Source organism: Schistocerca americana, chromosome 4 (assembly GCF_021461395.2).
Source record: "Schistocerca americana isolate TAMUIC-IGC-003095 chromosome 4, iqSchAmer2.1, whole genome shotgun sequence".
Classification (NCBI taxonomy): Eukaryota; Metazoa; Arthropoda; class Insecta; order Orthoptera; family Acrididae; genus Schistocerca; species Schistocerca americana.
Window position 1 is genome coordinate 110,827,281 of NC_060122.1, and position 72,089 is coordinate 110,899,369.

A 72,089-nucleotide genomic window follows, 5' to 3' on the forward strand; every position below is an offset into this window, starting at 1 on the left:
AGCTCGTCTGATCGATTTCCTGGGGCTGATTTCAAACACAGAGCGTGTCTCTTCTAGTTTTTTTTAGCCGTTTTCACCCTTTTTGGACGACCGACGTTGTCTACACTGTTATCAAGAAGACTACCCTTTCTCTCGAACTTGAGAATCAAATTGTTGATTGTTAGCACACTTGGACCAGTTGTCTTCAGCTTGAGATTCCTTTGGGCCGCAGTTGCGATGTTATTTTTGTGTCCTGTCTACTCGACGAATATGGGGTGCCTAGGAAACTTGCTTTCTCGGTTCGCTAGACAACAATTCAAGCAAATTGTGTTAATGAACTTCTATTATAGTAAGACAAATGACAATCGTTAACTTTGAGAATTTACAATGTGTCGCAAGCAATTGGCGACAGTCAAATAAGAAGTCTCTACAGTGTATACAACTCCTAAAACAAGTCAAACAATACAGTCCACAAGTCGCTGCTTTAGCGTTCATAGAACGGCTAGACTTCAACTGGACCGCAGGGCCAGGCGGCGCGGTGCTTATGTCTTCTTCTTGTGGATAGGAGTACTATCTCGATGTCGTCCTAGAGAGGGGTCGGTCAGCGTGCAATTGCCTGACATCGTCTCACAGCCCTCTCTGCTCTAACGTTCTTGACCCTACGGCGCTTGACGTTACGCCAGAACAGTTATTGTTCGCATAGTAAGCCTTCACAAAGTGCTAATGACCGACAGCAATAAGACGCCTGTGCACACACATACTGATTCCCATCATATCCTGTGGACAACCGTGTAGTTTGAACGTCGTATCGCAAACCGTTCAGAACTTATGACGATTTTACTTCATATAGTTCAATAATTGTCACGCTGTATATGTCATTACTGATGGCCTGACTTGTAGCAACTGTTCTCGAAGGTTGCTGTCTAACCACACACTAGCAAATAGTCACATATTCAGAAATAAACAACCAAATATTTATTTCAATCTCCGTTCTCCAATCAAACGGTTATATAAATAACATAGAATATTGCAGAACATACTTCTATCACATTCATAACAATGTCGCATAATGTGTTATCAACACTTTCTTTCTTTTCTTTCTTTTGCTTGTGCCGTTTTTCCCGCGGATACGCAGGGTCGGCATGGTTAATCGGATGTGGCAATGTTAGTTGAAGGGGTGGCTGGATGCCCTTCCTGCCGCCACCCCGTACCCCCCGGGACGGAATTAGTGCACCCCAACTGTCTGCGACTAGTTTAATCCGTGGAACAGTGCGAAAGTGTTCAGATGTCTGCGAGCCGTGTAACGGAGGCGGGACGTGGGGACCAGCCCGGTATTCATCTAGGGGGATGTGGAAAACCGCTTAAAAACCACATCCAGGCTGGCCGGCACACCGTCCCTCGTCGGCAATCCGCTGGGCAGATTCGATCCGGGGCCGGCGCGCATACCCGAGTCCAGGAAGCAGCGCGTTAGCGCTCGGCTAACCTGGCAGGTAATGTGTTACCAACACTTAAGGTGGAAAAAAGAAAAATATGAGCACATGGCATTCGTACCTTAAGAGCTACGAGCAATTCTTTATCTTCGATACTGTGAAACAAATCTCTTCTAGTGCAAGCTCTTTGCGTTCCATATTTTGGGAAGTGGTACTATGGACCAAAACAAGAAGAAAGTCGAATAAACATGTGCTCTAAAATGCATGCCTTAAAAATTATGAGCACTTGTTCATTAGAAGAGTTGTGTTTCAAAGTAGCGAAGATGGATAAGTGCTCACAGCTGCCGGCTGGAGTGGCCGAGCGGTTCTGGGCGCAACAGTCTGGAGCCGCGCGACCGCTGCGGTCGCAGGTTCGAATCCTGCCTCGGGCATGGATGTGTGTGATGTCTTTAGGTTTGTTAGGTTTAAGTAGTTCTAACTTCTAGGGGACTGATGACCTTAGAAGTTAAGTCCCATAGTACTCAGAGCCATTTGAACCATTTGAACCATTAGCTCATAGCTCTTAAGGCATGCATTTTAGAGTACAAGTTATTCGACATTTTTTCTTGTTTTGGTCCATACTACCACTATCAAATTATTGAAAGCAAAGAGTTTGCAGTAAAAGAGATTTGTTTCACAGTATCGAATATCAAGAATTGTCGTAGCTCTTAAGGTATGCTTTTTAGAGCCCACGTTTAATTGACATTTTGTTCCGAATGATCATTCCTGTCACATCCCTGAACATTGACCATCACTTCTGAAACACCACGTATTTTTCCATAGCTGATACCATGCGAGGGTTCTGGCTACAGTCGCTGGAACCGCTTGTCGGAACCAGTCGAGTGGCGGCCCTGCCTCGAGTGCTTCGCACGTTGCCGGAGGGCAGGCGCTGACAGCTTGTAACAGCGCTGACTGCGGCCGGCCAGCGCTACCTGTCTGCCTCATTAGTCGGGCTGTCGGCTTAACGAGCTCGCTGCTCCTCTATTTCCGCCGCAGTAAACAACGCAGCAGCTGAACTAACGCACGATTCCAAGCAGTTGGGACTGTTAGGTAAACGCGGTAATTCTCCAGGAACTGTTCCCGACAGGTCAGAGGCTGCCAACGCGCTGCCCCTCCAGGCGCGCATAGCGCACTGCTGGTCAGGTCGCTGTGTTCCATCCGTAATAGTTCGTGTAGCATAATAATTAAACTCAGAAATTTGTTCCGAAAAATATCTTTGGCTTTGGGTGGAATGTATACAGGGTGGCAAAAACCAGTCTGAAAACCTTGTAAAGATGTTGCAAGGCAGGTGGTGCTGAGAAATAAGTGTTAAGAAAAAAAATTCGATACGTTGCGCCTGGTCAACGGAGACGTCCGATCCCACCTATCGGCTTTGACCCGTGACGTAAGGGTGTAGCGTTTGTAGATGTTTGTGGATGTACTTGGGTGAGGGTGGTTGTTTTATGATTGTTATGGAGGGCCGGCCGAAGTGGCCGTTCGGTTAAAGGCGCTGCAGTCTGGAACCGCAAGACCGCTACGGTCGCAGGTTCGAATCCTGCCTCGGGCATGGATGTTTGTGATGTCCTTAGGTTAGTTAGGTTTAACTAGTTCTAAGTTCTAGGGGACTAATGACCTCAGCAGTTGAGTCCCATAGTGCTCAGAGCCATTTGAACCATTTTTTGTTATGGAGGATCAGTTTTGTTGCAGTTGTTTTTGAGCTGTAGTGTGTGTGATTGAGATTTATTTTTTGGTATTTATTTGATGGATTCTTGATTTTGGGGGGAGGGTGGAGGTTGGTTTGGGTGGGGGGGTTGGTAGGTTGTGGGTGGGTTGGGAGTTTTTTTGGTTGTTTCCTTGTATGTGTTTGATACTGTGGCTGTGTGAGATTGTGGTGCCTGACCTAGTGTGTAGTGCCGGAACTTTCTTGTGGTACGTAGTCGTGTTTTTTGGGGGTATTTTTCGTATGCCATGATGTTCAGTGCGGTATTTCTGTGTTGGGAGGTCGGTTGTATTTACTGTATGTGTTTTTGATTGATGTGTCGGTATTGGCACTTGGATTTGATTTATGTATCTTTGGGAGGTACTCGAGTCAATTTTTTTTTTATATCGTTAGTTTTTGAGCTATATAGGTCAAGGGAAGTGTCGGATTCCAATGGGATGTTTTAACTACGTGTTTCGGTATCGTGAGCTGGTATTAACCTATGTAGGTCTAGTGAAGAATTCATTCCAACTTTGTTTGGCTCAAAATGGTTCAATGGCTCTGAGCACTATGCGACTTAACTTCTGAGGTCATCAGTCGCCTAGGACTTAGAAATAATTAAACCTGACTAACCTAAGGACATCACACACGTCCATGCCCGAGGCAGGACTCGAACCTGCGACCGTAGCGGTCGCTCGGGTCCAGACTGTAGCGCCTAGAACCGCAGGGCCACTCTGGCCGGCAATTTTGTTTAGGTGTTGGTTTTGTGGTATCGATATTTTGGTAGTGGTGGTGGAATTTTTTTCTCAAAAGCTCTCAGTTTCCCACCCTGATCCCGTTAGTTTGATTATATCTTTGGAGGAACGTGTTTCTTTTTTTAAATTTATTTTCGTTATGTTTTCGTAATGACGTAATAGGCTTTATATGGGAGTCGTTGTCAATGGTCGTATCCGCCGTATTGGTGACGTCATTGGTGAAAGCAGACGGGTGGAATCGGGAACTTCTGTAATCCCCGTTGCGCCGTTTTTAGCATTTAAGTTACCCAATCATGTCGTCGTGCATACAAATTCAAACAGCCTGCCAGAGGCGGCGTCGCGAAACGTGTTCTTCGTTTGGTTTTGTCACACCGAATAAAAGCAAATTTTTTCTCACACCTAGCTTAAATTCATCACACCCGAAATAGGCACATTTCAACTGGCAATGAGCATTTCAGCAAGTGGTAACGATGGATCCACCGATGTCTGTGCATTACCACATTTTAGCGCGCGCAGGTGCTTAAATTTGCGTGTGCAACGAGCCGGTGGCTTATTTCAATTCTAAAAAACTCGGAAATGGAGCAACCTATGCAACTTTTTTCCCTTCAATTACATCTCAGCAGAACGTCCCCAGAAACATTCTTACAAATCTTTCAGACTGCGTCTAACCACCGTGTACAGGTGAGAAGCTGTATCGCTGATGCCAATAGCACCTCAATTCTTGTTTTAAAAACGATAATATATTTTAACTTTCGTTTTTGTCATGACTTTCGTGCTAGAAAGACACAAAAAACTGAAGCGTTGAATTCAGAACGAAGTTTTAAACATTTTATTGGCCGTGACCCAGCAAACTTACCCTATTTAATTACAGAACGTATATACAGCCACTACTGTTGCACAAAATTTTGTCAAATGACCACGGTTTCGATTGCACTAGGGCAATTTCCCTAATGCAATCGAAAGTGTGGTCAGTTAACAAAATTTTGGGAAACGAAACTGGCTGTATATACATTCTGTAATTAACTTTCAGGATTATTCGTAATTACCTCTAGGGTTCCAACAGACTACTGTGTGAAAGCTTCAAGACGTACAGGAAATAGACAAATGTCACGGATAAGGCTTTTCCCTAAATTTCGATTTTTAATATGCATTATGGCGTAGTTGCACTCGAGGGCGTGTGTGTTATGTGGCAATTTACGCCCAAATTGTCATGCACCATATTTTGTGATGTAATATGCACGCCCCAATAGTCAACACAGTGTATTCTTAAACGATACATAATAACAACAGACCATAAGCATTATCGCCAATGAGTGCTTGGCTCTTGGCTCTTGAGCACTATGCGAATTAACTTCTGAGGTCATCAGTGGCCTAGAACTTAGAACTAATTAAACCTAACTAACCTAAGGACATCACACACATCCTTGCCCGAGGTAGGATTCGAACCTGCGACAGTAGCGGTCGCTCGGCTCCAGACTGTAGCGCCTAGAACCGCACGGCCAATGAGTGCACAGCTAATTATTTCTTCTCATTTGCTTTCATTATGGTTAGGGGGAGTTGCTACTTTCTGCAGCCTCGGGACCTTTCTCCAGTCAGAAAAGTTAACTTAGATGGACCAGAGTATCATATATTTTGTGCCATACTGAAAGCAGGTAGAGGACTGGAAATTCGGTATGCCTCACCATAGCAGGAGGATAGAAGAAGGGACTGCATACAATAAAAACTGCAGTGTGCAAGAAGCTAAAAGAAATCGTTTTTGACAAGATAAAAAGATCTGCAAGCCAGGTGAATGCATGCAGAGCTTGAGACAGCGGGATCGGCTATTGTTCAGAGCCATGCTATGAAAGTATGTTCGTTTAAATGTGAGTAGCACAATAACGATTTTGGTAGAAGACAGATTTTCCCATGCTTGTATAGAAGCAAGCCTCTTGGTTGGTTGGGGTTGAAAACCTGTCATGTTGTGCGAGAGATTTCTGCCTTCCTTCCTGCCTACACCATGATTGGTTAACTATTCCATGTGAGCAAGAATTAGTTAAACTTGTTTAAAAAATTATTATTTGTCAGAACTTGTACGACTTGCTATAATTGACGAACGAGATTTCTACAGTGACAGAACCAGCTAAGTTTTAGAGAGTAAAGTCAGATCCCACTTGCAGTAGAGAGGGTGAAGGGAACACTTTCACCACGTCATTGCAGTGAATTACAGAGGGAAATGTCTCGAATTTAGAGCGAAATACAGAGGTCGAGCTGTTACTCGCGCCATCTTCCACACTCATACCATTTAAGAGTGATAAGCGTGAGCTGGCAAACCAGTCACCAAGCCCATGGGGAGCTCAGACTTGCTTTTTCGTGTTTCTTTCTTTAAATCATTAACCATTTTCCCAATCATTCTCTGTGTATGCGATCTAGTTTAAAGCTATGTTTACATGTATCCACTCACCTGTGCCAAGGCGATAGTTTACAATCACAACAATTTGTCCACATGTTAATTGCTTATACATTTGATTCATTGTTATAGCTTCCTTTTCATAGATGAGCACCTTCATTAATACATCTTTGTGAGGTGGGGCACCTCTGCATTCATGCTTAACTGGGCCACCTTAGCAATTTTCATTCAGTAACAAGTGACATAATGCAATACACTGTTTCTCTTAAATTTGCAAGGTCTTATAGGGAGCTTCACTTCCCTGCAGGTCACCGGGGTACAGACTTATTGTGCCTTATGCTAAACAATTCAACTGACACCTCACACAGAAATCTGTCGACATTAGCAGGATTTTGGAAGCCTAGAGCTCTGTGATCTACCTAGTTATATTTTTATATAAACGTATGTTACTATTCGAGTCATTTGCATCATAACAATAAAAGGACTTCAAGAATAGAAGTAATTCAAAGTTGCTTGTGGTACGCTAATTTGAGCTTCTCTCCAGGGTGGTAATTAGAGTCCGTCATTTGGAACAAGAACGGTGTGGAGGGAGTCGGACTTCTGGATCCTAGAGGTCGTGCGTGAATGCCTTCCGCTACCCAACGTCGCCAGCAACGTGCAATGGTTATGTCCGTACGCCGGTGTGATGCGCATTTCGACAATAGGATCATCCAGCCTCCCACAGCCTTCGATGCGGCCCTCTGGAACTATTCTAGTTAGTAGTGCACTTTCACGTGATACTCTAGTCCCGCTACCCACTGACGCACTGGCTGAGAGGGTCGTTTCGGCACGAGATCGCAGCCTTACCCACACTGCCTCAGTGCGTGGCTGATCGTGCAAAAGTAGTCATTGGTATACCCAGAGGTGTGCAACATACCCACCCAGTTTCCAGTGGATCGATCGGGTCCTTAAGGATACACTTAGTTTTTTTTTATGGTGTAGCGTAGGAAGAGCAGAGGGCCTGTAAAACTTCCCTTGGTAACGCCAGATGTCACTTCTGTTTCACTCGATTGATTTTCTTTAGAAGCAACGAACTGTGACTTTTCTCACAGGGAATCACTAATTCAGTCGCAAAGTTACGACAATAATTCATGGTGACCAGTTTGAATTATACCACTTTTTAAGAACCGTGTCAAATGCCTTTTGGTAATTTACAAATACGAAATCAATTTCAGATCTCCTATCGATCGTGTTCACTACTTCGTGTGAAGAAAGAGCAGTTGTTTTAAATAATAACAATAGTCTCTAAAGGGTAACTGAAACGCTGCTAAACCCGCTGGGCAGAACAGGTGATTAGGATTGTGGAAAGAGCGAAATAAGGTGTCGGTCGATTTCACTCAAAATTGTAATTTAATAACACCTTTAAACCAAAATGGCACATAGCAAAACCTTTGCAACTACGAGTTTCAAATCCAATTCTTTCACGGCTGAAGGCCTCCAAACAAGAAATATTAAAAGCAACGAGATAAATTTCAATAACTGAAGACATGTAGTTAAAATTGCAAATAAAATCATTAAAATACATATAATATTTATCACAACTAGGCGGAAAGCCTCAAGGCAAAAGTGGATAGAACAAACATATACAAGGTGCAATTCAAACGGCTGAAGGCAACAATTAAATTACAAAATTTTAAAATATATTACCATAATCTATTAAGGCAGAAGGCTGCAATGAAATTTTGAGAAAAGGCTTTAAGTGGCTGAAGGCCCACAGTTGATTTACATAAATTGATTTACATTAGTCGGCCGAGAGGTTCTAGGCGCTTCAGTCTGGAACCGCGCGACCGCTACGGTCGTAGGTTCGAATCCTGCCTCGGGCATGGATGTATGTGATGTCCTCAGGTTAGCTAGTTCTAAGTTCTAGGGGACTGATGAGCTAAGATAGTCTCATAGTGCTCATAGCCATTTGAACCATTTGATTTACATAAAACACAATACAATTTTTTTTATTGCATTGGCTATAATAGGTTACCAACAGACCATTAAACACCCATAAAAAGGACACTATATACAACGGCACTCAGACGCCTACAGGGAGGGGGGGGGGGGGGCGGGATGGACCTGCCCTCGGAACATTAACGTTCACTTAGGTGAGTGGTCCAACTACACTCGATGCGTCGGTAACCCAACCAAGAAACAGTCACGGACCGACCGACCAAACGATTTGCTAGCCGCCAATCGGTACAAAGACCAAGCTGTTACGGACGTGATTACCCACAATGAAATACGTATTAAGCTGCCAAAACTACACACCATGTTGGGCAGCGACAACAGGTGAGGAAAGAACGCTGCCTGAAATTACGTTAGTGGCTAGGGCAGGTAACCGGAACACTAACGGCCACAAGGCAGAAAATTCCACTGGTGCATTTGAATTGTAGTGAACCAATATAGTTAATTCCACTGCACGGCGGCTCGATTTCACCAATAGCGTTGCTCGCACGAAAATCTCCCCAACAGCTAACCACCGAAACGAATGACACAACATGAACGGACGTGGATTGGGTACTTAACACACCACACAACTCTGACGTACTGGATCGGTGAGTCACGAAGCTCATAGCGAGCGGACAGCTCCACACATGCTCCGACACTGCACAGGGACCGCTAGCGGACCCAGCCGACTGCACCGCACGGAGATATCCTCCCTGGTCCACACCAACCGACCGACTACCCTTAGAATGCCGACAACATCTAAAATAGTCGCCAACTACACACACAACCTGACAAACACTTGCACGAAGACCTGAATGATACCCAACAGTAACTAAGCACGCACAAATACAAATCGTGAATCGATGCACACACACACAGCCGACTCATGAACAATCGGCGAGCCAGAACGCGTCGCCCAGAAGGACGACCGACCGACGATCTACCAAGACCGTGGCCCGGCTCAAGTGATGCGTGGCTGCAAAGGTCGGGCGAGCCATGTCGACGCAGATCTCACTACTCCAACCCAACTGCACTAGTGCCGCATGGCAATTTTCCAACTGGCAGGTCCGGACTGCGCTCCAGACGCGTTCCAACTGACTGGCAGAGCCGAACTCGGCTTACTACAGACACGACGGGAAGCAATAGCAGTCGATCAAAGATACTACGAGAGGGGATATATCGATACGCGCTCCTAGCGTCGCTCGTGGTCAGGCAAAGCAGCAATTCAGTGACAGTAGTAATTTAAATTAACGTAGTTAAGTGGAAGTACGTTAAAAATGATGTAACATACCTGATGGCGGGAACGCGAGCCACGCACGGCTCAGTGACAATTATTCAACTATATGAAATAAAATCGTCATAATTTCTTAATGGTTTGCGTTAGGACGTTAAAACTGAACGGTTGGCCGCGGGGCATGATTGAAATTAGTGAGCGCATGTGCAGGCGCCTTTGTTTTCGTCAGCCATTTGCACGTGAAAATGTCACGGTACAGCTGCCTGAGCGTATAGCGCTTGTGGAGGCCTACTATGCGAGCAATAACGGCCCAACTGCGCTCAAAGGAAGTTTGCGACCGAGTTCAAGCTGAAGACAATCGGTCCAAGTGTGCTAACAATCAAGAATTTGATTCGCAAATTTGAGAGAATGGGTAGTCTTCGTGGTCGTCCAAAAGGGTGAAAACGGCTGAAAACATCGGGAAGACACGCGCTGTGTTTCAAACCAGACCCAGGAAATCGATCAGATGAACTGCACAACAGGTGTGAATCAACCGGGAAAGAGTGTGCCTAATTATTGTTGAAGACCTGCATCTATTCCCATATAAAATTCAAACCCACCGCCATTAAGCCCCAGGGCCACGGAACAGCGGTTGTATTTCGCCAACACTACTGTCCACAGAACTGACGAACAGGACTTTGCTGAATATGTCTTGGTTTAGCGACGAAGGCGACTTTCATTTGGATTGTTTCGTCAATAAACAAAATTGGCGCATTTGTGGGACTGAGAATCCGCATTTCGCTATCGAGAAGTCTCTTCACCCTCAACGGGTGACCGTGTAGAGTCTAATGTCCATTCACGGAATAATCGGTGCGATATTCCTTGATGGCACAGTGACTACCGAACGGTACGTGAAGGTTTTGGAAGAAGATTTTATCCGCATTATCCAAAGTGATCCTGATTTCGACAAGATGTGGTTCATACAAGACAGAGGTCGACCCCATCGAAGCAGGAGACTGTTTGATGTCCTGGAGGAGCAATGTGAGGACCACATTCTGGCTCTGGAGTACCTAGAGGTCACCGACAAGGGCTTCGATTGGTCTCCACATTCTCCGGATTTGAACAATGCGACTCGTTTTTGTGGGGCTGAATTAAAGGCAAGATGTACAGCAATAGCCCCAAAGCCGTTGATGAGCTGAAAACAGCCATTCTGGAGGTCATAGACAGCATCGATGTTCCGACACTTCAGCGGTTCATGTAGAATTTCGCTTTTCGTCTGCCCCACACCATAGCGAATGATGGCAGGCGTATCGAACATGTCATAATTTGAATCCGAATATCTTTAGTGACGTTCAGATGTTGGATAAAGTTTGTGCTTGCCGTAGTTTGTAACTAATTTACGTTTTTTTCATGTGGTTCAATAACTGTCCCCTGTAAATCAGCGCTGACTGTGTTCTTCGAAGTTTTTCATAATGGTTGAACACAGTACATGTTCGAAAATCCTGCGGGAAACTGGTGTCAGTGATGTGGATCTATAATTCTGTGGATTACATCTATTTCGTTTCTTGTGTATGGGCGTGACCCGTGCAACTTTCCAATCCTTAGGTGCGGATCTTCCGTCGAGTGAACCGCTGTATGCGAAATATGGAGCCATCGTATCGGCATAGACCGAAAGGAATTACCATTGTTTCCGCCCGGACATAAGCGAATATAATAACGGAGAGCGATGTGGTCAGAGGGAAACTCGCCGATACATCAGCCTGGAATTTCTGACTTACTCTCTGCTGTATTTGTCAACGTCAATGAAGACTCATTTCCGGCGATGACCCTATCAAACACGTCACATCACTGAAGACTTACTTTCGGCGATGGCTCCTTCAGACACGTCACCCTCGACTTCCTTTACTCCCATGTCTAGTCCGGGTATGTGACCGTCTGTTCCGATCACACTAGAGTACCCCCTACCCCACAGTACGAGCTTCTTTAAGAAGCGGAAAGCGCCTAAGCGCCTACACGTCATCACTTACCCCATTCACATCGATGTTGCATGCGGGGCTTGGCCAAAAATGAGTGACAGAAGCAGGAGCTGCAGATGGTCGACTGTTTAGAAGAAACGACATTGCCGGCCGGATTGGCCGAGCGGTTCTAGGCGCTACAGTCTGGAACCGCGCGACCGCTACAGTCGCAGGTTCGAATCCTGCCTCGGGCATGGATGTGTGTGATGACCTTAGGTTAGTTAGGCTGAAGTACTTTTAAGTTCTAGGGGACTGATGACCTCAGAATTTAAGTCCCATAGTGCTCAGAGTCATTTGAACCATTTTTTTGAAACAACATTTTTGGCGCATGTCGAGGTGCAGCTGAAAGAGTACAGAGTCGTAATCAAATGACCGTAAGCGGACACTATTTTTACTATCAAGGTTTACATTATTTATACTGCCAAAGATAATGATAGATACACTTCACGAAATTGCAGATAAAACCGGATGACAAATGTCGTATGAGAAAACGGAATACACTGAGCATCAACGCAGCAGGAAAAATATATATAACACAAAACTGAAACATCATAGGAATTGACAAGTTTATGTATTTGGGAGAATGGATACATTCAGCTGGATTAGATTACACCACAAGTAAAGAAAGATCGAAGTAAATGAAATAAGCATAAAAACTCACCCAAAACCGATTTCATGAAAGATCAGCATCATTCCAGCCAAAATTAAACACTATGAAAAAGTAATTAAACCGGAAGCACGAAACAGATCTGAATGTCTAACACTGAGTAAAAGAGGTGAACAAGAAGAACTGGTAAAGAAAGAATCGAAAATACTAAGAAAATTTTAGAACCACAAAAGAATAAAATAGCAGCTGGACGAAGAGAAGAAATGAAATTTACACAGAAACGGTCACAGACACATTAACGAAGAACAGATAAAAAGTTTTACGGTCATATTTACAGAATGAATAACAATAGGCTAGTGAAGAAAAATATTTATTTCATTTCTAAATTAAATACACACCGGATGGAAGAGACAAGAAGGGATTTGAGAAAACTTAACAACACAGAAGACAACATGCAGGACAGGGAAAATTTCAGGCTACTGACCAGTACTGCAAAATTTAACAAAAAAAATCACAACTTAGAAGGATGAAGGATGGTGTCAAACCAACAGAGACAGGCCGTCAGCAATGCGTTAAGATGCTCTGGGAGGATAAAAAGAAAAAGATTATACTTAGGTTTTAAGCGATCTACAAATGGTCAAATTCTGTAATAATAATAAAAATAATAATAATAATAATAATAATAATATGTTCTGCCAGTCGTAAAAGGCGACGAAAAGAATAAAACACTAATAGGGCTAACCCCCCCCCCCCCTTTTAGTGTGATTACTTGGTTCAGGACAGAACTAAAGAAGCCTTGGACAAGCGCCGTCATCGTCGGGGACGACGCTTGAACCCTATGCTCGTCCACAATGGTAACGACACTGCTAGCCAACTGGAAAATGATTTAAATCCAAATAGAGGTGTTTTGCAGGATATGCTTCCTGTAACCACCCTAGAAGGAAAACAAAGACAGAGGATGAGATGGTCAGATGAAGTTAATCGACACCTCATGTTCTGTTATTACCAAGCAACAAACCTAGGAACCAACACAACTGGATACAGATCACAAGTATATACAACATTTATTACCAGATACCCGGAATTAAAATTTTTAACACAACAACGACTAGCTGATCAGATCCGTGTAATAATAAAAAATAACAGGCTATCCCAGTCAGAATTAGAAAACATCAAACAACAAGTACAACAAATACTGGAATAAAATTATGTGCAATTAGAAGAAGAAAATACAGTAATGGACTCAAACATCCCAGACAAAACAAACAAAGAACAAAACGCGTCAGTTAAACAATCTGAGGAAAACGAAATCTTAAGACAGCCACCAGAACAAGCACAAATAGAACACGAAGTGACAAACATGTTAGATATAGAAGAGAAATTTCAGCTGACATGTATAGAATACAAAGACACAAATACAGACATTAGACCATTCTTGCATAGACCACCAAATAACCCACAAGTCGAAACAACAATAACAACTATCAACACAATCATACACAACAAAATAAATGAAAATACAACTATGGAAGAGTTACAACTACTGGTTTATGTAGGAGCACTGACTACACTAAATATACACACTAGGCAGAGATCAGAACCAACTAACACACAGAAGAAACCCACAAAACCAGCATGGCAACACAGACTACAGATCAGAATAGAAAAACTGAGAAAAGACATCGGACAGCTAACACAATTTATAAGAAATGAAATATCAGAAAAAAAACGAAAAAGGTTAGGCAAAATCTCACAACAAGAAGCAATAGAGCAATTAGATGAAAAGAAGCAGAAATTACAAGCATTGGCCAAACGACTTAGAAGGTACAAAAAAAAAGTGAAAATAGAAGGAAACAAAACCAAACATTCAACACAAACCAAAAGAGATTTTACCAAACAATAGATAACACACACATTAAAATAGACAATCCACCAAACATAACAGACATGGAACACTTCTGGAGCAACATATGATCAAACCCAGTACAACATAACAGGCATGCACGGTGGATACAAGCAGAAACACACCCATACAAGATGATACTACAAATGCCTGAAGTGATAATTTTGCAACATGAAGTCACCCGAGTAATTAATTCCACGCACAATTGGAAAGCCCCTGGAAATGATAAAATAGCAAATTTCTGGCTAAAGAAGTTCACCTCAACACATTCACATCTAACTAAATTATTTAACAGTTACATTGCAGACCCATACACATTCCCTGATACACTTTCGCATGGAAGAACTTATCTGAAACCTAAAGATCAAGCAGACATAGCAAACCCAGCTAAATATCGCCCCATAACATGCCTACCAACAATCTTACACAGAAATTAATGACACATACAACACAGAACAAAATTATAAATGAAGAACAAAAAGGCTGCTGCAAAGGACCACGAGGATGTAAAGAGCAACTGATAATAGATGCAGAGGTGACATATCAAGCTAAAACTAAAAAAAGGTCGCTACACCACGCATACATTGATTGATTACCAAAAAGCTTTTGATAGTGTACCCCACTCATGGTTACTGCAGATATTGGAAATATACAATGTAGGTCCTAAATAGATACAGTTCCTAAACATAGTAATGAAAAACTGGAAAACCACACTTAATATCCAAACAAATTCAGATAATATCACATCACAGCCAATACAGATTAAGCGTAGAATATACCAAGGAGACTCATTAAGTCCTTTCTGGTTCTGCCTTGCTCTGAACCCACTATCCAACATGCTAAATAATACAAATTATGGATACAATATTACTGGAACATACCCACGCAAAATCACACATTTGCTATACATGGATGATCTAAAACTACTGGCAGCAACCAATCAACAACTCAACCAATTACTAAAGATAACAGAAGTATTCAGAAATGATATAAATATCGCTTTTGGAACAGACAAATGTAAGAAAAATAGCATAGTCAAGGGAAAACACACTAAACAAGAAGATTACATATTGAATAACCACAGTGACTCCATAGAAGCCATGGAAAAAAACAGATGCCTATAAATATCTAGGATACAGACAAAAAATAGGAATAGATAATACAAATATTAAAGAAGAACTAAAAGAAAAATATAGACAAAGACTAACAAAAATACTGAAAACAGAATCGACAGCAAGAAACAAGACAAAAGCTATAAATACTTATGCTATACCAATATTGATCTACTCATTTGGAGTAGTGAAATGGAGTAACACAGACCTAGAAGCACTCAATACACTTACACGATCACAATGCCACAAATATAGAATACATCACATACATTCAGCAACAGAAAGATTCACATTAAGCAGAAAGGAAGGAGGAAGGGGATTCATCGACATAAAAAAACCTACATTATGGACGGGTAGACAATTTAAGAAAATTCTACATCTACATCTACATCTACATCTACATTGATACTCCGCAAGCCACCCAACGGTGTGTGGCGGAGGGCACTTTACGTGCCACTGTCATTACCTCCCTTTCCTGTTCCAGTCGCGTATGGTTCGCGGGAAGAACGACTGTCTGAAAGCCTTCGTGCGCGCTCTAATCTCTCTAATTTTACATTCGTGATCTCCTCGGGAGGTATAAGTAGGGGGAAGCAATATATTCGATACCTCATCCAGAAACGCACCCTCTCGAAACCTGGCGAGCAAGCTACACCGCGATGCAGAGCGCCTCTCTTGCAGAGTCTGCCACTTGGGTTTATTAAACATCTCCGTAACGCTATCACGGTTACCAAATAACCCTGTAACGAAACGCGCCGCTCTTCTTTGGATCTTCTCTATCTCCTCCGTCAGACCGATCTGGTACGGATCCCACACTGATGAGCAATACTCAAGTATAGGTCGAACGAGTGTTTTGTAAGCCACCTCCTTTGTTGATGGACTACATTTTCTAAGCACTCTCCCAATGAATCTCAACCTGGTACCCGCCTTACCAACAATTAATTTTATATGATGATTCCACTTCAAATCGTTCCGCACGCATACTCCCAGATATTTTACAGAAGTAACTGCTACCAGTGTTTGTTCCGCTATCATATAATCATACAATAAAGGATCCTTCTTTCTATGTATTCGCAATACATTACATTTGTCTATGTTAAGGGTCAGTTGCCACTCCCTGCACCAAGTGCCTATCCGCTGCAGATCTTCCTGCATTTCGCTACAATTTTCTAATGCTGCAACTTCTCTGTATACTACAGCATCATCCGCGAAAAGCCGCATGGAACTTCCGACACTATCTACTAGGTCATTTATATATATTGTGAAAAGCAATGGTCCCATAACACTCCCCTGTGGCACGCCAGAGGTTACTTTAACGTCTGTAGACGTCTCTCCATTGATAACAACATGCTGTGTTCTGTTTGCTAAAAACTCTTCAATCCAGCCACACAGCTGGTCTGATATTCCGTAGGCTCTTACTTTGTTTATCAGGCGACAGTGCGGAACTGTATCGAACGCCTTCCGGAAGTCAAGAAAAATAGCATCTACCTGGGAGCCTGTATCTAATATTTTCTGGGTGTCATGAACAAGTAAAGCGAGTTGGGTCTCACACGATCGCTGTTTCCGGAATCCATGTTGATTCCTACATAGTAGATTCTGGGTTTCTAGAAATGACATGATACGCGAGCAAAAAACATGTTCTAAAATTCTACAAGAGATCGACTTCAGAGATATAGGTCTATAGTTTTGCGCATCTGCTCGACGACCCTTCTTGAAGACAGGGACTACCTGTGCTCTTTTCCAATCATTTGCAACCCTCCGTTCCTCTAGAGACTTGCGGTACACGGCTGTTAGAAAGGGGGCAAGTTCTTTCGCGTACTCTGTGTAGAATCTAATTGGTATCCCATCAGGTCCAGTGGACTTTCCTCTATTGAGTGATTCCAGTTGCTTTTCTATTCCTTGGACACTTATTTCGATGTCAGCCATTTTTTCGTTTGTGCGAGGATGTAGAGAAGGAACTGCAGTGCGGTCTTCCTCTGTGAAACAGCTTTGGAAAAAGGTGTTTAGTATTTCAGCTTTACGCGTGTCATCCTCTATTTCAATGTCATCATCATCCCGTAGTGTCTGAATATGCTGTTTCGAGCCACTTACTGATTTAACGTAAGACCAGAACTTCCTAGGATTTTCTGTCAAGTCGGTACATAGAATTTTACTTTCGAATTCAATGAACGCTTCACGCATATCCCTCCTTACGCTAACTTTGACATCGTTTAGCTTCTGTTTGTCTGAGAGGTTTTGGCTGCGTTTAAACTTGGAGTGGAGCTCTCTTTGCTTTCGCAGTAGTTTCCTAACTTTGTTGTTGTACCACGGTGGGTTTTTTCCGTCCCTCACAGTTTTACTCGGCACGTACCTGTCTAAAACGCATTTTACGATTGCCTTGAACTTTTTCCATAAACACTCAACATTGTCAGTGTTGGAACAGAAATTTTCGTTTTGATCTGTTAGGTAGTCTGAAATCTGCCTTCTATTACTCTTGCTAAACAGATAAACCTTCCTCCCTTTTTTTTATATTCCTATTAACTTCCATATTCAGGGATGCTGCAACGGCCTTATGATCACTGATTCCCTGTTCTGTACATACAGAGTCGAAAAGTTCGGGTCTGTTTGTTATCAGTAGGTCCAAGAGTCGGTTCTCTGCTTAATTGCACTCAGTATAATGTCACTCGATGCTCTGTCCCTACCACCCGTCCTAAACATCTGAGTGTCCCAGTCTATATCTGGTAAATTGAAATCTCCACCTAAGACTAGAACGAGCAGAAGCTAGCAAAATACACAAAGCAATCACTCATATAAACACATCGGCTACACCACTGCAATTTCATAACCACTTCTACAACCCTTTAGATCACATAACATCAACAGATACGAAGAAAGTAAATTGGAAAAAGAAAACACTGCATGGCAAGCACCCATATCATCTAACACAGCCACACATCGATCAAGACGCATCCAACACATGGCTAGGAAAAGGCAATATATACAGTGAGACGGAAGGATTCATGATTGCAATACAGGATCAAACAATAAACACCAGTATTACAGCAAGCATATTATTAAAGATCCCAATACCACAACAGATAAATGCAGACTTTGCAAACAACAAATAGAAACAGTAGATCACATCACAAGTGGATGTACAATACTAGCAAATACAGAATACCACAGAAGACATGACAATGTAGCAAAAATAATACATCAACAACTCGCCATAAAACATAAACTAATAAAACAACACGTTACCACATACAAGTATGCACCACAAAATGTACTGGAGAATGATGAATACAAATTATACTGGAACAGAACCATTATAACAGATAAAACAACACCACATAACAAACCTGACATCATACTCACCAATAAAAAGAAGAAATTAACACAACTAATCGAAATATCCATACCCAATACAACAAATATACAAAAGAAAACAGGAGAAAAAATTGAAAAATACATCCAACTGGCTGAGGAAGTCAAGGACATGTGGCATCAGGATAAAGTTGACATTATACCAATTATACTATCAACTACAGGAGTCATACCACACAATATCCATCAGTACATCAATGCAATACAGCTACATCCAAACTTATATATACAACTACAGAAATCTGTAATTATTGATACATGTTCAATTACCCGAAAGTTCCTAAATGCAATATAACACATACCATACAGTTAAAAGGAAGTAACGCTTGATCAAGGTCCGCGTCACTTTCCATTTTTAACCAGACTTAACGTCTGAGAAAGTAAAGAAAGAATGAATAATAATAATAATGCTGCCATTAAACCGAATTAATGCTATGTATATTGTATTTATCAATGTTTTATTAAAAGGACTTGCAAATGAATTTCCAGGAAGGATTCTATTCGGAAACTTTGTGTACATTTAGATTCTTTTATTTGTTTTACAGTTGATGGTTTACACGTAACAACAGGGCAACCGATTGCAGTTCAGCTGCTTAGGACTGCTCGAAGGTCAAAATGAAATTAACGGAATACGGAGACTTGACGATTTAATTACATTCCCTTCTTGGAACGTTATTTACAGAGCTCTGTTGAACGCTGTAAGTAAAATGCTTTCTTGAAATTTATTTGCAATTCTCAATAAACTGAGCAACAATTCTGTTTTTCTTTCTTTTTTTTGCAGTGTAACGAAAGTAAAAACTGAAAATAAAAAAACAGAAATCCGGCTTAGAGTCTCGGCCACATGACACTCGGATTACATCTGCGTCTGCATGACTAATCGGCGATTCACATTTGAGTGCCTGATATAGGGTTCATTGAGCAACCTTCACACTATGTCTGTAGCGTTCCACTCTCTGGCAGCGCATGGGAAAAATGAAAACCTAAATCTTTCCGTGCGAACTCTAATTTCTCTTATTTTATTACAATGGCCATTTCTTCTTATGTAGCTAGGCGTGAACAAAATATTTTCGCATTCGGAGAAGAACTCTGAGATCAAAATTTCTTGAAAACATCTCACCTTAACGAAAAACACCCTTGTTTCATTGATTAGCACCCCAACTCGCGTATCATATCAGTGACACACTCTAACCTACTCTGCGATAATACAAAATGAGCTGCCCTTCTTTGAACTTTTTCCATGTGCTACGTGACTCTAGCCTGGTAAGGATCCCACAGTGAACAGCAATACTCTAGCAGTGGATGGACAAGAGTAGTGTAGACAGTCTCATTAGCAGACCTGTTACATCTTCTAAGTCTTCTGCTAATAAAAATGTAGTCTTTGGTTTGCCTTTCCCACAACATTATCTCTGTCAACTTTCCAATTTACGTTGTTAGTAATTGTAGTTTCTAGGTACCTAGTTGAATTGATTTGGGTGATTTATCATGTTACCGAAATGTAACACATTCCTTTTGGTACACTGCAACGTTTCACACCGTAAATATACCTTGTCTGAATCACTTTGAAAATAGTCCCGATCTTCTCGTGCATTTACTACATGGTGAGTGACAGTGTCCTCTGCATAAAGGAAATCACGAATCCAGACCGAGCGAGGTGGCGTAGCGGTTAGCACACTGGACTCGCATTCTGGAGGACGGCGGGTCAAACCCGCGTCCGACCATACTAATTTATGTTTCCGTGATTGCCTTAAAACGCTTCGGGCAAATGCTGGAATGGTTCCTTTGAAAGGGAATGGCCGACTTCCTTCCCAATCCTTCTCTAATCCGATGCGACCGATGACCTCGCTGTTTCGTCCCCTCTCCCAAATCAACCACCCAACCGACCAACGAATCCGGTAGCACAACTGAGACGATACTCCACAGGCACGCAACCTGATTATAAGTCTGTTGTGAGGGCTGTATCAAAAGTCTTCTGGAAATCTAGAAATATGGAATGAAATGGAGATCCCCTGTCGACAATACTCGTTATGTCGTGAGAATTAAGAGCTAGTTGTATTTCACAAGAACGATATTTTATGAACCCATATTGGTTTCTCCTATATAACTCATGATGTTCGAACAAAGTATACGTTCCAAAATCTACTGCAAATCGACATCAGTGATATGGGTCTATAATTCATCGGATTACTCCTACTTCCTATCTTCGGTACTGGTATGACCTATGCAGCTCCCCAGTCTTTAGGTACGGCTCTTCCGTCGAGCGAGTGATTCTGATTATTTACATACGAAGCTATTGTATGGGCATACTCTGAAAGGAGTCTAATTGGTATACTGTCTGGACCAGGGAACTTGGCTGCTTTGCTACATCTAGGATAACCACTTTAAGTTATCACGTTGGCAGCAGTCCAAGATTCGTATTCTGAAATACTTATTTCGTCTGCCTTGGTGGAGGAGTTTAGGGAAACTGTATGTAGTAACTCTGTTTTAGTGGCACTGTCATCAATAACATTACATCTGCTGTCCATTATAATTATCCGGGCTGTTATGCCGTGGTCAGCTGATGAATTCTGTGTCAATTCCCAACGTTTCGTCCCCGTATGCGGGGGACATCTTCAAGGGGGACATTATGATGGACATGACATTTCCGGCGGTGAAGTCTACATTTTAGTATTACACCCGATATCGCACAGTGAAGGTATTAATGTACCGTATTTTTTCCGCTGCTCCAACCGCTGTCCGGAGGCTACTCTGACCCCGTCCCGCGCCGAAAATGCTACATTTTTTCAACGCTTGACCATCTGGAACCGCCACTTCTGCCACTTTCATACGATTCCAAGCCCTGCGTATACCGTAAATTTGGTCGAAACTGTCGACGACGTGTAGGCTCGGTCCCCTTGTGAGCCGTTCTGTAGCTGGCGTGCAATGTACCCCAGCGCAGAGTGACCAGAGGCTCCTGATTACTCCCTCCCGCCTCAGGCGCTGCCGACTTGAGAGCGTCTGACAGCGACTTGGCGAACATGCCGGAGGGCGGCCGCGGGCTGTTTACACGAGACAAGTCAGGCTCTCTCTCTCTCTCTCTCTCTCTCTCTCTCTCTCTCTCTCTCTCTCTCTCTCCCTCCCTCTCTTCACCTCTCTCCACGTGGCCACGTGGCCCAAGGCGCCTATTGCAGAGACCCTGAAATCGATATTGGCCCCGCGTTCCGTTACGTGGCAACTACGCCCACCGATCATGTAGAATCTGCATTCCTAAACGAATCGTTACGCAATATATTTATCTACATCCACACACTCTCTAGAAACAATTGTGTAGTGTCTAATAGTGGATATTTAGCATGGCACCGCACAGAGCGCGGGGAGAATAAATGCTTAAGGGGGAACGACAGGGTGACGGACGAAAATTATTGCTCAAACTCAGGATTTTTTTCTTCCGTAGTGTACAAATGGAGTTTGCTGCAACGAAACAAAGCATACACTGAAGGTTTTACTGGTCTTTATTCATTGAAAAATACTATCTTCACAGTGTAATTGGGATTTTCTCGAGGCAGAGGGGAGGTACACTATGTGATGAAAAGCAACCTGGCTGAAAATGACTTAAAAGTTCGTGGTGCCCTCCGTCGGTAATGATGGGATTCAGTATGGTATTGGCCCACCCTTAGCCTTGATGACAGCTACCAACCTAGCAGGCATACGTTCAATCAGGTGCTGGAATGTTTATTATAGAATGGCAGTCCATTCTTCACGGAATGCTGCACTGAGGAGAGGTATCGATGTCGTTCGGTGAGGCCTGGCACGAAGTCGGCGTTCCAAAACATCCCAAAGGTGTTCTGTAGGATTCAGGTCAGGACTCTGTGCACGGCAGTCTGTTACACGGATGTTATTTTTGTGTAACCACTCCACCATAGCCCTTGCGTTATGAACAGGTGATCGATCGTGTTGAAAGATGCAATCGCCATCCGCGGATTGCTCTTCAACAGTGGGAAGCAAGAAGGTGCTTAAAACATCAAAGTTGGCCTGTGCTGTGATAGTGCCGCGCAAAGCAACAAGGGGTGCAAGCCCCCTCCACGAAAAACACGACCACACCATAACACCACCGCCTCCGAATTTTACTGTTGGCACTACACACGCTGGCAGATGTTCACTGGGCATTCGATATACCCACACCCTGTCATTGGATCGTCACATTGTGTACCGTGATTCGTCACTCCACACAACTTTTTTCCACTGTCAATCATCCAATGTTTACGTCCCTTACACCAAGCAAAACGTTGTTTGGCATTTACCGGCATGTTGTGTGGCTTCAGCCGCTCGACCATGAAATCCAAGTTTTCTCATCTCCCACCCAACTGTCATAGTACTCGCAGTGGATCCTGATGCAGTTTGGAATCCCTGTGTGATGGTCTGGATAGATGTCTGCCTATTACACATTACGACCTTCTTCAACTGTCGGCGGTACTCTGTCAGTCAACAGACGAGGTTGTGCTGTACCTGTCGCTTCACGTTTCCACTTCACTATCACATCGGAAACAGTGGACTTAGGGATGTTTAGGAGTGTGGAAATCTCGCCTACAGACGTATGACACAAGTGACACCCAATTACCTGACGATGTTCGAAGTTCGTGATTTCCACGGAGCGCACTATTCTGCTCTCTCGCGATGTCTGATGACTACTGAGGTCGCTGATATGCTGTACCTGGCAGTAGGTAGTAGCACAATGCACCTAATATGAAAAACAGATGTTTTTTTGGGGGGAGTCCGAATGATTTTGATCACATAGTGTAGATCGACGGTTGTCACTGTAACTCCGGTTGTGGTTATGTGAAAAATAAAATTTACGTATCGACCTGATTCTTGCAGATGTAATTTCAGTTCATCGCAGGGATTTGAAAAAAAAAAAAGAAAACAAAATTGCGGAATTGTAGATATTTGAAAAATGGACAGTTTTTGGATCCCTCTTTATTGGCCGTAAAAACTACTAGATATCAACATAAAAGAAACTGGCTACGGTGAACTGAAGAGAATTCCATTTGCTTCAAGGAAAACCAAAAATCATTAAAATCGGATGAAAAGAGTAGCGTCTGCGACGACAACCATTCCGAAAAATATGGTTTTGAGAAAAACGCGTTTAACATTTGACAACTATTTATCATACAAAAAAAGGGACTATGCTCAAAACTTACCGGATATCATCGACGCCTGATCCATAACTACTATCGCTCATGGATGACCGCTTTCTTCTACTTTGACCTGCTAAGCACTGATTTTCGTCCTCAATACCCTTTCCGTCGTTGAGCGGATCGCCGCTGGTGTCTCTACCTTGACAGAAACGGCACATTTCGTCGCCGAATTTGATTCGAAGGGCATTGGCAGCGTGCATTAATGCAGTTTGGTCCTCACTGAATAGACATACGGCCAAATTTGAAGTAATGCTCACAATTTCGCTTGATTCAAAATGGCTCTGAGCACTATGGGACTTAACATCTGTGGTCATCAGTCCCCTAGAACTTAGAACTACTTAAACCTTACTAACCTAAGGACATCACACACATCCAAGCCATGGGCAGGATTCGAACCTGCGACCGTAGCGTTCGCGCGGTTCCAGACTGTAGCGCCTAGAACTGCTCGGCCAATTACGCTTGGGCTGGATGTTATTTTTGGAGTGTATCTCCAAATGAGATTATTGAAACTATTAGTCATAACGAAAAGCGCCGACATGAAGATGAAGAACGCAAGAGCAGAGAAGGCTGTGAGACGACGACAGCCAGTAGCACACGGACTAGGACGTCACCACGACAGGAGCGGCCTCTACCAGAGGAGAATATAAGAGCAGCTGCTGCCAGCCTCGGCCGCGCAGTACTAGACCGGCAATAGCAGACCAGGACAGAAAACAATAGGACAGCGCTACGATAGTAGCTATTAGTGACCCATGTCCATTGCTTGTATCGACATACTACGAGGGTCATTCAATAATTAAAGAGACAAATTGGTCTGGTCTGAGCAAAAACTGTCAGTAAGGCAAGTTTGGTACTATTATGGCTTTAAGTTGGCATCACTGGCATGATCACTGGTCAGTTGATGTATCAACATTCGTTTATTTATAACCTCAAAAATATATATCAAGATGGCGAGTCCGCTTGAAACGTCCACATTAGTTATTCGTTTTTTAGTTGCTGAAGTAGAGAAACCAGTGAATATATACTGTAGAATGTTTAAAGCTCATGGTGAAGGTTGTGTGAATCGTGCAAATTTTTACAAGTGGATAGAGTAGTTCAAACATGGTCGCGACGCAGTGACTGACTAATACTGTTCTGGCCGACCAACAGCAGTTTCAACTCCCTGACTTGAAAGTCGAATTGATGACATTATTCGTGCCGATCGCTGTGTGGATATGATAGTTGATAAGGTTCAAGTTAGGACTGATGCAATTCGTAACATTATCTGTAACAAGCTGTAATACCGCAAAACAGGTGCAAGATGGGTCCCAAAGGCGTTGACGAGGCTGCACAAGAAAACAAGATTGAGAGTAAGCACAGAGCTAAAGGAATGTTATGAAAGAGAAGGTGAGCAGTTTCTCAACAAAACTTTAACTTCTGATCAAACTTGGGTTCACCAGAATCAAACAGACAAAGCATGGAGTGGAAGCACACCAACTCCCCTGTCAAGAAAAAATTCAAAACACAAGCACGAGCAGGAACAGTCATGTTGACGGTGTTTGTGGATGCTAAATGTCCAGTTCTTTATGATTATCTCGACGTGCAGCGTACAATGAACAGCCAATACCACTCGAATTTGCTTTTAAACAAGGTGAAGCCAGCGACGAGAGAGAGACGTCGTGTATCTCAGGGAAGAGGTGTTATTCTCCAGCAAGACACCGCACGTCGTCATATTGCTCAACTAACCCGTGAAACCATCGACAAAATGGGCTGGGACGTACTGCCTCATCCCCCTTATAGTGCTGATTTAGCACCTAGTGATTTCCATTTGTTTGATGCACCGAAGGAGGCATTACGTGGCAAGAGGTTTCAGGACAACGAGGACGTGAAAAAGTTTGTGGGAAATTGGTTCAAACATGAAGATAAAGAGTTCTTTGCAGCCGGGATAAAAAAGTTTGTAGCCCGTTGGAACAAGTACATAAATGTTCAAGGGGATTATGTTGAAAAGTAGGAAAAGCATTTTATTGTAAAAAAAAAAAAAAAAAAAAAAAAAAGCTTTTTTTCTCCAGGCCAGTTTGTCTCTTTAAAATTTCTGAATGACCCTTGTGTATAGAGAACGACACTCACTAGTGGCATCGCTTGCGACACATTCTCGAAAATCCAAAGTATTGTCAGTCTTCTTTATTGTAATAAAACTGTTAATGTGATTTGCTAGAATTGTTGTATAGCAATCGGAGAAAGCATCCTTTAGGCATCCTACAAGCTACGAGTGGGTAGCAACCCACAGAAACTTTCGTCGACATATTGAGTATTGTCAGTCTTCTTTATTGTAATAAAAACTGTTAATGTGATTTGCTAGAATTGTTGTATAGCAATCGGAGAAAGCATCCTTTAGGCACCCTACAAGCTACGAGTGGGCAGCACCACACAGAAACTTTCGTCGACATTTTGAGTAAAGCCCCCCAAACAACATTCCAGCACATCAGTTTTACTCAAATTGGTATAAATAGGGCTGATGGCACCAATAACGACTTGTGTCAATGGCGTTTTGTGTTTATAACCACCCAATTCGCCGTTTGTTTTACCTTACAGAATCATCACATTTTGGACTTCAAGCATAATATGCTGGGTAATATTTCTTCAATATACAGGGGGTGTCACCTAACGTTACCGCTGGATGTATTTCGTAAACCACATCAAATACTGACGAACCGATTCCACATACCGAACGTGAGGAGAGGGGCTAGTGTAATTGTTTAATACAAACCATACATAAATGCACGGGAGTATGTTTTTTAACACAAACCTACGTTTTTTAAAATGGAACCACGTTAGTTTTGTTAGCACTTCTGAACATATAAACAAATACGTAATCAGTGCCCTTTGTTGCTTTGTAAAATGTTAATTACATCCGGAGATATTGTAACCTAAAGTTGACGCTTGAAACCTCCGACGTTTAGTTGCGTGTTGTAACAAACACGGGCCACGGTCGGCGAGCAGCATCTGCAGGTACATGTTTACGATGACGACCGTGTTTACGAGTCTGGCTGTAGTGCACTGTTGTGGTTTGGTCTAGCTGTCGCAGTGTCAGCATGTAGCGCTTGCTGCTATTGTTATTCTGCATTCGTCTCCGCACGCTGACCAACTGTAGTACACCGTGTTACCAGACGTCTGTGATAGTGTAGTGTTGTAGGAACTGTGACCATGGTGTATTCGAACTCCGAAAAGGCGGAGATGATACTGATCTATGGCGAGTGTCGACAAAATGCAGTTGAAGCCTGCAGGATGTATGCAGAACGGTACCCGGACAGAGAGCATCCAACGTGCCGCACATTGCAAAACATCTACCGCCAACTGTATGCAACAGGTATGGTCGTAGCACGCAAACGGATCCGTAACAGGCCCGTCACAGGAGAAGCGGGTGCAGTTGATGCGTTAGCTGCTGTTGCCATGAACCCACACATGAGTACACGGGACATTGCGAGAGCCGGTGGACTGAGTCAAAGTAGTGTCATGCGCATACTGCATCATCAGCGCTTTCACCCGTTTCATGTGTCGCTACATCAGCAATTACATGGTGATGACTTTAATCATCGAGTGCAATTCTGTCAATGGGCATTAGCAGAGAATGCGTTGCAGTTCTACCTGTTTACCGACGAAGCGGGTTTCACAAACCACGGGGCAGTGAATCTACGGAACATGCATTACTGGTCCGTGGACAAGCCTCGCTGGCTCAGACACGTAGAGCGACAGCGACCGTGGACTGTAAATGTATGGTGCGGAATCATTGGCGACCACCTCATTGGTCCTCACTTCATTGCAGGGGCCCAAACAGCTGCAACATATATCACGTTTCTACAGAATGATCTGCAAACGTTGCTCGAAAATGTCCCACTGGAAACGCGTCGACGTATGTGGTATCAGCATGATGGTGCACCTGCACATTCCGCAATTAACACTAGGCTGACCCTTGACAGGATGTTCGACGGGCGTTTCATAGGACGTGGAGGACGCATAAATTGGCCAGCCCGTTCTCCTGATCTTACACCTCTGGACTTCTTTCTGTGGGGTACGTTAAAGGAGAATGTGTACCGTGATGTGCCTACGACCCCAGAGGATATGAAACAACGTATTGTGGCAGCCTGCGGCGACATTACGCCAGATGTACTGCGGCGTGTACGACATTCATTACGGCAGAGATTGCAATTGTGTGCAGCAAATGATGGCCACCACATTGAACATCTATTGGCCTGACATGTCGGGACACACTCTATTCCATTCCGTAATTGAAAACGGAAACCGCGCGTGTACGTGTACCTCACCCCTCATGGTAATGTACATGTGCGTCAGTGAAAAAGACCAATAAAAAGGTGTTAGCATGTGGACGTAATGTGCTATTCCAGTCTCTTCTGTACCTAAGGTCCATCACCGTTCCATTTGGATCCCTACGTAATTCGGTGCTCTCCGATACACACGATTGAACAGCGGAGGAGTTGTACTCAAGCGTCAACTTTAGGTTACAATATGTCAGGATGTAATAAACATTTTACAATGCAACAAACGGCACTGATTACGTATTTGTTTATATGTTCAGATGTGCTAACAAAACTAACGTGGTTCCATTTTTAAAAAAAACGTATGTTTGTGTTAAAAAACATACTTCCGTGCATTTTTTTTATGGTTTGTATCAACCAATTACAGTAGCCCCTCTCCTCACGTTCGGTCTGTGGAATCGATTCGTCAGTATTTGATGTGGTTTACGAAATATATCCAGCGGTAATGTTAGGTGACTCACCCTGTATATATATATATATATATATATATATATATATATATATATATATTCGAATTCATTAATAAAAAAATTTCGATGTTTTTCGACCGTCACCCTGTCATTCCCCCTTAAACGTGTCTGTGCGAGCGATAATTAGTCTGATATTGCCTTGTCGCTCCCCAGGGTAGCGATACGTAGCAAGCCTCACAGTATTTCTAGATCTTTCACTTAATACTAATTACATAGTTGGGCCTCCACGGGGTAATTTGCGTGTGTCTTCAAGGACTTATCGATACTGGATTTTCAACATTTTCGCGATGCTCTACCGTTATTGAAATAAATATGTGACTAGTGGTGCTGGTCTTCGCCATATAGGTCAGCATTCTCTCTTACTCCCATTTGGTATGGACCTCACACACCTGAACAATATTTTAACCAGCGCAAAAATGCTCCTATCGGAGCACAAAAAAGGCGACTGTGCTTCTGTTCATTAACGGACTGATTGAAAAGTGGGGTACAGTTACCTAATTTTACCTTCCTCAGCAAAATGGTTCAGATGGCTCTAAGCACTAAGGGACTTAACATATGAGGTCATCAGTCCCCTAGACTTAGAACTGCTTAAACCTATCTAACCTAAGGACATCACACACATCTATGCCCGAGGCAGGATTCGAACCTGCGACCGTTGCAGGCCTTCCTCAACACCTTTAAAATTTTTCCCTAAAATTTTGGCATGCAAAACATATTCGCGTTCTTTCAGCATACAACTATCTCACGCCCAGGAGCTCCCCTAACTGTGATTCGCTCACACGCACTAGTGCATCGCTGTAAGTCTTCATATTTATTCAATCCCACTTGCCCGTGCTCACTAGCTGATTCTGTCAAACTTGTTGTCATTATTTGGTTTTGCCCCTCTAGTTGTCACTATCTTCTGTCACAGCCACAATCTCCTTCGTTCTGTCCTATTGCTACTGTCTCCCTTCACTGTCACTCTCTTGGTCTCTCTTACTAATGCTCTCTCATATATTCATTCCTACTACAGGTCTCTCTCTCTCTCTCTCTCTCTCTCTCGTTGCCACTGTCACAGACACTTTCTCTCATCATCACTGGCTCTCACCCACACACACTTTCCCCTTCTTTTTAATCGTCTTCCACAGGCACTGTCCCCTTCACTGTTTTTTCCTATCGCTGTTCTGTCACTGTCAACTCTGTTCCACTGCCACTGTGTCCCTCTCACTCTCGCACACTGCCATTGTCTCCTTCACTCTTTCTATACCACAACCACTGTCTACTCTCTCCCGGTATTTATAATTTTTCTGATTCTTTCCCACTGCCACTGTCCCGTTCTGTCTCGACATAAAACCCGCGAACATGTTCACATACGAACATTTTTGAGAAAATTTTTGAATGTGCCGTGGAAGGTAGAACGAGGCAGTTGGTACTCCATTTCTCAGAGTCCTTTAAAACAGGAGCATATTAGCCTCTTATGTTCTTTGTCTGGGGCATTTTTTCACCTGGTATCCCTCTTCTCCCTGCTACAACAGGGCATATAACTCATAAGAAAGAAACATGGCAATAAGTAAACTTTAAATACTTTGCTTACCTAAAATTGAAAAAATTCAAAACTAATTTTACATCTCATACCAAATTTTACGTCCATAAAACAGAGGCACTTTAAAGTATATTTCTCAGTGTCACGTCACTTTATGTTTTCGCCTCGCACCAGATATCACACGTGCATTCTACGTGTACATGTGGGGTGACACTGAACCTCTGTATCTCGAAAGTGGATGAACATATCACCAAAATATTTTCAAGCGTATTAGAGGTCGTGATCTTAGGAATAATCCGCAAAAATTTCAGCCACTAGCAGTGCATAGACGTCTTGGAATCCGCTGCTCGGTTTTGGTATCGGAAAACATTTTTTCTTGGATTTCCTCAGGAACCCCCATTAGCCTCTTAAGGCGCACCATAGACTACACATAATGCAAAAAGAACCAACCAGTTTGCTGCGTCTGCCTAAACTGAAAGGATCTTTGACGCTTTACTGTGGGATAGTTGTAGTGAGATGATCCTCCTGTTGGGTATATAAACGGTCCGTAGTCCAAGGGCTATCTAGAACACTTGGCCGTACCTGTCACTAACAGGACCTGAGGTATGAGCCTCGGAAACATCTCATTTTTATGCGCGCGGTTTTGAAACATGTTACCCGGCACATGTTGTCGCATGCGTACTGATATGCGACGCAGAAGAATGATGTGAACAATCTCCTTTGTAGACAGACTGTATTTTCTCAGTATCCTGCCAATAAGACAAAGTTCACCGCGTCCCTTGCCAATGGCGTACGTGATTCTTCAGTTTCTTGATCTAACAAACTGCTACACTCAGGTATCTACGAGGGCAGTTCAATAAGTAATGCAACACATTTTTTTTCTGAAACAGGGGTTATTTTATTCGGTATTGAAATACACCAGGTTATTCCCCAATCTTTTAGCTACACAACACTATTTTTCAACGTAATCTCCATTCAATGCTACGGCCTTACGCCACCTTGAAATGAGGGCCTGTATGCCTGCACGGTACCATTCCACTGGTCGATGTCGGAGCCAACGTCGTACTGCATCAATAACTTCTTCATCATCCGCGTAGTGCCTCCCACGGATTGCGTCCTTCATTGGGCCAAATATATGGAAATCCGACGGTGCGAGATCGGGGCTGTAGGGTGCATGAGGAAGAACAGTCCACTGAAGTTTTGTGAGCTCCTCTCGGGTGCGAAGACTTGTGTGAGGTCTTGCATTGTCATGAAGAAGGAGAAGTTCGTTCAGATTTTTGTGCCTACGAACACGCTGAAGTCGTTTCTTCAATTTCTGAAGAGTAGCACAATACACTTCAGAGTTGATCGTTTGACCATGGGGAAGGACATCGAACAGAATAACCCGTTCAGCGTCCCAGAAGACTGTAACCATGACTTTACCGGCTGAGGGTATGGCTTTAAACTTTTTCTTGGTAGGGGAGTGGGTGTGGCGCCACTCCATTGATTGCCGTTTTGTTTCAGGTTCGAAGTGATGAACCCATGTTTCATCGCCTGTAACAATCTTTGACAAGAAATTGTCACCCTCAGCCACATGACGAGCAAGCAATTCCGCACAGATGGTTCTCCTTTGCTCTTTATGGTGTTCGGTTAGACAACGAGGGACCCAGCGGGAACAAACCTTTGAATATCCCAACTGGTGAACAATTGTGACAGCACTACCAACAGAGATGTCAAGTTGAGCACTGAGTTGTTTGATGGTGATCCGTCGATCATCTCGAACGAGTGTGTTCGCACGCTCCGCCATTGCAGGAGTCACAGCTGTGCACGGCCGGCCCGCACGCGGGAGATCAGACAGTCTTGCTTGACCTTGCGGCGATGATGACACACGCTTTGCCCAACGACTCACTGTGCTTTTGTCCACTGCCAGATCACCGTAGACATTCTGCAAGCGCCTATGAATATCTGAGATGCCCTAGTTTTCCGCCAAAAGAAACTCGATCACTGCCCATTGTTTGCAACGCACATCCGTTACAGACGCCATTTTAACAGTTCCGTACAGCGCTGCCACCTGTCGGAAGTCAATGAAACTATACGAGACGAAGCGGGAATGTTTGAAAATATTCCACAAGAAATTTCCGGTTTTTTCAACCAAAATTGGCCGAGAAAAAAAATTGTTGCATTACTTATTGAACTGCCCTCGTATATAACTCGGCTCATTCCGACTGTAAGTAATTGATATTGAACTCAAAGGATGCTATGTTTTGTTCGTTTTATCAGCTGCACAGTATTACATTTCGGACCGTTTAAAGCAAATTTCCAATCTGTTCACCACTTTGAAATATTACTAAATTTATGACTAAAATTTATGAAGGTTTCATCACGTAGCTCTTTATTATTGATAAATGCATCATCTGGAAATGTTTGAGTTTGGTATTAATACTGAGTGTCACGTCACTATAGACAGTGTGGAGAGCTGGGTTCCAAAAACACTTGCCTGGGGCACGCCTGAGGTTAGCTGTACTTATGCCAATAATCCATCCAAGATGACGTGGATATGTCAGTCATGACTTTTTTGTATTTATACTTTCCACGACGCATTTCGGGAAATGTTTCCAATTTTTAAGTGCGTTTGTCGTGTTTATTCGTTATATTTTCTCTTTTTTCAATCTTGTGTTTCACACATCGAAGACATCACCAATAAATAGCAGAACACCTGAAAAAGGGCACATGAAAATAGGAATCATTGTTCGAATCTCGTCGTGAAAAACATAAATAAAAATAAAATCGTGACTGTTGGCCGTAAAAGCTATTTTTATAAACACCAAACAATTACAATGGATAATACCAAACCAAGGTAACATGCTGCGTTCTTCCTTCAAAGAAAATCTCAATAGAGTCACAAATGCCCACATCTCGTGGTCGTGCGGTAGCGTTCTCGCTTCCCACGCTCGGGTTCCCGGGTTCGATTCCCGGCGGGGTCAGGGATTTTCTCTGCCTCGTGACGGCTGGGTGTTGTGTGCTGTCCTTAGGTTAGTTAGGTTTAAGTAGTTCTAAGTTCTAGGGGACTGATGACCATAGATGTTAAGTCCCATAGTGCTCAGAGCCATTTGAACAAAGAGTCACAAATTTTGTCACATCACATAATCTTAATTTTCTTAAAATCGATTTTCAGGTCGCGATTTAAATATTTTTCGGTGGTCTACGAGTATTGCATCCCCTTGGTTCCCCTTATGCCATGCTTTCAGGATGTCGTATGAGAAGAGGTTGTGTTTTCGGAATCAGTGATGCTTGGCATGAAGGAGGTCATGCTATTCGTGTCAGCTCGTTATGTTGGAGCTGTGAATATGCTCCGTAACGGGTGAACGTCATTGATACTGGACGGTAGTTTCATGGATCCGTTACCGTTCTTGTAGATGGGTGTGACCTATGGTTTTTCCCAATCAACTCGCACACTATTTTCCTCTATTGATATACGGTATACTGCCGTTCAAAAGGAATCCAACTCAGCTGCACGTACTCTGAAGGTGAACCAGTTTAGTGATGGCTCGACCTCGGGTGCGACAGCTCGATCTGATTTTACACTTGCTATCATTTTCCTAAAGTAGGCAACGGCCCCTCTGTTTGGTGCCGTCGTGGGTTTCGGTGAGACACCTTCTAGCGATGAGCTGAGGCGCTCCGGGTAACGAAACAGTGGATTTCTGCCCCAGGGCTGTGACTTGTTGTTGGCATAAGTCAGTGTTCATCCATTCAGTTCCACACAGATTCCGTAAGAAGTGTAGGCGCAGCCGTGGTAACGCGGACGTCCGAGGCTGCTAGGTGCGAGGGGCAAACCTCATTCTCACTCACCTGTGGGTAGCCTGTGTATCTTCGTACTTGGCATCACCAGTGGTTTATGTGATGTGACAATGTCTTTGTAGGCCTGAACCATGTGTTGAACGTCGAACGTACTTGCTTATTTTGGGACAAGGTGTGACCTGGTAACTCAGCAGTATGGTGGCTGGAGATGAGGGGGTCGTTTGCGGAAACTATTGACCCAAACCAGAGGGGCCCGTCATTTTGGCAAAGTGCTGGTTGCAAAAGGGCAGCACTGCGTGTGTTCGATGCATGAACTGCTCCCACGAAAACAAGCTGATTACCTGGGCCACTTTCTCCACGTGTCATTATCCAAAGGACTCAGCTTGAATACCATTTGTATATTTATTGCAGTTTTAATTATCCGTTTCTGATGGCCGTTTGCTCTCTAATTAACTTCTGAGTTGCTGAACACTAATCTAAAGGGCAAAATTCAAGTCGTGGAACTTCTTATCTTCTCAAGAATCATGTCCTGCGATTTGTCCTCATTTAGTAATATCACCCTATATTTGTGAATGTAGAGATTGAAAGGACAGGTCAAAGGTCTGATAATTTTGCAGAATAGGACCATTTATTTTACTTTATTTTATATTTTTATTGAACCCGATCTGCTTATAGCCATCATTCCCTCTCTTACTTTCGACCTGGCTTTAACACATACAGTAACTTTTTAACATGATAGTTACCTAAGAAATAACAGTTTTAATATGAAATATAGTATTAACATTATTCGAGTGCCTATAGAGACAATGTGAGTAAATAGTACTGCCTATGAACTAACAGAGTTAATACTGGCAGTGCTTCTACTACTGCTGTTGCCGCTAATAATAATAATAATAATGATAATGATAGATCAAGAGATAAATGTACAAAATGGGTGCTTTCTAATGTAGCGAGTTCTGGGAAAATGACATTTAAGGGAACTGCACCAGCTAAGAATACTGGGAAATGAGGAACATCTGCTTATAATGGAGGATGTGCAGGGTTAACGAGTGCGTACAGGGACAATGTAAATCACTATTGTTGCTTAACGAACGCAGGCATTCATTTCCAGTTCCAGACGCAGTGAGCTTTCCGGACAAAGAAGACATTGCACGATAACATGGCTTTAATTAATAATTGGAAATATAAGTGCTTGTACGGGTTTCGTTTTCTGGTCAAGAGAGCAGAGCCTTCTATATTTTTGTAGGGCATAGAGAGATGCTGATGCCTTTTTGCACTCAACGTGCTCAATCCAGTTAAGATTTTCATTTGTTATTACTCCTAGAATCATTGCTGAGGGAGAGAAGTCGATATTTGTCCCATAAAAGCATTAAAGATGGTAGGAATTCCCAATATTTCGAGCTAATAAGCCTGGAATGACCAATCAGTACCGCTTGCGTTTTGGATGGATCGTGCCTTAACCCCATATCCTGCGCCCATTCTGATAGTGCACAACGCTCGGTATTGCGATCCTCGATAGCTGTCTTCCTGTTTATTGATTTAATATTTAAATACAACTGGTGGTCGTTAGCGTACATGAGGTATTTACAGCAGCACAAATCCGAAGACACGTTACTGACATACCATGTGTAGAACCTAACGCCGAACCCTGGTGGACGTCTGATACTACCTGCCTCCATTCTGACTTCATGGTCACAAGAGAATGGCATAATACTAGGTTTCTGACAGATTTCATCGATGACATCAGGAGAAATAACTCGCATCATTCATCATCTCGACAATGCCAAAATCCACACACCGCGTCTAATAACTGTCATTTGGATGAGAAAACATCAAATCAATGTCTCATTGCCAGTATTCACCTAATTCATCACTTGAGGGCTTTCACCGTCAATCAAAGTGTGTGTGGACAGCGATTTTGATCCCGTCAAGGTGCTGTTGAGTACATCAAAAAGATGGTTTCGAGATGCCAACGTCGGAACCGAGGGGTTTGGTACAGCGGACTCGCATTCGGTAGGACGACGGTTCGAATCTGCGTCCAACAATTCAGATTTCGGTTTTCCGAGATGTCCCTAAAACGCGCCAAGGAAATGCCGCGATCGTTCTTTTCCAAGGTCAAGGCCGATTTCTACATCGATACTTGAAACGATCCGAGCTTGTTCTCCTTCTGCAGTGACCTCGATGACTGTGGGACGTCAAATTCTACGTGCTTGCTTTTCTCCACCATCATAGTGGAAGGAAATGTTCTTCAGAACTTGTACGGGAGGAAGTAAATTTTAAAGGTGAATATTTTGAGAAACAATACGCTTTGTACGACAAAAAAAGTTTTCCTTTCATTGTTTTCTTAATTTAAAATGGTAGCTTTCGTGGTATCTGCTCATGTCACGGAATTCTTACAAACCACAGTGTGACGCAACACCCTAAGGACAGCAACGTACCTAAAAACTTGATACCCCTTAAATGTTTGTATGAGTAAGTTAAGAGGGTTGGTTGGTTGGTTGGTTTTGGATGAATGGTTGGTTTCGGTTGGTTGGTTGGTTTTGGTTTGTTGGTTTGGTTGGTTGGTTTGGGGAGTAAAGGGACCCAACTACAGGATCATCAGTCCCTTGTTAAGTGTGTAGATCAGTTGAAATGCAGGGAGTTACAAATGGATGTCAGCAGATTAATGATTTCATAATGAAGGAGGGGATAGAAATAATTAATGCACCAAATTAAGGACGAGGGGATGCCTCTATTGAGTTACCCACGCCACATTTCGCTGACGACACAAAGCTGTGTGTGGAATTAAATATAATTGAAGTAATCAGACACGACAGAAATCCATATCAGCAATGCAGCAGTTGCTAAATTATAAACGCAGCACGCACTATTTTTAGATCATATAATTTCCATGTTTAATCAGTTTTGGAGCAGTAATTAACATTTTCTAATTAAATTCAGTTGGTATTAAATTTATTTCCCATAACAAAGAAGCGCCTCTCGGTATGCAGTCAATGCTCTTTCGACACTATCCGCACTGTTGTGAAATTGTGCAGTAATGTGTGTTATATTTTTGTTAACTGGTGGAAAACTATTCAGTGTATAACGTAGCGCGACATATTAAATTAGTCAGCTTAGACGCACTGAGTGACTTTTTAAGTGTTCATATTTAAGCTAGTCTTTAGGATATTGAAGTTGTGCTTTTTTAGTGATGCACACTGCGAAGGTAACGACACGTAACCTGGAAAAGTGCTGGGAGCGGGAATGAGTGGAAGGGTTCCAGTAAGTTGGTGGCCTCTCAGCTGGAACCACGCCTCAGTAGCTCTATGTGACATACCAGCTTCAAGATCGAGTTTAGAAATCCAACCAGTAGACAAACCATGACAGAACAGAGGGCACTATTGCAAGAATCTTGCTAGAAGAATATGCAAGAGAGAACCCGTCCCGCTCACAGACTCAACATAACCATAACACTAAACGACAGTACTAGTGATTGAGAAAATGAATATGTTGATACAGAAAAATGAATATAGTGATACAGAAAAAGATAATGAAGCAGACAGACACTAAGGCAACATAGAACATAATACAAATTGTGGTGTCACCGCCAGACACCACACTTGCTAGGTGGTAGCCTTTAAATCGGCCGCGGTCCGGTAGTATACGTCGGACCCGCGTGTCACCACTATCAGTGATTGCAGACCGAGCGCCGCCACACGGCAGGTCTGGAGAGACTTCCTAGCACTCGCCCCAGTTGTTCAGCCGACTTTGCTAGCGATGGTTCACTGACAAATTACGCTCTCATTTGCCGAGACGATAGTTAGCATAGCCTTCAGCTACGTCATTTGCTACGACCTAGCAAGGCGCCATTGTCATTTGCTATTTATCTTGTGATGTTCACCAATTATGGATTAAAGTATTCCAGAAGCTACGTACCTATTTTGCTAGTCTCTATTCCTTTAACTGTTCCAGACCTCACGCCAGCCTGCGTGAGCTTAAACGCGTGCCTTTCGGCCTCCCGTCCTAGTGGATTGGCTGTCTTGCCAGTCCACAAAACAAATCTAGCTACAAACCACATAAATACGTAGGATAGTACAGGTCGTTGAGCCGTGCTGCGGCTCGCGTTGGTGCTGTTGTAGGTTTCCGTCCTCTGTTAGAGACCAGACTGTATCGTTTAGTTGATATGGTTGCGGTTGTTTGTATTTTTCTTGTGTTGACTGGCGCCACTTGGTTTCGCAAGCGCTGCCTGGCCGTTAGTTGCAGCAGTAACTGTGGCCCTATCTTGGGGGTGACCCTATCTTGGGGGTGACGTCGTTGTTCTTCCGGGTCGTGTGAGTGGGCAGTTCGGTTGGGGACTCTGAAGGAGCCAAGACGGGAATGCGCGAACACGCCGGGACCGCTGGCAGCACGCATGCACTGCCAGATGGAAGGGCTGTGGTCTCGAGGGTACACGACCTAGTCCTCAATCGGATCCAACAAGCTTTAATCAATAATTCAAGAACAGTCTTAATCGCATTTATTATTGTTATTATACCGCCAAACGGTTTCAATCCGACGTAGGGGTCTTCTTCTGGGCGTTTACACCATTGGTCGACTGCTGGCGGTGTCACTCCTGTCTACATAACTGCCGTTGTGTAGACAGGAGTGACACCAATGTTGTAAACGCCCAGAAGATGACCCCTACGTCGGGTTGAAACCGGTTGGCGGTATTATAACAATAATAAATGCGATTAAGACTGTTGTTGAATTAGTGATTAATCATACTAATCGCTGCTTCTCTCCACAACCATGTTGTCCAAAAAACAAAAAACTTTAAATTGAGTGGACTTTAATCCTTGCAATGAAACCTCCACCATTGTGAGATCTCGCGATTCTCCAGTGACTTGGGTTCGTGTTGCTGCTCGCAGTGTCGCCGAGATGAAGAGCAGCGAGTGGATTGTTTGAGGAAGGCGGATGTAATTAGCTTTCCTTGACTCCTTGTTACTAATTTCTGCATTCTATGTGTTACTATTTGTTAAGTTCAACCAGCGGTATTTTTCCTGCCTGGTGGCCGCTAACACCCCATTGACCTACACTGGAGGTTAGTGTATGTGACGGCAGTGTACGTTTCCTCGCCTTGCCGCTGCTGTCCGGTAAGGCGTGTAGTTTTGAAAGTTTCATTGATTTGTAGGTCGGTTGGTGTTTCTTGTACTTTGGTAGTGGTGGTTCCTTTCTCCTTTTGTACGCTCTAAACACAGCATTCTGAGGACGTAGTGCTGACCGCCGGTTCCGGCTTTGGCGTGGTGTTCCATCGTTGCATTGGTTATCGGACGTCAGGTAGCTTCAGCAAGATTATCATTCGTTAGACTGCCACTGGTCTGAGTCACCATCTTGTGAAGTGAATGCAACTCTTGGCTGCCTTTCTCATCGCTCGCGGAAGTGTTTTTGGTCTGACATTCTCAGAGGTCGATTCCTGGAGCACCGTCTGTGACTAGCCCTTGTGTTTTATTATTGTGTTATTATTATATTATTGTATTACCAAGTTACCATCATTTGTCTCACCAAGTTACCATCATTTGTCTCACCTGTTTGGTGATCAGTTGCTTGTCCTTTTGAATTAACCTTGTTATTGTATTTGCTGTTTTATTGTATGTTTCTAAATTTTTTAAATATAATTGCCATTTTTGGCGTTACAGCAAGTTTAAATGGTTGTGTTACCAAGTTTACTGTTATTTTGTCTCACGTGTTTGGTGATCAGTTGCCTGTCTTCTAAACTAACTTTTGATATTGCCTTGCTGTTTGACAGTATGTTTGTTAAATTTTTTGATAATTGCCATTCTTGGCGTTAAAGGCCTTCAGCCGTGACTGTCGCTACTTGTCTCAAAATTCTAATGTGGCAATTGTATTTCAGCAGTTAACCTTTAAGACCTTGGTTACTTGTCTTTTATATTTTAATAACTGTAACAGTAAGTTGGAGCAAGTTTAATCAGTTCTTAATTTATTACCATTAAGACGTTCAGCCGTGAAACAGTTCTTAAATTATTGCCATTATTTAATTCGTTGTTGATTTTAAATAAATTGTGTGTGATTACAAGAAAAGCCAACCAATAGTAACTGATTACAGCCCCGTCCACAATCGTAACCCGAACCCTGCCTTCCTTGACTGCCAGGTCACAGTCGGGGCAGATAAAAGTGGGCTGGAAGAGTGGATACGATTTGACCATTTGTGGCAACATTAACGGAGGAGGAAAACATCCACAGCTACTTCCAACAGGATAGAGCAACTTCCCATACAATCCAATCTTCACGATTGGCAGAGTCGTTAGCAGAGGCCAGTCTGGTCGCGGCCCTAGTTGGCCAACCACGTCACCTGGCCTGTCAGTGTGCGATTACTTTGGTGGGGAGCCCTCGAGTCCACGGTATGTCGCAACAACCCTCATAGTCGTCAAGAACTGCAGCATAACATTTCGGTTGAGATTTCAGCAATTCCAGCAGTCAGCTTCGATCCGCCTTCAGCGTTTGATGACCACCGCTCAAAAGTGGCTAGAGACGAATGCCAGTCACTTCCAACATTAGTCAGGTGTGTACTGTATTTCTTCTTCTCATACTGTGTGTTTTGGTTGGCAGGAGAGCCAACACCGTGTTACTAGAGGAGGCCGAAAGGCACGCGTTTTACCTCACGCAGGCTGGCGTGAGGTCTGGAAGAGGACAAGGAAATTAGAATTTAGAAAAAAGGACGTAGCTGGTGGAATACTTAACTTTAATCCATTAATGGTGAACGTCGGTCTGGACGGTACATGATTCACAATATCAATAGTAACTGATAATGGCGCCTTGCTAGATCGTAGCAAATGACGTAGCTGAAGGCTATGGTAAACTATCGTCTCGGCAAATGAAAGCGTATTTTGTCAGTAAACCACAGCTAGCAAAGTCGGTTGCACAACTGGGCGAGTGCTTGGAAGTCTCTCTAGACCTGCCGTGTGGCGGCGCTCGGTCTGCAATCACTGATAGTGGCGACACGCGGGTCCGACGTATACTAACGGACCGCGGCCGATTTAAAGGCTACCACCTAGCAAGTGTGGTGTCTGGCGGTGACACCACACTATGTTTGTTTGTACTTTGGAACTTCGTTCTGCAGACACTTTTATTTCCCCAGCCTGAATTAGAGCTACAAAAACATGCAATCACAATTGTTTTTCCTGGTATCATCGATGAAATGTGCCAAAAAAATAGTTTTATGCCATTCTCTTGTGACCATAAAGTCAGAATGGAGACAGGCAGTACCAGACGTCCACTAGGGATCGGCATTAGGTTCTATACTATTTTCGAGGCATGTCAGTAATGTTTAATCGATTTTGTACTGCTGTGAATGCCATCTGTACACTAACGACCATCATTTTTATTTAAATATTAAGTCAATAAACAGGAATACAGGTATGGAGAATCCCAGTACCGACCTTTGTGCACTATCAAAAGAGGCTCAGGATGTGAACTAAAGCACAACCAGTCCAAAACGCAAACAGTAACGATTAGTAGTCATTCAGGGCTCACGAGGGCAAAATATTGGGAATCCCCACCGTCTTTTATCCTAAAGGGGACAAATTTCAACTTCTCTCTCTCAGCAATGATTCTAGGAGTAATAATAGATGAAAATCTAAATTGGACTGAGCACGTAACTGGATTGTGAAAGAAGGCATCAGCATCTCTCTATGCCCTGCAAAAACATAAAAGCGAAAGTCTTTATCACCCCAAAGATCAGAATGCGCAACGCAAATAATTCATCGAAAATACGAGTGAGAATAAACTCTGCACATAATCAACATTACAAATGATCGTTGGCAAAAGTATGATAGAAATGGAAATGACTCCCCTTACTTCCCATGGACAGGAATTTCGCATAATGCAATCTAACCGTAAGTAGAATGCAGAAATCGACTACGATTATCGTTAAAATGCAAAACTGGTAGATATAAGCTCCCCACAGACAGTGATCTAACACTTGACTTTCGCTAACTGCAAAGCTGCCAAATATTCTTACCAAAAGATATAGCCGCCGGCGAGAAATGGTGCAGCAGTCGACATCTGCTGTTTATCTGTCTTCACAGTGTCGGAGACTCCCCCCGCTCGACGCACACGGATGCAAACTAACAGCAAGGGGCAGGAAAGGATAGGATAGCGTGCCCGTCTGAATCAAACTCTCTCGCTCCGTGCCTCGAGCCCTTCTCCTAACAAACTTTCCTGCTCGACGCATCGAGTACTTCTGTCGGTCTGTCTGTCTGTCTGTCTGCACCCGCAAAGGCGCTGTTCGACCACGTGGCTCCATCAGGACCACGCCATCAAGGTCTTCAGCACATCAGAGTGACTCCACGCTTTTTCAGCACCAACCGAATCACCTTACATCAACACATACACTCCCTCCATCATCTAGGCAACAGAAAATCAAACCAGTCAGACTTTTGCCCACAAAAACGAAGGCATCTCTATAATTACCTGTGACATCTTCAGCAGCACAACCAATATACATCTACATCTACAAAGATACTTCGCAAGCCACCGTACGGTGTGTGGTTGAGGATACTCTGTACCATTACTTGCGATTTCCTTTCCTGTTCCATTCGCAAATAGAGGGAGGGAAAAACGATTGTCTCTACGTCTCCGCAAGAGCCCTAATTTCTCGTATCTTATCTTCGCAGTCCTTACGCGCAGTGTATGTTTGCGGCAGTAGTATCGTTCGGCAGTCAGCTTCAAATGGCAGTTCTCTAAATTTCTTCAATAGTGTTTCTCGTAAAGAACGTCGCCTTCCCTCCAGGAATTCACATTTGAGTTCCCGAAGCATCTCCAAACACTTAGGTGTTGTTCGAACCCACCGGAAACCAATCTAGCACCCCGTCCGACCTGGTAATGATCCCAAACACTCGAGCAGTACTCAAGAATAGGTCGCATCAATGTCCTCATGGGGTCTCCTTTATAGATGACCGACTCTTTCCTAAATTCTCCCAATAAACCGAAGTCGATCATTCGCCATTCCTAACGCAGTTCTCACATACTCGTACCAACTCACGTCGCATTGCGACGTTACGCTCAGATATTTACACGACTTAACTTGGTCAAGTAGGATACTAGTAATACTGTGTCCGAAAATTACAGGTTTGGTGTTCCTACTCATCTGCATTAACTTACATTTTTCCACACTTGCCACTCATCACGCCAAAAGGTTACCGTACACCATGGCATCATCAGCAAACAACCGTAGATTACTGACAACTCTGTGAGCTAAATCATTTATGTATACAGAGAGCAACACCGGTCCTATCACACTTCCCTGGGGCACTCCTAACGAGACCCTTTTTTCTGATGAACTCTCGCCCTCGAGGATAGCACGGTGGATTCTACTATTTAAGAAGTTTGGAAACACATATCTGCGAACTTATTCAATATGCACATACCTTCGTTAACAGCCTGCAATGAGGCACCGTGTCAAATGCTTTCCGAAAATCTAGAAATATGGAATCTGCCTGTTGCCCTTCATAGATAGTTCGCAGTTCATCGTGTGAGAAAAGAGCAAGCTGAGTTTCGCACGAGCGATACTTTCTAAAACCCTGCTGATTCGTGGACATAAGCTTCTCAATCTCACAAAAGTTTTATACAGGGCTATTACAAATGATTGAAGCGATTTCATAAATTCACTGTAGCTCCATTCATTGACATATGGTCACGACACACTACACATACGTAGAAAAACTCATAAAGTTTTGTTCGGCTGAAGCCGCACTTCAGGTTTCTGCCGCCAGAGGGCTCGAGAGCGCAGTGAGACAAAATGGCGACAGGAGCCGAGAAAGTGTATGTCGTGCTTGAAATGCACTCACATCAGTCAGTCATAACAGTGCAACGACACTTCAGGACGAAGTTCAGCAAAGATCCACCAACTGCTAACTCCATTCGGCGATGGTATGCGCAGTTTAAAGCTTCTGGATGCCTCTGTAAGGGGAAATCAACGGGTCGGCCTGCAGTGAGCGAAGAAACGGTTGACCGCGTGCGGGCAAGTTTCACGCGTAGCCCGCAGAAGTCGACGAATAAAGCAAGCAGGGAGCTTAACGTACCACAGCCGACGGTTTGGAAAAGCTTACGGAAAAGGCTAAAGCAGAAGCCTTACCGTTTACAATTGCTACAAGCCCTGACACCCGATGACAAAGTCAAACGCTTTGAATTTTCGGCGCGGTTGCAAAAGCTCATGGAAGAGGATGCGTTCAGTGCGAAACTTGTTTTCAGTGATGAAGCAACAATTTTTCTTCATGGTGAAGTGAACAGACACATTGTGCGAATCTGGGTGGTAGAGAATCCTCACGCATTCGTGCAGCAAATTCGCATTTCACCAAAAGTTAACATGTTTTGTGCAATCTCACGGTTTAAAGTTTACGGCCCCTTTTTCTTCTGCGAAAAATACGTTACAGGACACGTGTATCTGGACATGCTGGAAAATTAGCTCATGCCACAACTAGAGACCGACAGCGCCGACTTCATCTTTCAACAGGATGGTGCTCCACCGCACTTCCATCATGATGTTCGCCATTTCTTAAACAGGAGATTGGAAAACCGATGGATCGGTCGTGGTCGAGATCATGATCAGCAATTCATGTCATGGCCTCCACGCTCTCCCGACTTAACCCCATGCAATTTCTTTCTGTGGGGTTATGAGAAAGATTCAGTGTTTAAACCTCCTCTACCAAGAAACGTGCCAGAACTGCGAACTCGCATCAACGATGCTTTCGAACTCATTGATGGGGACATGCTGCGCCGAGTGTGGGAGGAACTTGATTATCGGCTTGATGTCTGCCGAATCACTAAAGGGGCACATATCGAACATTTGTGAATGCCTAAAAAACTTTTTGAGTTTTTGTATGTGTGTGCAAAGCATTCTGAAAATATCTCAAATAATAAAGTTATTGTAGAGCTGTGAAATCGCTTCAATCATTTGTAATAAGCCTGTATATTCGAACTGAGAATACGTTCAAGGGTTCTGCAGCAAACAGGAATATTGGTCTGTAACTTTGAGGGTCCGATACTTTACCTTTCTTATATACTCGAATCACCTGCGCTTTTTTCCGGTCACTTTGGACTTTGCGTTGGGCGAGAGATTCACGATAAATGCAAGCTATGGTCGGGGCCAATGCCGTAGACTACTCTTCGTAAAATCTAACTGGAATTCCTGCCGGACCTAGTGGCTGATTTGTTTTCATATCCTTCTGCTGTTCCTGTACGCCAGGGAAAAACGGGAACAATAGGAAACGCATCCCGCAGGCGTGGACGTCGCGACGTCCTGTGCAGTGGAGCCACCCACACCATTTATTCCCTGATCAACGCCCGGCACCGGCTCACAGAAAATAAACTCCACCATCCCAAGCATGACCGATGCATGCATTCACAGATTCGCCGCCCCTGATGTGCGCAGCGCTAGTCCGACGGTCGTGAGGCAAGGCTACTGTAGAACCTACTTTTGGCGCAGCCAATTCTCCAAAAAGCCGCCTCTCCCCTCTGCCTTTTATGGCGGGCCTCCGCACGTTAGTGAACTTGCAGGCAACCTCAACTGAAAGGAGACAGAAGTTGTGGTCAAAAAATCAACTCGTGCAGATACGTTGGTTAATGTACACTAACCACAGCTAATCTCTTATTAAGATGCGTTGTTATCACCCTCCTGTGAGGACATGTTGATTGGTTAGTAATAAAGAAAAAGCTCCGCCCTAACAGGCCATGAAGGCCCAACGGCACCGACCGGCCGCCGTGTCATCCTCATTTCGCAGACGCCACTGGATACAAATATGGAGGGGCATGGGGTCAGCACACAACTCTCTCAACCGTATGTCAGTTTACGAGACCGATTGATTAATAATAGCATTAAAAACGCAAATAAAGCCTGAGAAGAGGATGTCTGAATGAATAATTTGTGTCCTAGATGAGTAATCGTTCCGTCGAGTAATAAACTTTTCGTCCCATCACCATTCATACAGTTTTTACTATATGTCTGTAGTGTTTCACTGTAAAGTCGAAATGCGAGCAATCAACCCCCAGACAACTGTCAGCCAAAAACAGCTCGAGTAGCGCTCATTTACCTAAACTCCTTCTTTCTCGCCCCCTAATGTCGGGCACTCAATCAGTACCAAACGTTGCGTGTCGATAGAGTATCAAACAAAACACCGATTTAGTTGGTCCCATGTGCTGTCGTCCAATAGCACGAGCGTAAACAGTAATTAAAAGTAACACCAGAACTATGGAGCACAGGAAAATCGTATCTGTGAGTGACTGTTTTATAGATCTCGCGTGAGTGAGTTGGTAGAGTGGTAGAGCGCCAAGTTGTCTTACCAAAACTCCCGCGTTAAAACCGCACTAATGACAGTCTATTTTAGCTGTTTACGCATGAAACTGTTAATGGGAGAACATTTACCTAACATGTGAATGGAGTTTCCAGAGTTTATACCAATGTTCTTTCGACGGTCTGCCTTCGCTTCGTTAAACTAGCAAAGTTATTCAGTACATTCGTACAGACAGGTGTGGAGTTCTGCGGAGCATGCTCGACACCGAGCGAGGTGGCGCAGTGGTTAGACACTGGACTCGCATTCGGGAGGACGACGGTTCAATCCCGCGTCCGGCCATCCTGATTTAGGTTTTCCGTGATTTCCCTACATCATTCCAGGCAAATGCCGGGATGGTTCCTCTGAAAGGACACGGCCGACTTCCTTCCCTAATCCGATGAGACCGATGACCACGCTGTCTGGTCTCCCTCCCCAAAACAACCAACCAACCAACCAACCATGCTCGACACCGCTCGTGATGAGGCGGCTAGTGCGTCTGTAGTTTCACAGAATAAACATAAACAATCGGAACAATAGAATAAAGAAATGAATGCATCACACGTGCGGAAGTATTAATAGTCCCATATAACACTTTCACGCATAATACTGTAAAAAAATTGTCATCATTGGGGTATGAACCCAGGAACCCACTCACAGTTATGCTTTTCCTGTGCTCCGTAGTTCTAATGTTACTTTTAATTAACGTTTACCCGCATTCTGCGGGACGATAGCACACAGTACGAACTAGATAGGTGTTTTGGTTCATAATCAACATAAAACGTCTGTCTGACTGACTGTCTGACTGACATCTGGAGGTTTGGGTCTCAGTTTCTCCTGTAACACGAAAACCTAGCTAGAGGCGACAGATAGGACTGCCTTAGGTCTAAATGAAGCTGAACTTCTTGTACAAAAAACATACTGAAAACGAACCTTTTTTGACCCAAATACACCCGTGAGCCAAATCATTTTGACCACATGCCTAATAGCGTGTTGGATCACCTTTGGAAGGGAAAACAGCAGCGGACAAGTCTTTGGTAAGTTTCAAGAGATACGCGGTACAACGTGTCCACGCACAGGCAACGAAATTCTCGTAAATTACGTGCCGGTGGTTTGTGGGTAAAGAGCTGGCCTGTCACAGCGTCCAGATGTGTTAAATGGGTTCACATAAGGCAAATTTGGTGGACGCGGCTTCAAAGTGAGTTCACTATGATGATCCTCAAACCACAGTCCACTCTCGATGATCCTAAGTAGTAACATTTGAGTTACCGTTGGTAACGTGTAGAAAAACTTTCATATTCATTGGTTCTTTTTTTGGAGACGTCGAATTTTGTAAAACATGCCGCACTTTGGGCTAGTACCGCTGGACAAGCGACACAGACCACCAGCCGCGATGAAGCGAGATCTAATGCCGCTCAAACGTTTTACCTGCCGTGGAAGTTTAGCAGTGAAAATTGGAATTTAAAAATAATTGGAGAAATTCATTTGATAATAACTCATTTGGGAAAGCTCTTTTGCACATGGGAACTGGTGCGTTTAGAAGAATATGTTCAGAAATAAATGACTAGTGGATTAAGCCGCACTACAAAAAAAGCAAACAAGTGGACTTGGTATTGTAAGTAGGCTGTTTAGGTTTTTATGTTGGTAACGCCACGTAACGCTCTGTATGAAAATCACTGACTGTGCTGTGTGCAGTCTGTGGCTGGTTGGCATTGTTGGAATATTCGCTATTGTAGTGTTAGGCAGCTGGATGTGAAAAGCGCGTAGCGTTGCGCAGGTGGAGATGAGCCGCCATCAGTGGTGGATGTGGGTTCAAAAATGGCTCTGAGCACTATGGGACTTAACTTCTGAGGTCATCAGTCCCCTAGAACTTAGAACTACTTAAACCTAACTGACCTAAGGACATCACACACATCCATGCCCGAGGCAGGATTCGAACCTGCGACCGTAGCGGTCGCGCGGTTCCAGACTGAACCGCCTAGAACCCCTCGGCCACACCGGCCGGCTTGCCCTCTTCCAGCATGGTGTGCTGCGAAGCGTGGATGAAAGGAAACAGAAATGTTCCATACTGCTAGATTTCTGGAAAGCGTTTGACACAATGCCACACTGTAGACAGTTGACTAAAGGTTCGTGCTTAAGGAATAGGATCTCAGGTGCCTGAGTGACTCGGACCGTTTCAGAAATAGCACCCAGCACGTTTTGCTGGACGGCGAGTGTTTATCAGAGACAAGGGTATAGTCAGTAGTGGCCCAGGGAAGTGTGACAGAGCCGCCCATATTCTCTACATACATAAACGGTCTAGTGGAGAGATCGAGCACCAGGCTGTATGCAGATGACGCTGTGGTGCACGGGGACGTGTGGTACAGTGGGGGGGGGGGGGGGGGGGGGGGTTGGGTTGTTTGGGGGAAGAGACCAAACAGCGAGGTCATCGGTCTCATCGGATAAGGGAAGGATGGGGAAGGAAGTCGGCCGTGCCCTTTCAAAGGAACCATCCCAGCATTTGCCTGGACCGATTTAGGGAAATCACGGAAAACCTAAATCAGGATGGCCGGACGCGGGATTGAACCGTCGTCCTCACGAATGCGAGTCCAGTGTGCTACCACTGCGCCACCTCGCTCGGTGTGGTACAGTGACTGTAGGGTTTACAGGAAGGGGGGGGGGGGCGTGGGTAGGATTTCTGCTCGCTGTGATGAACGGCAGATTGCTATAAATGTAAAATGAGTAAGAAAAACATTCCGTAACTTTAGAATACAACAGTAGTGGTGTGCTTCTTGACAAAGTGATTAAGTATTGAGGAGGTTGGCATAATTTCGCAAAGTGATATCAAATGGAACGAGCAAGTAAGGTTGTAGAGAAAGTCAATTGTCGATTGTGATTTATTGGGGGACTTGTACGTACCTGTAGCTCATCCTCCAAAGGATACCGCGTTAGAGGACTTGTGCGATTCATTACCGTTCGAGCGTCTGGGAGTCACACCAGATCGGATTAAAGGAAGACGTCAAAGCAACTCAGCACATGCTGTTGGATTTTTTACCGGTAGGTTCACTCAGCAATCGAGTGTTACAGACATACTCTGTGACCTGAAATGGGAATCCCTGGAGGGAAGACGACGTTCTTATTGCAGTATTCTATTGAGAAAATTTAGACAGCCTACGTTTGCAGCTAACTGCAGAACGATTCTACTGTCAGCAACGTACATCTCGCGCGAGGACATTTTAAGAGAAATTAGCGCTCGTACAGGATATAGAGTACATACAGTCACTGCCTCGCTCCATCTGCTAATAGGACATGAAAGGTAAAGACTAGCAGCGGTACGAGATGCCCTTTTCCATGTACCATACGGTGGATTGCTAAATATGTATCTAGATGTAGGCTTTAATGTATAGGTTATCCCTCAGGGCAAAGCGACGCTGACGAATCGTACAGCTCCACGAAAAATAGTGGTAACTGATAAGATATGCGAATATTCAGTGAAGTTTCGGGATTGCAGTCGGATGAAGTCGACTTCTTGCCACAATGTTTCGGCTGCCAACCATTCAGCCTCTTCAGGTGAGTGTTTTGCACTGGACACTGTTCAAAAATGTGTTTGAAATGTTATGGGACTTCACTGCTATGGTCATCAGTCCCTAAGATTACACACTACTTAACCTAAATTATCCTAAGGACGAACACACACACACACACCCATGCCCGAGGGAGGACTCGAACCTCCGCTGGGACTAGCCGCACAGTCCATGACTGCAGCGCCTTAAACCGCTCGGCTAATGCCGCGTGGCGCACTGGATACTGCTCGCTCACATCGCTACCTCTGTATCAGGAATTTGCACGGAGACTCTTGCGCAAAGCCGTGCTCTTGCCTGTTTCTCTGCTGCAGTATGCGTGAAAATATTAAATGTTCCTGACATGTAAAAGGACTGTTCGCAGTTGATAGCAATGTTCTATTGGCAGTCCACTTTCACTTCGTTTGTATGAACGTAGCAAACCTATACAGTACATTTGCAGTTTCACAGAATAAACACAAACAGTCGGAACAGAAGAATAAAGAAACAATTCCAGCCATTGTTAGATGACAGGTAAAGGTAACCTATGGAGCTGGCCAAGCTACAACACAACGGCTCTGGTGTGGTAAGCGGCTGATCACAGTACCTGAACATTTATTGGTTTACTTAGTTACTAAGGCGCTGCAGTCTTGGACTGTGCGGCTGGTCCCAGCGGAGGTTCGAGTTCTACCTCGAGCATCGGAGTGTGTGTTTGTCCATAGGATAATTTAGGTTAAGTAGTGTGTAAGCTTATGGACTGATGACCTTAGCAGTTAAGTCCCATAAGATTTCACACACATTTAACATTTTGAACTTAGTTTACACAGGCGTATACTGGTATACAAAACATTCGTACTTTTCTCAAAACATTAAAAGCAATAATCGTTGAAACATCAATATCATGCAATGAGTTTTGAACGTAAAATCTTCCTAAATATTTAAAGGTAATTACTGTAATTACAAGTTACCCAAAATAGCCTTCCCCTTAAACACTAGAACCACCAACGATTAAAAAATATTACTTTGATCCAAGGTACGTAATCAAAGTAGTTCTAGATTTCCCAAGTATCCTTTTCCTTTAAATATCAACAGAAATATCTTTAAAAATTTTAAATCGTTCACAGTATTCTTTCTAAACCAAATAAGCTTAAGTTCCGAAACTCTTTCACGTTAGTGCACCGTAACTGGTCATAGGGATGCTGATATGTGAATGACTTAACGCCAGTTCAGCCAATCCGGTGGTGAAATAATCAGCGTTACGGTAGTTGTAGAAGAACCAATAACAAAATTTAATTACTATTCACTGAAGCATAACATGGGCTAACGCGGCCGCACACAAATCAACCTTTCACCAGTATCGGATACATTAGTTCATGGCTCACTTTACTATAGTCCCGGACTAAGAACAAACTCTGTAAACGACAAATTATTAGTATCAGTCTTAAACAAATTTACGTTCACCCTACCTTTTGAACATGAAGCAATACAGTTAAATCTTGATAGGATTAATTGACAACTTTGTGATCACAGAAATTAATTAACTCCCTTGCATGCAAATTTCGGACATTGGAACCTGAGAACATGTATCCACAATCACGAAATGCGATGAAGCCGACATCGCTTCTCTAGAATGTCATGCGCACAGTTCAACACGATTTACCCTGGAAGGTCTACAACAGAAATGCATCCGATTAGCCACCCATAGATGGAAATATTCAGAACACTGCCAGGGTACAATTTCGTGACACCACAGTCAATGATAAGCCCAGTCCGCTCTTCGGCGCAACATCCATTGTGATGTGACCCCTAGAAAGTAGGAAAAACGCTCCCGATACTTTAACATATAGGATGTACCTGCACGCGGCCGGAATCGAACACAGGTGGACGAATTACTGTTCCAGCCGAGACAAATGACAAGTTCAGATTCCAAACTGAACGCCGACACTCACCAAAATCAGTGGAAGTGCGAGGCAGTAGTTCCGATTTGGCTCGCTCCCCGCCATCCGCCGACTAAACAGCTACCTCCGGGCCTCTGAAACCATCACTAGGACGGCACCGTAACACTTGCCGCGTTTGCGGTCAACAACTGTACTTTGTTCATCATAAGAATAAACCTGATGTAAACATTACGGCGTATGGTCCTCCAGGTTTCCTTGAATCTCGCAGGGTTTCGTTTCACGTGGGGCAGAAGCCAAGCTGTGACCAGTACATTCAAGTACGATCGTAGGTAAACGTGCCCGGACTGAGTGATAACGCGGGACAACAGCTTTACCGGCGCATTAAACTTGGAGAGCACTGGTCAGCCAGCTGATCCAAGTAAGCTGCAATGATGTGAGCAGTTGCAGTTCAGACGTAAAAAGAGACGAGCAAAGAAACAATGTCATTTAATTTTTAGAGACAATGAAATAATATTCGGAGAAACTCCAGCACTACCGCTTGCTTCTTATGTCACCTGACATAGTGTTTTAATTACAGGGAAGAGTGATGAAAATTTCTAACTTAAACATAGGGTAATTTTTCTGAGCGAGCTGTGTTTGATGCAAAAGCATACTGCAGGGATATCACCGTACTGTTGAATACCGAACACACTGAAGATATTAATTACAGTCAGTCGTCTGGAAATCTCTTAGCTCATTCCTTATCCGAACCCGAGAAATACATTTCAGTCCTGGAAGTGTCACCTGCTACGTTGATAACGAGTCGATCAACAACATAATCCACGAAGCCACCCACACGCCGAATTTTCTGCTCTTCTTTTATGACGTGCTGTTCTACCGGGTGATCAAAAAGTCAGTATAAATTTGAAAACTTAATAAACCACGGAATAATGTAGATAGAGAGGTAAAAATTGACGCACATGCTTGGAACGACATGGGGTTTTATTAGAACCAAAAGAAAAAAAAACAAAGTATTGCTAGACGCGTGAAAGATCTCTTGCGCGCGTCGTTTGGTGATGATAGTGTACTCAGCTGCCACTTTCGTCATGCTTGGCCTCCAAGTCCCCAGACCTCAGTCTGTGCGATTATAGGCTATGGGCTTACCTGAAGTGGCAAGTGTATCGTGATCGACCGACATCTCTAGGAATGCTGAAAGACAACATCCGACGCCAAAGCCTCACCATAACTCCGGACATGCTTTACAGTGCTGTTCACAACATTATTCCTCGACTACAGCTATTGTTGAGGAATGATGGTGGACATATTGAGCATTTCCTGTAAAGAACATCATCTTTGCTTTTTCTTACTTTGTTATGCTAAGTATTGCTATTCTGATCAGATGAGCCGGCCGTTGTGGCCGAGCGGTTCTAGGCGCTTCAGTCTGGAACCGCGCGACCGCTACCGTCGTAGGTTAGAATCCTGCCTCGGGCATGGATGTTTGAGATGTCCGGCCGGCCGGAGTGGCCGAGCGGTTCTACGCGCTACAGTGTGGAACCGCGCGACCGCTGCGATCGCAGGTTCGAATCCTGCCTCGGGCATGGGTGTTTGTGATGTCCTTAGGTTAGTTAGGTTTAAGTAGTTCTAAGTTCTAGGGGACTGATGACCACAGCAGTTAAGTCCCATAGTGCTCAGAGCCATTTGAACCATTTTGAGATGTCCTTAGGTTAGTTAGGTTTAAGTATTTCTAGGTTTTAGGGGACTGATGACCTCAGATTTTAAGTCCCATAGTGCTCAGAGCCATTGGAACCATTTTTTTGATCAGATGAAGCGCCATCTGTCGGACATTTTTTGAACTTTTGTATTTTTTTGGTTCTAATAAAACCCCATGTCATTCCAAGCATGTGTGTCAATTTGTACCTCTCTGTCTACATTATTCCGTGATTTATTCAGTTTTCAAATTTATACTGACTTTTTGATGGTATATCCCGCCAGTGTTTGGCAGTGACGTGAAAAAGGTGCGTGCGTTAGTTCCAGCTTAACTGTCTTATTATCTCTCGGGCCAAGTCGCTTAACTTGCCCCCAGATCAGTTCTGTTGGATTCATATTGTAATGGTAAAGTGGCAAATGCAAAAATCGGGCATTGGTATGGTATGCTGGATGCTACGAAAATGATTGTTTTTCATATTTCTACGATACTTATCTACAACTGTGGTATAAAACAATGGACATAGTCCAAATAAAAAGTATTTGGTTTTTCATTTTTGCCTTCAAAAATTAAGCTGTTCTGTTTTCTTAATTTAAGCAACCTTTATTAACAGCTTTTCATAAATTATCGATAATTAACTATTTCTATTCGAAATGAGAATCAGGAATTTCGCGTGCAATATGTAATTAGAAACAAGAAGACGTGCATTACTCATAAAAAATGACTATGAATTTTACAATTACGAGATGTAAATATTTCAAATTGAACGAGAAAAAAGATGATTCTTGGACGAACTCCAGTAAATCATCAATCTATTACACTACCTATGCCGCTACACATACACTGCTAGTTGGTGTCTCTATTGTATGTAATACAGTGCCTCGAAATACTTCAAAGCCAGTAATCTCTGTGAATTTAACAAAAACATTAAGATCAGCCTATTTGTCGGCAGTTTTTAGCCGTGATCCACGCGCGTGTTTCACTGCGGAACAGTAAGCAGCCTCAGCCATTTGCATAGTACGTATTAACAGTGCGACAATCAGAGCACAACAGTGCAGAGACTGAAATAAAAGTTACATAGCGTGATGAAGAAATACGTTGATGCATTTGAATATCTTAAAGTTTCATTTAACGTAACTTGGTAATAATGTATCTATTACATAAGTAAGACCTACTTCCACGAGCATAACACCAGTGTACGTGTGCTAAGGCTTCTGACCAATCATGGCGTTTGCGTTTCTTTACATTAGGTTTATTCTTGCAATGAACGCACAACGGACTACAGCAAGCCCCCGGGTCTCTCTACACGGCTTTACTCCAGCTTCTGTCGTCCAGTGCACCAGTAAGCACAGGCTCGCCCGGCGCGCGCTTAGAACTACTATCCATGCCGGATGCCTCTGACCACAGCACAATATTTCTTTGAGTAAAGCTGCGCTGATGCCAGAAGTCGGTAACCTCGCATGTACGCAGCGCAGAACTATGAGCCGAAAATCGTACGTCCGTATCAGATATACAACTTAATGATGCCGATCTGACTGCCTGACATCTGGAGGTTTGGGTGTTACAATACTGCTCCACCCACGGCGTGCAGGAGCGCGGGTAATGGCAATATTGCACTGAAGAACCAAAGAAACTTGTTGTTTTCTAGGGCTGGCAACCGCAGCCAAACTTCGACTTTTTTCCAAAGAAAATTCCACACTGACTGTATCAATGATTTTAGTAAATCTGCTACCGGTTTCGCACCACTTATCGGTCACCATGTTATTAATAGCGTATATTGCCTGAGGATGCACCGATAAGTGGTGCGAAACCGGTCACAGATTTAATAAAAATCATTGATACTATAACACTCCTATGCGTTACTGTCATACTATAACGTTAAAGCTGGCGGCAGTTCGTATAATGAAATTATTTTTATTCAAGCAATTATAGTATAAAGAAGCAGAGCTGTGTTACCCTCTGAGAGGAATTTCGTTATATTGACCGTGTTGCACCCAACGGAGGTGGCTTATCGGAAGTGAAAGTCAAAATTACGTAAATATTTATAAACAGTACCAAACAATATTTTACCTATCTACACTGTTCAAAGAATAAAGAAAACGGTCGACAGCCTAATTAGGCAAGAGAATGATTGACATTCTAGTTCAAGAAAATAAGTATGAGTAACTTTAACGGACAAACACAAACTATGCTTTGCCACACGAGAGTACAATGAACTCTGGCACCTGCATATGTTCGCGTTAGAGAAAGTGCTAACAGTTATAAGAGAACATGGCTATTTGCATAATGGTAAAAGAAAATGATATATACTTTTGCTTTCAAGGCTTGTTCAAACTGAATGGTCTCAATAATATTACTATCAATATTCACTGTTGAATCATAAAATAGGCATAGGTTCAATATTACATTTCAAACATTTTCCTATCTGACAAAAAAGTTGTAAATGTAGTTCACTGCAAAATTATGAACTGGTGATAGGTTAAGTCTCTCTCTCAGTTAAATACTTTTCTATTTAGAATGAAAGTTAAATGTATTTCACTAACAATAAATTTCTCACTGAATTTTGAATAAAGGAAGTTACTGTTTTCATAGATAGCTGTCTTTCTGTTAATTGTTATTTATCCTGAGCATAAAGCATAAACCGTGCATCCTATTACATCATTAATATGCACTTTCAATACACAAGAGAAACCCAATATTGTACAGAATCAGAATTGAATAGCAAGAGTAATTAAAACTGTCTATAATTAAGTAACTTTGTGCATTTGAACTACTTTCAAAGGAGGGGGGGCCCTTAATCTTAACCACTGCAGCAGAGCAAACTAAACACACTTTCAATACACTAGAGAAACAAGTACTTAGCAAGCATGAACATATAACTCTCAACAGTTGCAGTTCTGAACTTTTACTGCAGTTAAACACAAATTTGGGATATTTGTAAGATCCTTTCAACAAACAATATTAATTTTAGTACACTCTAATGCTATATTAATTTTGATATGCCTTCAATTAAGGACACTCGGTAAACACTTTAGAGGGGAGGGACCCTAAGTGGATATGTGACTGAGGATAAATCACGGTAGGTACAAGAGCTCAGTCAAATGGTTCAAATGGCTCTGAGCACTATGGGACTCAACTGCTGAGGTCATTAGTCCCCTAGAACTTAGAACTAGTTAAACCTAACTATCCTAAGGACATCACAAACATCCATGCCCAAGGCAGGATGCGAACCTGCGACCGTAGCGGTCTTGCGGTTCCAGACTGCAGCGCCTTTAACCGCACGGCCACTTCGGCCGGCAGAGCTCAGTCAAATTTTGCCTTGTATTTGGATACACTATAACATCCTATGAGCTGATCCTTCACCGTACATTACTATAGTGTCCCATTACAGTTATTGCGCAATGTGGTGGCGATTGCATGTTGATAGGTGTATTTGCAGGTAGAATTGCTGGACTCCGTCATTTCTTGGTGGCGATGATATATACCAATTCCAGAATAGTTCCAGCTCTTTATCCATCCATCCGAGGCATTGGAAAGCGTCAGGAAAAGCCTCTCTCGGAACCAGCACAATACACAACTTTTACATGAGCAGTTGATAGTTTGGTAGCTCACCCCCGTCTGACTCTCAATTCCACCTTTTCTACCTAGGCCAATCACAATTTGCGCGCGCTGCATGCTTCCGTTCCCGAGGGGAACCACAACACCTTTTACGTACAAAATAACTAAGAACCCTAAGAGAAGGTCAGCAGTTTACATAACAGCAAACAAACATTTTAAATAAAACAGAACATGTGCATATATTAGTAGTTCTACATAATATTATTTAAATAAAATTATTTAATTTTAAAGATAACCAAAAGGATTATATGAGGAAGACAAAAGATAATTACAGAGATTATACTTCATTGCAGTGTAGAATTAATCGTACACTAATTACAGAAGTTCAACGATGGGGTGTTGAACAAAATAGAAAGCTAAATGAATCAACAAAAGGTATGTAATGTCTAAGCTATGGTGTGTTGAATTTTCTTTGGAAAAATACCAAAGAAACTGCCTAATATCGTGTAAGGCTCCAGCGAGCACGCCAAAGTGGCGCAACACGACGTGGCATGGACTCGACTAGTGTCTGAAACAGTACTGGCGGGAATTTCCACCATGTATCCTCCAAGAATGTCCGCAAATCTGTAAGAGTACGGGCGGACGGATATGTCTTCTGAACAGCACGTTGCAAGGCGTCACAGATAGGCTCAATAATGTTCATGTCTGGGGAGTTTGGTCGCCAGCGGAAGTGTTCCTGGAGCCACTCTGTAGCAATTATGGACGTGTGGGGTGTCGTAATGCACAATGGACATGAATGGTTGCAGGTGAGCAGACAGGCTGCTTACGTACGTGCTACCTGTCAGAGTCGTATCGACACGTATCAGGGGTCCGTTATCACTCCAACTGCACACACCCCACACAGTACAGAGCCTCCACGGGCTCTACTGACATGCATGGTCCATAAATTCATGAGGTTGTCTCCATACCCGTACACGTCCATCCGCTCGATCCAATCTGAAACGAGACTCGTCCTGTCAGGCAACATGTTTCCACTCATCAACAGTCCAATGTCAGTGTTTATGCGCCCAGATGAGGCGTAAAACTTTTGTGTCGTGCAGTCATCAAGGGTACGCGAGTCGGCCTTCGGCTCCGAAAGCTCATATCGCGGATGTTTCGTTGAACAATTCGCACGCAAACACTTGTTGCTAACCTGCCATCGCATCAGCGTTAACCGATATAACAACTACACCAGACACTTGCTGTCTTGAGTTGCAGACCGCAGAGCCGTATTCTGTCTGTTTACGTATCTCTGTATTTGAATACGCATGCCTACACCAGTATCTTTGGCGCTTCAATCTACACTACTGGCCATAAAAATTGCTACACCAAGAAGAAATGCAGATGATAAACAGGTATTCATTGGACAAATATATTATACTAGAACTGATATGTGATTACAGTTTCACGGAATTTGGGTGCATAGATCCTGAGAAATCAGTACCCAGAATAACCACCTCTGGCCGTTATAACGGCCTTGATACGCCTGGGCATTGAAACAAACAGAGCTTGGATGGCGTGTACAGGTACAGCTGCCCATACAGCTTCAACACGATACCACAGTTCATCAAGAGTAGTGATTGGCGTATTGTGACGAGCCAGTTGCTCGGTCACCATTGACCAGACTTTTTCAATTGGTGAGAGATCTGGAGAACGTGCTGGCCAGGGCAGCAGTCCAACATTTTCTGTATCCAGAAATGGCCGACCAGGACCTGCAACATGCGGTCGTGCATTATCCTGCTGAAATATTGGGTTTCGCAGGGATCGAATGAAGGGTAGAGCCACGGGTCGTAACACATCCCAAATGAAACGTCCACTGTTCAAAGTGCCATAAATGCGAACAAGAGGTGACCGAGACGTGTAACCAATGGCACCCCATACCATCACGCCGGGTGATACGCCAGTATGGCGATGACGAATATACGCTTCCAATGTGCGTTCACCGCGATGTTGTCAAATACGGATGCGACCATCATGATGCTGTAAATAGAACCTCGATTCATCCGAAAAAATGACGTTTTGCCATTCGTGCACCCAGGTTCGTCGTTGAGTATACCATCGCAGGCGCTCCTGTCTGAGATGCAGCGTCAAGGGTAACCGCAGCCATGGTCTCCGAGCTGATAGTCCATGCTGCTGCAAACGTCGTCGAACTGTTCGTGCAGATGGTTGTTGTCTTGCAAACGTTGACTCAGGGATGGAGACGTGGCTGCACGATCCGTTTTTTTTTTTTTTTGGTCATCGGTCTACTGACTGGTTTGATGCGGCCCGCCACGAATTCTTTTCCTGTGCTAACCTCTTCATCTCAGAGTAGCACTTGCAACCTACGTCCTCAATTATTTGCTTGACGTATTCCAATCTCTGTCTTCCTCTACAGTTTTTGCCCTCTACAGCTCCCTCTAGTACCATGGAAGTCATTCCCTCATGTCTTAGCAGATGTCCTATCATCCTGTCCCTTCTCCTTATCAGTGATTTCCACATATTCCTTTCCTCTCCGATTCTGCGTGGAACCTCCTCATTCCTTACCTTATCAATCCACCTAATTTTCAACATTCGTCTATAGCACCACATCTCAAATGCTTCGACTCTCTTCTGGTTCGGTTTTCCCACAGTCCATGTTTCACTACCATACAATGCTGTACTCCAGACGTACATCCTCAGAAATTTCCTCCTCAAATTAAGGCCGGTATTTGATATTAGTAGACTTCTCTTGGCCAGAAATGCTTTTTTCCATAGCGAGTCTGCTTTTGATGTCCTCCTTGCTCCGTCCGTCATTGGTTATTTTACTGCCTAGGTAGCAGAATTCCTTAACTTCATTGACTTCGTGACCATCAATCCTGATGTTAAGTTTCTCGCTGTTCTCATTTCTACTACTTCTCATTACCTTTTCTCCGATTTACTCTCGAACCATACTGTGTACTCATTAGACTGTTCATTCCGTTCAGCAGATCATTTAATTCTTCTTCACTTTCACTCAGGATAGCAATGTCATCAGCGAATCGTATCATTGACATCCTTTCACCTTGTATTTTAATTCCACTCCTGAACCTTTCTTTTATTTCCATCATTGCTTCCTTGATGTACAGATTGAAGAGTAGGGGTGAAAGGCTACAGCCTTGTCTTACACCCTTCTTAATACGAGCACTTCGTTCTTGATCGTCCACTCTTATTATTCCCTCTTGGTTGTTGTACATATTGTATATGACCCGTCTCTCCCTATAGCTTACTCCTACTTTTTTCAGAATCTCGAACAGCTTGCACCATTTTATATTGTCGAACGCTTTTTCCAGGTCGACAAATCCTATGAAAGTGTCTTGATTTTTCTTTAGCCTTGCTTCCATTATTAGCCGTAATGTCAGAATTGCCACTCTCGTCCCTTTACTTTTCCTAAAGCCAAACTGATCGTCACCTAGCGAATTCTCAATTTTCTTTTCCATTCTTCTGTATATTATTCTTGTAAGCAGCTTCGATGCATGAGCTGTTAAGCTGATTGTGCGATAATTCTCGCACATGTCAGCTCTTCCCGTCTTCGGAATTGTGTGGATGATGCTTTTCCGAAAGTCAGATGGTATATCGCCAGACTCATATATTCTACACACCAACGTGAATAGTCGTTTTGTTGCCACTTCCCCCATTGATTTTAGAAATTCTGATGGAATGTTATCTATCCCTTCTGCCTTATTTGACCGTAAGTCCTCCAAAACTCTATTAAATTCCGATTCTAATACTGGATCCCCTATCTCTTCTAAATCGACTCGTGTTTCTTCTTCTATCACATCCGCCAAATCTTCACCCTCATAGAGGCTTTCAATGTATTCTTTCCACCTATCTGCTCTCTCCTCTGCATTTAACAGTGGAATTCCCGTTGCACTCTTAATGTTACCACCGTTGCTTTTAATGTCACCAAAGGTTGTTTTGACTTTCCTGTATGTTGAGTCTGTCCTTCCGACAATCATATCTATTTCGATGTCTTCACATTTATCCTGCAGCCATTTCGTCTTAGCTTCGCTGCACTTCCTATTTATTTCATTCCTCAGCGACTTGTATTTCTGTATTCCTGATTTTCCCGGAACATGTTTGTACTTCCTCCTTTCATCAATCAACTGAAGTACTTCTTCTGTTACCCATTGTTTCTTCGCAGCTACCTTCTTTGTACCTATGTTTTCCTTCCCAACTTCTGTGATGGCCCTTTTTAGAGATGTCCATTCCTCTTCAACTGTACTGCCTACTGCGCTATTCTTTATTGCTGTATCTATAGCGTTAGAGAACTTCAAACGTATCTCGTCATTCCTTAGTACTTCCGAATCCCACTTCTTTGCGTATTGCTTCTTCCTGACTAATGTCTTGAACTTCAGCCTACTCTTCATCACTACTATATTGTGACCTGAGTCTATATCTGCTCCTGGGTACACCTTACAAGCCAGTATCTGATTTCGGAATCTCTGTCTGACCATGATGCAATCTAATTGAAATCTTCCCGTATCTCCCGGCCTTTTCCAAGTATACCTCCTGCTCTTGTGATTCTTGAACAGGGTATTCGCTATTACTAGCTGAAACGTGTTACAGAACTCAATTAGTCTTTCTCCTCTTTCATTCCTTGTCCCAAGCCCATATTCTCCTGTAACCTTTTCTTCTACTCCTTCCCCTACAACTGCATTCCAGTCGCCCATGGGCCGGCCGAAGTGGCCGTGCGGTTAAAGGCGCTGCGCTGCAGTCTGGAACCGCAAGACCGCTGCGGTCGCAGGTTCGAATCCTGCCTCGGGCATGGATGTTTGTGATGTCCTTAGGTTAGTTAGGTTTAACTAGTTCTAAGTTCTAGGGGACTAATGACCTCAGCAGTTGAGTCCCACAGTGCTCAGAGCCAGTCGCCCATGACTATTAGATTTTCGTCCCCCTTTACATACTGCATTACCCTTTCAATATCCTCATACACTTTCTCTATCTGTTCATCTTCAGCTTGCGACGCCGGCATGTATACCTCAACTATCGTTGTCGGTGTTGGTCTGCTGTCGATTCTGATTAGAACAACCCGGTCACTGAACTGTTCACAGTAACACACCCTCTGCCCTACCTTCCTATTCATAACGAATCCTACACCTGTTATACCATTTTCTGCTGCTGTTGATATTACCCGGTACTCAACTGACCAGAAATCCTTGTCTTCCTTCCACTTCACTTCACTGACCCCTACTACATCTAGATTGAGCCTTTGCGTTTCCCTTTTCAGATTTTCTAGTTTCCCTACCACGTTCAAGCTTCTGACATTCCACGCCCCGACTCGTAGAACGTTATCCTTTCGTAGATTATTCACTGTTTTTCCTATGGTAACCTTCTCCTTGGCAGTCCCCTCCAGGAGATCCGAATGGGGGACTATTCCGGAATCTTTTGCCAATGGAGAGATCACCATGACACTTATTCAATTACAGGCCACATGTTCTGTGGATACACGTTACGTGTCTTTAATGCAGTGGTTTCCATTGCCTTCTGCATCCTCATGTCGTTGATCATTGCTGATTCTTCCGCCTTTAGTTGCAATTTCCCACCCCTAGGACAAGAGAGTGCCCTGAACCTCTATCCGCTCCTCCGCCCTCTTTGACAAGGCCGTTGGCAGAATGAGGCTAACTTCTTATGCCGGAAGTCTTCGGCCGCCAATGCTGATTATTTATCAAAATTTAGGCAGTGGCGGGGATCGAACCCGGGACCGAAGACGGTTTTGAGTATGACTCAAAGACGATCCGTTACAGCCATGCGAATAAGATGCCTGCCATCTCGACTGCTAGTGGGATCCAGCACGGTGTTCCGTATTACCCTCCTGAACCCACCGATTCCATATTCTGCTAACAGTTATTGGATCTCGACCAACGCGAGCAGCAATGTTGCTGTACGATAAACCGCAGTCGCGATAGGCTACAATCCGCCCTTTATCAAAGTCGGAAACTTGATGGCACGCATTTCTCCTCCTTACACGAGGCATCACAACAACGCCGGTCAACTGCTGTTTGTGTCTGAGAAATCGGTTTTAAACTTTCCTCATGTCAGCACGTTGCAGGTGTCGCTACCGGCGCCAACCTTGTGTGAATGCTCTTAAAAGCTAATCATTTGCATATCACAGCATCTTCTTCCTGTTGGTTAAATTTCGCGTCTGTAGCACGTCCTCTTCATGGTGTAGCAATTTTAATGGCCAGTAGTGTATGTTGAACATTCCGGTCTGCAGCACGGGACCGTTCGCAGGGTCATCTGTTTTGAAGTCAGTGACTCTTCAGCCAAAAACCATGCCAGCGGGTAGTGGTGTAGGGGGGAGGGAGAAGATACGGGAGCGGATTTCGAGTTCTGGTATTCACCTTACGAACAAGGGAAACTTCCCGAAAATCTTGCCCATAACTGGGGGATGGGTAACATCTGTTGGTGAACCTGAAGTGCAGCCTTTCTGTTCGCTGCAGCACTAGGCTGGCTGGAGAGTTCTACATTCTGGCCGCCTTTTACCCCTCGGGAAGTGTCCCTGGTACTCCTCTGATAGATGTCTGAGTGCATATGCTGGCCTCCAAGAGGTAGTGGAAGGAAAAAAAATCGCCGCCTCACTGTGGAATTGAAGTCGGGACCTCCATGGCCCAGGTCTACGCCTCTGCCCACTAAATCACTATGGCTACAACTGGGGTATCGGTATTGTTTTTAGTTTAATTTTGGGACAATATGCCTATCACTGTTTTCCCCTTACTGGAGCTGTATGGCTGCGATCATATTTCCGCTTCTTACAATTTTAATACATGAAACAATTCAGAATATCAAATAGTTGGTGATATTTCCGACGCGATCATGGTAATGTTGTGCAATGAGCTGTGTTGCCTTTATCTTTTAATGTTGCGTCATGTGTTTCAGTTTGACCGTAGTTGTTTCGGACGTTCTTTTCGTTGGTAATTAGGTCTAACATCATACATCGATATTTTTTCTCCGCCATATTGTCATACTACTTCCGCGTTAACGGAGCTTATATTCTTTGCATCATTACATACACGATAAACTTCAACGTTGCATGAACAGGATAACATAAATTCTCAAAATTCATTTTTAGTCTCTGACAACATGCCTGTACTGTTAATATAATCACACTTTGAAAGAAAGCGGCGGCAATCCATGGAATCGGCTCGTCGGAATATGTACCTCCTCTCACATAGTCGCTGAGATCACCGTCTTATCCTGAAGACGTCCCTTGACATAGCTCAAATGGTTCAAATGGCTCTGAGCACTATGGGACTTAACATCTGAGGTCATCAGTCCCCTAGAACATAGAACTAATTAAACCTAACTAACCTAAGGACATCACACACATCCATGCCCGAGGCAGGATTCGAACCTGCGACCGTAGCGGCCACGCGGTTCCAGACTGTAGCGCCTAGAACCGCACGACCACACCTGCCGGCTTGACATAGCTCACCACAAGCAACATAGGAATGACAACGCCGCACGGTATCTATACATATTGTTTTATATCTTTTAGTTGCGAGCATCATTCATCATGCGTGAAAGTTCACATCACCACAGCCCATTTTCTTTATTATGAACCAGATTCGATGGATGTTCCACGTAAATGTCGGTACGGATTACGCTGTTGGAGATTCTGAGGATAGTATTAAAATGAAGGAGCATGTGGATGCCAAAGTGAAAAGAAACTAATTGGTAGCATGTGGGTGTTAGAAAAGGAAAACGGGGATATGCTGGAATGGGTAGATAGGTTACGTTTGGAAGGGGTAGATTTCAGGGATGAGTTCCTATTCCGGGTGCTGAAAGTGACTGAAATAATCCTATGAAAGGACATGCAGAGTTTGGAAATGGAAGGAAATTGGGAAACGTTGACATCGGTACTGGCAGCAGGCTACAGTTCTCTAGCATACGATGTCGGCACTCGTCGTTTACAGGGGATGGAAGACAGGCAAAGGTGTTCTGTACGTCTGAAGACGCGTGGGAACTTCGTGAGCTGTACGTTCTATTTAGTTATCGATATTTTATCCCCCTTTCCCCATATTGGTGACGCATGAGTGGTACAACATCTCAGTCTTCAGCCAAAACCTTAAATTATGGGCCATATAAGCGAAACAAACATGATTAAAAAGTGAAACATTTAAAAAGTAAATCTCTAAATAGATTAACTTATGTGGTATTACCTGTTTAATTCCTTTTTGAATTAAAATTAGAAAGACATAAAGCTACAGTTATATAATTAAAACACACTACAGAAACAGTGACTTTTGTTAAAAAGTTGAGGGGTCTGTACCGTAGAAAAATGTTTTTGCAGAGGGGAAGCTTTAGGCATTCTGGGTGGTATATATGGAGATGACGGTAGGTGTTGGGGTCAATTGTGAGAAGACAGGAGGGAGAGCGAGTTAGATGTGTGGCCAAAGCCATAGAAAACGATAGGAAAATGGAAAGTCGGAGACGAAAGACGGAAAGGACAGTCCTGATGTGGCGTGGGATAAATGAGGAAGAGTTATAGTCAATAAGATGGATAACTATGGGGCCCGATTTTATTGTGTGGGAGGGAGAGTCGGTTGATCTCGAGTTTTGGTAGAGTAAGTAGTATGTATAGGGGTAGAGCTAATTTGATGTGCTGGTATAGGCGTGGCAGCATAACACAGAGAAACAATGCAGCTGAAACTGTGTGCCGGACCGAGACTCGAACTCGGGACCTTTGCCTTTCGCGGGCAAGTGCTCTACCAACTGAGCTACCCAAGCACGACTCACGCCCCGTCCTCACAGCTTTACTTCTGCCAGTACCCCGTCTCCTACGTTCCAAACTTTACAGAAGCTCTCCTGCGAACACAGTTTTAATCTGCCAGAAAGTTTCATATCAGCGCACACTCCGCTGTAGAGTGAAAATTTCGTTCTAGAAACAATGCAGTTGGTTATGACCCAGCACGTGGTAGGGAGCATGTGGGAAACAGCGAAGCCGTTCGGCTGTTGCCGTGATAGTGTCTCGAATATCAGTGGAAAGTAGTTGACGGGCAGTGAAACTGAGAGAGGGTGACACAGTGCTGGATGTCCACACTTCATCACAGAACGTTGAAGCTGTAGAGGCTGGGGGTTGCCCGCTCCGTAAACGTCGGTAGGCGGCGATCACTGACAGACCTGACGGCGGAGTATAGAGCCGGTGCATGGCCGAGTGTTTTGCAGCACACCAGTCAGTGCAGATAGTTGAACAGCGCGTCCAGAACAGAAAACACAATGACATCGTCAGTTACGATTGCAGTGAGCATGGTATCATCGAGACTGGGCCGTGGTTCAGTGGAAAAGTGATGCCTGGTCGAATGAATCATGTTTTTTGTTACATCAGGTCGATGGTGGTGTGCAGATATGCAATCATGCGGTTCTAGGCACTACAGTCTGGAACCGCGCGACCGCTACGGTCCCAGGTTCGAATCCTGCCTCGGGCATGGATGTGTGTGATGTCCTTAGGTTAGTTAGGTTTAAGTAGTTCTAAGTTCTAGGGGACTGGTGACCTCAGAAGTTGAGTCCCATAGTGCTCAGAGCCATTTGAACCATTTTTTTGCAATCATGTGCAGGCAATCTGCCAAGTGAGAAGTACGCGACTCCACAAATATAGGCCGGTTGGGGCAGTATTATGTTGCAGGGGACGTTCACATAGGCTTCTGTGGGTAATCAAAGTCACCACGTTAGCTGTGGATTAGGTGAACATTGTCTTCCCAGACAGGAATAACAGGCTAACTCTCCATATCGGAAGCACAGACTCCTGTTATAGTGATTTGAGAGACATGATAGTGAACTCACGTGGCCATTAAATTCACCTGAACAAAACCTACTGGAATACGTCTGGGACGCTGTCGGCCGCCAGGTCCGCCTGCACTTACTACTGGTCCACAATTTACCTGTATAGTAACTGCGTGCCCTGCTCATAGACATCTGGTGCCAGATACCTCCAGAAACCTAACAAAAACTTACCTAATCCATTCGACGTAGAATTACTTGTATGTTGCGGTTGATAAGGTTGACCAACACCGTGTTTAGGGGGAACGACAGGGTAACGGACGAAAATATCGCGCAAATTCAGGACTTTTTTCTCCGTACTGGAATGTAGTAGACAATGAATAAAGCTTACAATGAAGTTCTCATTAATATTTTTTGTTGAACAATATTAATCAAACCGGTATTACCTTGGCGTATCATAAAACGCCCAAAGGACTATGCGGACGGACTGGACCTTAGGGCAGGGGAGCATTCACTTTTTATTATTCACAGTATTTATTAAAGTCAATGAACAGAAAAAACAATTGTCATAAACTTCAAGTGAGAACATATGTACATGAAGCCTATCAGTTGGCTTTCAATACCCAAGAAACAACTTTTCAAATGAGAAAGACAGTACCTTAAAAAGGGGTAACTTTACACATGAACTGTGAGTAATTGTATTCTGTATTAACAAATATTGAAGAAATAACATTTATAATAATAAGCTACCAGTAAGAGAATACTTAATACATAAAGCCCATCAGTTTGCTTTAGTTTCTAACAAACGTATAACACTTTTCAGGCGAGAAAGGTAATAACTTTTCATAGAAAATAGAAAACAGAAAACACTGCACTCCCAAAGGGGTATCGTAAGTACACTTACAGAGAGTTTTAAAACCTTGCCCAAATATATTCGTTTTAAAAGGAAAGGGTAACTTTACACATGAACTGTGACTAACTGTATTTGGCATTAACAAATAGTGAAGAAATAACATTTATAATAATAAACTCACGGTCAGAGAACATTTATCCATGAAGTGTATCAGCTGGCTTTAGCTAGTAACGAATGTATAACAACTTTTCAAATGAGAAGGGTAATACCTTTTTATAGAAAATAGAAAACACTGCACTGCAGGGGTATCAGTTAACCTTACGTAAGGATTCTCACCTGCACAGGCAATAATCTATATCAGACTCTTCTCTTACAAATAGTTCCCAGCTCATTGCATCTGCCAAGTGCGGACATGAACGTCCTGCGGAACACGGGCCACACCTGGTTGTGCCGTTTGGGCCCGATTTATCGGCCTGACCGAGAGCGAGTAGTGCAGTAGGCGCCTTCGACATCACTTCCCGGGTGCTACTCCCCCTCAAACGGTTAATTCAGAGGCCTGTTATTGGGTGAACCTGGGTCTCAACGGTACGTTCAATTCCGTCAGATTCAAGAACAAGCGAGAACCCGAAGACATAGCCCACACCCACCACCTAGGCACAGATGTAGTACAACACAGTCATAGTCCAACAAATCGCGTGTGCTGACGCAGCACCAACACGCAACAACCAAATGACTCAAACAGTGCTACTATGTCAATAAAACCAAAATCAGTCACTTAAAACAACTTTAAATAAAAAGGCATAGCAGCAGTATCGCAAGAGTGAAAACAAATTTGGAATGCTAAATTTAGCTTACAAGTAACAATTAAACAAATTCAGGGTTGAGATATTTTAAGTAACCGATTGAGGTCACTTCCACACTTGACGCTCCAGAAAAGAAAATACCAAATGATATTTTTTCCTTACGATAATCGACCCCTTGTTGGATGCCGGCATCTATATCTTCGACACATTCGTAAACATTTGCACCATTGAATGAGCCCTCGGCTCCAAACGGTCACAGAATCGAAACTTCCTGGCAGATTAAAACTGTGTGCCGGACCGAGACTCGAAGTCGAGACCAAGGTTCGCAGGGGAGGTTTTGTGAAGTTTGGAAGGTAGGAGACGAGGTGCTGGCGGAAGTAAGGCTGTGAGGACGGGTCAGGAGTCGTGCTTGGGTAGCTCACTTGGTTAGCCGGCACGGTAGCTCAGCGTGTTCGGTCAGAGGGTTAGCTGCCCTCTGTAATAAAAAAACTGAGTTAATCGATCAACAACGAACGTAAACAGCTGTCTTACGACGTCAGCCCCGAGCAGATGCAACGAACGAAAGCGAACGAAAGCAAACGAAGTTGGTAGAGCGCTTGCCCGCAAAAGGCAAAGGTCCCGAGTTCGAGTCTACGTCCGGCACACAGTTTTAATCTGCCAGGAAGTTTCATATCAGCGTACGCTCCGCTGCAGAGTGAAAATCTCATTCTGGTCACTGAATCATTACTTTTTGGAGTTCGCGCCTAATATTTTGGGGAATAATTTTTCAGTGTTTGTACATTCAAATTCAGTAATAAAAAATTCCGAGATTTTTTCGACCGTCACCCTGTCGCCCTCGCTTAAGTACTTGTTCGTCGTTTTGGTTCGTCGGCGTATATTTTCCGTGGTTTTCCTAATTCGCTTGAGACGAAACGCCAGGATGATGAATGAAATGAGAAGAGCACGGACCGAATTTACTTCCCCACACTTCCACAATCCGAATTTGTGCTCCGGCTCCAATGTGTCATCTGGGACGGGAGTTAAATCCCAGTCTTCCATCTTCTACCGTAATGGAAACTGCATTGCCCAGGGCTGCTGAATACACTACTGGCCATTAAAATTGCTGCACCAATAAGAAATGCAGTTGATAAACGGGTATTCATTGGACAAATATATTATACTACAACTGACATGTGATTACATTTTCTCGCAATTTGGGTGCACAGATCCTGAGAAATCAGTACCCAGAACAACCACCACTGATACGCCTGGGCATTGAGTCAAACAGAGCTCTGATGGCTTGTAGAGGTACAGCTGCCTATACAGCTTCAACACGACACCACAGATCATCAAGAGTAGTGACTGGCGTATTGTAACGAGCCACACGTTTTCAGTTGGTGAGAGATCTGGAGAATGTGCTGGCCAGGGCAGCAGTAGAACATTTTCTGTATCCAGAAAGGCCCGTACAGGACCTGCAACATGCGGTCGTGCACTATCCTGCTGAAATGTAGGGTTTCTCAGGGATCAAATGAAGGATAGAGCCACGGGTCGTAACACATATCAAATGTAACGTCCACTGTTCAATGTGACGTCAATGCGAACAAGAGGTGACCGAGATGTGTAACCAATGGCACCCCATACGATCAAGCCAGGTGATACGCCAGTATGGCGATGACGAATACACGCTTCCAATGTGCCTTCACCGCGATGTCGCCAAACACGGATGCGACCATCGTGATGCTGTAAACAGAACCTGGATTCATCCGAAAAAATGACGTTTTGCCATTCGTGCACCCAGGTTCGTCGTTGAGTGCACCATCGCAGGCGCTCCTGTCTGTGATGCAGCGTCATTGGGAACCGCAGCCATGGTCTCCGAGCTGATAGTCCATGCTGCTACAAACGTCGTCGAACTGTTCGTGCAGATGGTTGTCTTGCAAACGTCCCCATCTGTTGACTCAGGGATAGAGACGAGGCTGCACGATCCTTTACAGCCATGCGGATAAGATGCCTGTCATCTCGACTGCTAGTGATACGAGGCCGTTGGGATCAAGCACGGCGTTCCGTATTACCCTCCTGAACCCACCGATTCTATATTCTGCTAACAGTTATTGGCTCTCGACCAACGCGAGCAGCAATGTCGCGATACGATGAACCGCAATCGCGATAGGCTACAATCCGACCTTTATCATAGTCGGAAACGTGATGGTACGCATATCTCCTCCTTACACGAGGGATCACAACAACGTTTCACCAGGCAACGCCGGTCAACTGCTGTTTGTGTATGAGAAATCGGTTGGAAAGTTTCCTCATGTCAGCACGTTGTAGGTGTCGCCACCGGCGCCAACCTTGTGTGAATGATCTGAAAAGCTATTCATTTGCACATCACAGCATCGTCTTCCTGTCGGTTAAATTTCGCCTCTGCAGCACGTCATATTCGTGGTGTAGCAATTCTAATTTCCAGTAGTGTATTTCAATAGCATCCTTCAGAACGCATTCCCAAAACGACGAGGTCTGTCCCAGCACTTCCGTTTCTTCGTACTTCATAGAGTCCCCTATAGCTATTCATTTGCATATCACAGCATCTTCTTGCTGTCGGTGAAATTTCGCGTCTGTAGCACGTCATCTTCGTGGTGTAGCAATTTTAATGGCCAGTAGTGTATGTGAAGGATTCGAACATAGCTGTTCATAGCTCGCCCTGATGTGGACCCTGAGGCAGCTGGGCCGACTGTCCGGAGAAAAATCGACTATCCGGAAGCCAGGCAGCTAGCCAGCCAGCCACTGATCGCTAATTCTGAGCTACGCCCGTCTTGCACATCCTGTGTTGCACTGTCAGGCTGAAGGCAATACGCTTCCTGACAACATCAGAATCAGGCTCTCTCTCTCTCTTTTGCCAACACTTCAGCTATCTCTAGTTCAACTGCTCGTGAACAATTGCATTTCTTCCGTTATGTAGTATGTTTGTGGAAACGGGGGTGTAGTTTACTAAATGTTCCGGAGGGAGTTCCCCGGTTTTGTCCTCCTCTGTACTTGCAGCCCACGCTGCGTTGGCGGATGCTTGGATGTAGCGTCGCGCGGCTTGAGAGGTTGGATCCATCTACGGCCGCTCGATTTCTTCCCAGGACTTGGGATCGGCGTGGGGGGGGGGGGGGCGTTGGGGAGAGGCTGGGCATGGTTGGGGGGGGGGGGGAGGGAGGGGCGTGACGGAGGCAGCGGACGTCGGGCGTCTCCGCGATGACTCAGTCGACAGCCGACAGCCAGACGCAGTTGGGCGGGGCTAATGGTCGGGAAGGTCTGGCCCTGCTCTGGTCGCGCGTTAAGGAGGAGGATCCGCGGCCGGTTGTGGTCTCAGCAGACTCCGGAACACGAGCAGGGAGCGAGGGCGTGCTCAAGAACTGACGAGGGAACCGTCAGATGTGTTAATCGAGGATTTTAATAAGTATTTGATATGTTAGAGGCACCTGCCCACAGTACCTGGCTAGCGGCTTTTCGTACCATGGCCCCTAGTTTCTGAGGCCATCGATGATGAATTTTTGTGCCTACCTCCTACAATGTGGTGACAAAAAGTCGTGGTATAGCGAAACTCACATAAACAAATGACGGTAGTATCGAATACAGAAGGTATAAATGCTTTGGCAGAGCTATCATTTCTAACTGTCGCCGCGCTGCTGCTACAGTCGCAGGTTCGAATCCTCCCTCGGGAATGGATGTGTGTAATGTTCTTATGTTAGTTCTGTTTAAGTAGTTCTAAGTCTAGGAGACTGATGACCTCAGACATTAAGTCCCATACTGCTTAGAGCCATTTTGATCCTTTTTCTTTTTTATTTTTTTTTTTAACGAGAAACGCGATTCTCCCCCCTAGCCGACACTTTTCTATTGATCCACAGTCGAATATCTGTGACCATATGCCCACTGCACTGTAATTGATGACGTCGTTTGCTCAACAATGGGACATGTACGGGTCATCTTCTACCACACAACATGTTGAACAATGTACTCAGAACGAATGCAGACTTCCA